Source organism: Procambarus clarkii, chromosome 22 (assembly GCF_040958095.1).
Source record: "Procambarus clarkii isolate CNS0578487 chromosome 22, FALCON_Pclarkii_2.0, whole genome shotgun sequence".
Lineage (NCBI taxonomy): Eukaryota > Metazoa > Arthropoda > Malacostraca > Decapoda > Cambaridae > Procambarus > Procambarus clarkii.
In genome coordinates this window covers 21,319,543-21,391,631 of record NC_091171.1, presented here as the reverse complement: position 1 = coordinate 21,391,631, position 72,089 = coordinate 21,319,543, and the positions used below count along the sequence as shown (strand labels likewise).

At 44.7% G+C, this 72,089-nt stretch overlaps 2 protein-coding genes across 2 annotated transcripts in view; both read left to right on the top strand.

Moving 5' to 3' along the window:
* The window catches only part of LOC123757616 (beta-1,4-mannosyl-glycoprotein 4-beta-N-acetylglucosaminyltransferase), a 26,352-nt gene extending 7,827 nt beyond the window's left edge, over window positions 1-18,525 (top strand). The window contains exons 2-3 of the mRNA XM_045741429.2: window positions 3,235-3,306; window positions 15,768-18,525. Of these exons, the coding sequence (XP_045597385.1) occupies window positions 3,250-3,306; window positions 15,768-16,964 (1,254 nt within the window). The 5' untranslated portion in view covers window positions 3,235-3,249 and the 3' untranslated portion in view covers window positions 16,965-18,525. The remainder of the gene's footprint in view (window positions 1-3,234; window positions 3,307-15,767) is intronic.
* A 13,594-nt stretch (window positions 18,526-32,119) lies between these two features.
* On the top strand, window positions 32,120-66,268 carry LOC138367446 (filaggrin-2-like). The gene is made up of 5 exons (XM_069329101.1): window positions 32,120-32,199; window positions 37,696-37,818; window positions 57,254-57,860; window positions 62,373-62,654; window positions 65,282-66,268. Exons 1-5 carry the CDS (start codon window positions 32,120-32,122, stop codon window positions 66,266-66,268), a joined length of 2,079 nt encoding a protein of 692 aa, XP_069185202.1.
* The last annotated feature ends 5,821 nt before the right edge of the window (window positions 66,269-72,089 follow it).

Below are 72,089 nucleotides of genomic sequence, written 5' to 3'. Positions count from 1 at the left end.
GGGCCCCAAATTGTGGAATGACCCTCCCAAATTTTATTAAGCTGTACATCTCCCAACCAGTTTAAAAGAGAGACTAAAATATTTACCTTAATATCTTATAATCAATACCATGTAACTAATTTCATTCACACTTTCCCTTATTCTAAATTATTTTTGTGTTACTCTTTTCTCAAATTTTTATCTGCTGGGTATTATGTACTTCCTGAGTTATTGTCATCTAATTTCTTGCATTTCTTTGTTAAAGTGTTTACTTATGTCCTTTATGTTCCTGGTTCATTTAGTGTTGGGCCCATTGACTTTAAATTATCATATTACTCGATTTTCTGTTCGAAACAGAAAATTTTCTGTTCGAAAATTATGCCCGAAACGCTTTGCGTAATAGTGGCTTTAGGCATTGTATGTACTAGCTCTATCTATAAGTCAAACAATCCTTGTAAATATTTATTGTATGTATGTACCTTACCTAAATAAAATTGTATTGTAAAATTGTATTGTAATTGTATTGTATTGTAAACAAAATGTTATGAGAAAGAGTATAGTTGCTCTTTTAAACTACACCCTATATTTCTGTTCTGTTATTACATAATGTAATTAAACTACTGAACTGTTGCTTCAACTGCTGACTTCATATTGTAATAGTCTATGCCTGTCATCCATAAGTCATCCTTAAGTGTCACATCTTTTGCATTCATTGGTTATTTTCCCTCAAACCTTTATACAAAAATTTTGTTTATTTGTGTTTTTGTCTAAACACTTTGGGTAATAGTTGCTTCATAGATTGTGTAACTCCTGTCCCTACAATTTGTTCATTACTCCTTTATCATCTCAAGGCATGACACTGTTGATATGCTTGCTAAGACAGCCTGCAGAAAACCAGTGGTAGAAATTGATATGGGTGTTTCATTAGCAGTGACAAAGAGAATACTTAAACAAATATCTAATGAAAATCTCACCGACCTAACAAATTCACAAAGACCTGAAAGTTGTAGCATTAAATATTATGATAGATATCGTGAGGAGACATTCACATATGGGACTAATAGAACAAGAACCCGGCAATGTGATGTTATAGTGGCCAGAATACGCCTGGGATATAGACGTATCAGGCAGCTTTCTCAAAACCCAAATGTCGAGTACACAATGTGTCAACTTTGTGAAAGAGAAAACATGCACTCTCTTGAACATTATATTGTAGAATGTCCCATACTGACTGACTTTCGCCCTCCTGGGCTAAGGTATGCTGAACTCTGTAGTTACTATATGAGTACCGGAACACTTGATGATATATTGGACTTGTATCCAAGATTGACCATGTAATATATCACTTATTCAATGTTATATTCAATATATCATTTATTCAATGTTATATGATGTAACTATATAACCTGAGCTTGTAAAAGCACCTTCATCACCTTCAGTGATTAAGTGCTTAATTGCACACTAGTTTCTTTATCAGCTATCTCACCCTGTCAGAGTAAATGAGACAGATGTACAGTATGTGAATGCATGTGTGTGTATATGTATGTATATGTATGGGTATAAAGTATATATGGAAGCTGATCAGAATTACATTTCACCTTTGTGAATGTACATTAATGACACTATGTAAAAGACACATCAAACACTTTATGTAGGGCATACGTAAATCTGTGTATCTATGTATTTACGTATGTAGGTTAGCTTAGCATTTTAAAAGCACCGAATCACCTTCTGTGGTTGAGTGTTCAATAAACCCCTGAACTCTATGTTAACATTTCTCTAACCCTGTCCATGGAGGACAGAAGAAAATGTATATATGCTAGTTAGCATTGTAAATGTGTGGCCACGTCTGTGGTAGAAAATAATAAAAAAAAAAAAAAAAAAAAAACTCCTTTATTCTTTGTACACACATTCTTTTGAATAAAATTGTATTGTATTTGTATATTGTAAGGGTTAATAATGGAGGGCAAAACAAAAGGAGAATCACTAGAGAATTTTCAATCATTAGATTTGCCATCACTAGAGAGAATGGCAAAGATAATTATTAGTGCTATTACAAGTGCAGTATAAGGTATATGGGGCATGCCACAGAGGAAGAGATAGAAAATATAGTTACAAACCTTGCTAGACAAATCTACTCAGTTCAAGTGCACAGGAATGAAGTGGCTTTTGCTGTACTGTATTCTGTATATGCTATGGGCACTGCTATCATGTACAGTACATACATAAGGAAGAAAACAACATTGGATGGCAATGTATAGACTCATCAGTCATTAATTAAGCATTGGTTAAATTAATGCTTGAGAAGTATAAATTTTGGCCTGCTTTATCCTGCCCAATTCACCTATTCACTCATTATCATCACTTACCCTCCCAACTTATTTTGCTGTATTATCACTATCACTGTGTAACTATGATAGTGATCAGCCTTAGAGTTGTCAGTGCCCTTACAGACAAAATGTTATAAGAGCATAAGAATAAAGGGAACTGAAAAAGGCCTATTGGCCATACGAGGCAGCTCTTATTTATAACCACCTAATCCCATTCATATACATGTCCAACCCACGCTTGAAACAATCAAGGGACCCCACCTCCACCATTCCATGTGGCAACTGGTTCCACAAATCAACAACCCTGTTATCGAACCAGTTTATACCCATTGTTTCGTGTTCTGTCTTATGATGATACTTTTAATACCCTATTAATATCCCCTTTGTTTTGTCCATTCATCCACTTGTAAACATCTATCGTGTCATCCCTAACTCTTCGCCTTTCCAGTGAATGCAATTTAAGCTTTGTTAATCCTTCTTCATACGACAGGTTTCTAATTTGGGGAATTAACTTTGTCATCCTACGCTGGACACGTTCAAGTGAATTTATGTCCATTCTATAGTACGGCGACCAAAACTTAACAGCATAATCTAAATGGGACCTAACTAGAGCAAGATATAGCTGAAGAACAACACCAGGTGTCTTGTTACTAATACTTCGATTAATAAATCCCAGTGTCCTATTTGTCTTATTACGAACATGTATGCATTGATTTTTTGGTTTTAAATTCTTACTAATCATAACTCCCAGATCCCTTTCACAATCTGACTTATCTGCAAATAAAATCTACTGTCAGTTTTATGTTTCTGTGTATGGTGGATACATGCAACTGACACAAGGTGGTGTTCTGTGCATGTTATCTACCCTATTGTTATGAGCAAACATTGCCCTGTAATAAAGTGTAATACTTGGACTAATTTCCAGCAAAGGTACAGCAGGATGGTGCGGCTCAGAGTCAGATGCCGTTGTGTTACCCTAGCAATTTTAGTCTCACAGGTGAGTAATCTGAACACTTGTGAGGTTTTATGTAATAGTTGCTTAGAGTTGTACTTATTAATTAAAATTATGCTTGTACATATGAAGCTGAAACCTTATTTAATTTTTGAAAATTGCTGCATACTTTATATTAATCTTTACAGGTGGCATTAAAGTGAGTTATTTAATGATTATAAGTAAACCATTTGGGAAAGAAGACCAGTTACAAAAAATCATCTACACCAACTTTATGAAAGGATCTATCAAGTAATATAGTTTGCCAGGGTTATTGAGAAATACAGAACATGATATTTGACCATCCTTTTAACACTCAATGGATGCACAGTTGCTCAAGTGGCTGTGTGGGAGCCTGAACTTTGCCTGCGTGATTTTACCCTGGGCAGGGTTTGGCTCCGGGCTTTACCCGTTTTCTCTTGTGTCATCACTTTACTGCCACAGTGACCATGAGATGCTGGCTCTGTGGGCCCTTCAACAGCTTCTGCTTTGCGAGTTTCCTCTTTGGGCTTTTGAGATTTGGTTCTGTTGGGCCCTTCTTCCCTGTCACTTGACTTTTTTTTTTTTATGGACACCTTCACCTTGGCCCTAGTATGAAGCTTTGTAGCCATCACTCATCAGGCTTCTAAGGGCCATTGAAATTTAAATAAGTTTATTTAGGTATAAATACACACAAAGGGATGAGGTAGCTCGAGCTATAGCTCACCCCGTTCATTTACTCCGAGAATACCCAGGGCCATTGGGTAGATCCACAGCACGGTTTATGAGTTCATAGTGGTTTGGTATGCTCAGGTGCTCATTTTTTTCCTTCATCCTGTATGATCCAGCTCCACTTTGACTGCTCCCTGGTGGTTCATTGTCTGAATTGCAGGAGTAACTTTGGCGCCTTCCAAGTCTTGAAAGAATTCTTGTTTTTTTTGTTCTCCACAAGGTTCATATGCAGGACATGTCCAATGTTCTCTTGGCATAGGCTTATAAATCCCTATTAATACAATGTTTTTGTTATAGTAAGCAATGTAAACTGAATATGAACATGTTCAGACCATGCAAGATTTCATTATAACGAGGTTCATGTGAGTGAAGTCCCTCTGTACATGTGTTGCCTCGCCTCAGAAGTTGATATTTTTACCCCAAGTTATATATGATTTTATGTGTTCTTTATAAATAAATTTGATTAAAACTGTCATTTGTTATAGTTGTAGACTTAATGAGCACCTTACTGGCTATTGAATCATTTAATAACCTCAGTCATTTCATCACAGAAATCTAATACAAGATACTGTATATATATTTTTTTTGGGGTGTGCCCCTCTTACGGCTCCTTGATGCCATCTCACTCAGATGGCCCTATAACTACTACATTGCATCAGGTGTTGAGTTCAAATTGGCCTACCGGGGACCAGTATCAGAACCTGGCCACCACTCACACAGGTGACAAGGTGACACTTCACCATGTCTCTAGGGAACGCACCAGAAAGTCAGCGAACTTATACAGACCACTGGTGGGTTCAAAGAAACCAAAGTTTACAACCTGCTGAATGAACTTCCCCCAACAATGTAAACAAATGGTTAGAAATATCTGAAAACAACGATGCACGCATTTGCCCCATCCATTTCACTTGTTTGGGTAGGGAGGTGGGGGGGGGGTGCTGGCCCCAGACTGTCCACTGGCTCAAGCATCAGTTCTTCCACTGATGTGATGCCTTCCTGACATCTGCAGTAGGGCTCCATGGTCGTCAGTAAGCCGTGGCTGACCTCGATGCTTTTCAGCTAAGTGCTTCTCTGGACTTTGTCCTGTGTGCTTTGTTTTATACACTGTGGTTTAGCATGGTCTTGGCTTTTATAGTACTGTACTTAGAGCTGCATGTGTTCAGGGTTTCCTTCCCTGAGTGCATTCTGGTGCTGCTTCTGCACTGACAGAGTTCTCTGCTCTGGTGTATTCGGAAGTTTGCTCCCTTCGGGATCCTTCCTGCTTGGGGCGGTCCTTGCCTGTGGTGAGTCAGGAGTCTAGTTGTGCCTCTTTCTTGACCTGGGTCAGGAGCAAGTGTTGGCTGGTGAGCCGCTATATATGGCTCGCCGAGGTCAGCCTTCACAATTGTGCAGCCCAGGCTGTGTTGGCTTACTTTTAGGTCCAGCATAGCATTTCCATTGCCTGGGTATCCTGCTTGGTTTACCCTTCAGGCCTTGGAAATCCTCTACGGGTTTGGATGGTCTGTGGATATTCCTTCCAATCTCAGTCTCGATTCATGCAAGTTTGAAGGTTGTTCATCATCCCTACCATGGGGTGACGTTCATTTGTTCTGCCTCCACCATGCTGCCTGTTGATTTGACAGCAGGCTACAACTTAGAACTGTATGGGTTTGCACTTCCCATGTGGTTCACTTATATCTGACCCACCTACTATAGTTAGTGCATATCAGATGGCTACGGGTTTCTGGCAGGTTAGTTTTGCCCACTTGCCATGGTCTAGGTTGTGTGCCCAGCTCGATGCCCCGGAGTTGACCCACCTGGTGTTTAGAGACCCGGAATTGGAGCTGTTGAACTCTACCTGCACTCTGTCTGTACCTTGTCTTCCTTCCCCTTTTGGTGTGGTTCTTCCAGACACTGGCCCTGAAGTGTCTGAGGGTTCCCAGATCAGGGCAGGGTTTAGCTTTTGATGTGGCTTTGCCGCCTCTGGGGACAGCTCTTTTTCGATTTGGTCATGGAGACTGCTGAGGTTTTGAAGTTTACTGTACAGCCACCCCCCCTCTTCTGAAACCTGTCCCTTGGGCTCTGCTTTTCTATCCCAGGTGGTGGGCAAGGATTGGTTGGCTTGTAACAACCAACCTGGCGTGTTGCAAGAAGGAGAATCGAGCATGGAACACAGCCACTGCCTGGTTCCTGATATCAACAGACAAGGAATAAGTAAATTGAAGCACAAGCAGGGGAACAAGTCCCACAAGACTCCGGGTCGTAGGTGTCGCCAACCCAACAGGCAGCATGACAGAGGCAGTACAGTTGATAGTCACCCTGAGGCAGGGGCAATGAGCAACCTTCAACTTCACAGAAGGCGAGAGGCAAGATTCCCTTGTTTTTTATTTTTCTGAAGAAGTATCCATGGTACTACCGAGCCCCCCCCCCACAGAGGTTTCCAGGGTCCATAGGGTATATATTGAGGTTATCTTGAGATGATTTTGGGGCTTTTTAGTGTCCCCACGGTCCGGTCCTCGACCAGGCCTCCACCCCCAGGAAGCGGCCTGTGACAGCTGACTAACACCTAGGTACCTATTTTACTGCTAGGTAACAGGGGCATAGGGTGAAAGAAACTCTGCCCATTGTTTCTCACCGGCGCCCGGGATCAAACCCGGGACCACAGGATCACAAGTCCAGCATGCTGTCCGCTCGGCCGACCGGCTCCTACATGAGCCCTAGGGAAACCCAGGCACTGGGGCCAGCTAAGCCAGTAGAATCACTGTCTAGTAGCAGGCAAGCTGACTAGCAGGAGCAGCCGTTGGCAACAGAGGACTACCACCAAGAGCACCTAGGCTAGCCTAATAAGAGGCTAGGCAGACCTCCACTGTCTACTCATGGAAAAACACAAGAAACAGAAATAAAAAGCCTCTGAAGAAACTCAACAAGCATACTGGCAGCCAGAGAGAAGCATCGGCTGCCTCATTGTAGCAAGGCAGGCTGCACCAGCCGCAGTGCACCTATACCCAGCCAGTACCACTTTCCCACCTGGGGCAAGACGGAAAGCCCAAGACCCCTGACGTTTCCCAAGGGCGAGGACTTCCTCAAGCGACGAAGTCCTCTAGCGGGGAGTGATTCCCGAATGCCCCAGGAAGATAACCCTGAAATGCAAAGGTAGTACAGTGATACCTCGGTTTACGAATGCCCCTGTTTATGAACTTTTCGGGTTATGAGCCCGATTTCTTCGGAAAATTTGAATCGCGTTGCGAACTTTACCTCGGGATAGGAGTTTGTTGATACGCGTATGGTCGACCTAGCACGTGGTGGCACGGCAATCACTATTCAGTTTACCAGTGTCTCCCACCTAGTGACTATCCTGCCTGAATTTTTTGCAAGGATTTACAGTTTCTTTTCAAATTTTTGGCTATTTGAGCATAAAAGTTGTTATATATCTTGCCATGGGTCCCAAGAAATCCAGTGGTAAGGTTCAAGGCAAGAAAACACATGTGAAAATGACCATAAAGGAAAAACAAGAGATCATTCATGAACATGAAAATGGTACACGTGTTGTTGAACTAGCTAGGGAGTAAAACAAATCTTCAGGGGAGGAGGAGGAGGAGGCAGTAGAGGATGTCCCTTCCTTATTAATTAAGAAAATGTGTGCAGTATGGGAAGAACTGCAAAGTTTTGCTGAAAAGAATCACCCAGATAAAGCTTTAGCAGGCCATTGCATTGATCTTATTAATGACAATGTGATGTCTCACTACAGACAAGCGTTTCAAAGAAGGGAAAAACAATCTTCAAGAAAAACTGAGAAAATCATGCAGTGAGCCAGAAGCAGGTCCTAGTGGTATGCAGGCAAAACGTGCCAATGTGTGTATCCCAGAGAAGTCATCACTGCCTAATGTTATACAGTAATGGAAGGGGACTCCCCTTCCAAACAGTAACACCTCTTCTCCTCCCCCCTCCTCACCGTCTTCCATATGCCAACAGGAGTCATCAGTAAAGGTAATAACTTGTACATACTTTTGTAGTGAAGATTTGGATGAATTAGGTATAAACTTTACTTTGAAGTGAATTTTTTGGGGAGTCGGGAACGGATTAATTAATTTCGCTGCTTGGCGTTGGGCCGCCCCGAGTGTTTGGGTTTTTTCTCCCTTGTTTACCTTGGGGTAAGTAGTAGTTATAGCAGTGGTGGAGCGCGGGGTACTGTGTAGCTAGTTTTCACCTATAACAGCGGCCGGCTCTGTTCCCTCTGGGTACGTTGTCCACTTGCGTGGTTTTTCTTTTCTTTTTGTTTTTGCCTGGTGGGGGGTCTGCCTTGTGTTCTCCCTCTCCCTTATATTAGTTTTTTTTGTGGTGGTACCATCCTGCTTCGCCCTCGTGAGTGGACACGTCCCGTGGGTTCAGTTTTTAGCAGTTTGCTTGGTAGTTTAGGGTGCCGGTTAGCAGTGCCCTGCTTGGGATAACCCTTAGCAGACCCAGTCTAGAGGCCCTGGAAAAACCCGCAGGGGCCCTCGGGTCCGATGGAGGAGACCCTAGCGTCTTCTCTTGCTTTGTGCGTGTTTGAGGGTTGCTCTGTCCCCCTTGTCTCATGGTGACTCTTATTGTTTTTGCCTTCGTCATGTTGCCTGTTGGGTCGGTGACACATTTGACCCTGAGCCCTGCGAGCTGTGTTGCTTGTTCGTGACTCAATTCACCGAGGGTGATGATGAATTGCTTCGGGTGCAGGCAGCTCGTGCATTGCAGGGTAGGTTTAGGTTGTTGCAATGCGCTCGAGTTGTCTCTTCCCCAGACGCCCTGAGGCTGCCCTGCTTTGTCTATAGGGACTCGGACTTCGGGGTGTTGGTCGCTTCGGCCTTGGTTCCATCCGCGCCCCCTCGTTCTTCCCTTTCGGTGGTTCATTTGGTCCCCTCCCCCTGTTTCCGGCCCCCCCTCCCTGCTTCCGGTCCCTAAGTGTCTAAGGGCTTTGGGGTCGGGTCAGGGTTTAGAGGTTTCTGAGACTCGGGCAGTTTCGGGGGTTGCCCCGTCCGGGGTGTCTGTGGAGGCATTCGAGTCTGTTCTTCCTGCCGATGCTCCGGGGTCTGACCAGTGGGCCCCTTCCCTCCCAGCTCTTTCGGCTGCCCCGGCCTTTTCTTGTGGGGCTGGGGCTTTGGAGGACGACTCGGCCCCGGGGCCTGGTGTGGAACTTCCCGGGGTTGGGGAGGAGCTGACTTGGGGGGCCTTGGGCTCCATTGGACTCTGCTCGGATTTTCTGTCCTTCTGGGTGGGGCTTACTGTTGCAAGGAGTGAGGTTTTCTTTTCCCCCCTCTGTGTACGATTTGGACTTGGTTTCTGCTCCTCCCCGAGTTCGTTCCATGTCCCTGTGGATTCTTCGGTTCCGTCTTTTCGGCAGTTTTCGGCTTCCTGCATCTCTCCGCCCGAGGTGCGGTCGGCTCTCGCGGCTTACCTCCTGCATGACCCAGAGTACGCCTCCATAATGGATCCTCCTTCGTTCAGGTTTGGATCTTTGTGTCATTACTGGGTGCATTATGATGTTCCGGGGTCATCCTGGCTTGCTGACTGCCCCTTGTTTTCGTTGGATGCTTGGGACTCGTTCTGTCGGACCCGCACGTTTGAGTGGCACGAGGCAGTGATGGTGGTCCAGGTTTACCTGGGGGGCGATTTTGTGCATCTTAATGAATGTCTCTTCGCTCCTGCCCTTTTGCAGGATGTTGGTATGGTGCAGCTCCATGTGCAGGTTCCTTTCCTGTTGGCTGCACTTGTGGCTGAGGACTTGCGTGCTTGTGGCTTTCTGGCTTCAGTCCTGTGTTTTTTTTCCCTCCTGGAGCTGTCTTCGGATTGGCTTGCGGAGGATGTAGAGGCGCTTGGGGCCGTTCCGGGGTCTGGCGCCTTGGTGCGACGCCCTGGCTACTAGGGCATCGTCTGCCATGTTGAAGCTGTTTGCTCCGATCCTGCGAGAGGCGTTGCTGCGTTTTTTCGCTGCGCATTTCGCGTGTCGACTGGCAGTCCTTGCTTCCTCCTTGGAATCCGCTTGGGCCCTGGTTCTTAGGTTGTCTTCTCCCTTTTGTCCTCTGCTTTTTGAGGCTTCTGCGGTTGAGCGTTATATTCAGGCGGCTTCTACCACTTGCTGCCCTATGTCTGAGTTGTAGGTGCTCCGGGGGAACCAGGGGGCTCCTTCCCGGCGGGGTCATGCCAGGACTCACGGTTCCGTTCGTCGGGGTAGGCCACAGGTGTCGGGTTCGGCGCCGATGCCGCCTGCGGTCCCACCTGTGCCTCGTCGGTGTGATGTTCGCTCTGCGCACAGGTCGGGTTCTCATAAAGGGCAGCGGACCTTTTGCGGTTCGCCCCATTGACGGAGCGATGGGGGGGGGGGAGGCTTGCTCTGTTCGTTCACGCCTGATCTCGCGATTTGTGGGCATTTTGGGTTGTTTCTTGCTGCCTGCGGTGGTGTTGGGTGGCTCCACCTCCTTCAAGGGGGGGGGGGGGAAGGATTCGGGGCTGACGTGTCAGGCTTCCTCTCCTGCGCTCTGTTGGGCCATCTCTGAGTGGGTGCGCTTGGGTGTAGTCGAAACAGTGACGTCCCTCAGGTGGGTTTCCCGCCTGTTTCCAGTTCCAAAACGGGACTGTGCGAACCTGCGTTTCATTCTGGACTTATCCTGTCTGAACCCTTGGGTTTCTTGCCCCTCGTTTTGGATGATCACTCTGTCCCAGGTCCGGCTTCTGTTGGAGCCGGGTGCTTGGATGGTGTCCCTGGACCTCAAGGAGGCGTATTGGCACGTCCCTATTCATCGGGGGTTCAGGGACTGGCTCGGTTTTATTGTGGGGCGTCAGTGCTACCGCTTTCGTTGTCTCCCTTTTGGGTTGAATCTAGCATCTCGCATGTTCACACACCTTACCCGGGTCGTGGTAGCCCGCCTGCGTCTGTTAGGTGTTCGGGGTGTTGGCTTACCTCGACGACTTACTGGTTTGGGCTCCCAGTCGGTCTGCGTGTCTGCTCACCAGGGATTTGGTACTTTCCCTGCTCGCCATAATTGGGTTCCAGGTGAACTGGCGGAAGTCCCGTCTGGTTTCCTCCCAGGTTCGGTCCTGGCTGGGTCTTGTGTGTGACTCTCGGACCACTTCCTTGTCTCTTCCTCTGGAGTCTCTCCTTTGGCTGCGGTCTCGCCTGTGTCTGTTTCTGGGGGGCTCTCGGGTCACCCGGCGGTTGCTCGAGGGTCTGTGCGGGAGCCTGAACTTCGTGATGTTGGTCTACCTGCCGGGTCGGGTTTGGCTTCGTCGGCTGTTCTGGTTCCTTCAGGGACATCCCTTCTGCCTCTCTGGGGGCTTTATGCCAGCTGCTGCGTCGCCGTCTTCCTTTTCGTTTTTTTGGGGGGTTTGATGCCTTGGTGCCTTCCCGAGCCCTCGCTCGATGTGTTCACGGATGTGTCGTCTCTTGGCTGGGGCTTTGTGACCAGTGCTCACCAGGCCAACCAGGGGCGGTGGGGTCCGTCCTTCCGTCAGGTCCACAGCGCGGTGTGGGAGTTCGCAGCAGTGTGGTTTACGCTTCGGAGGGTTCGGCTTGCCCGCGGATCGACGATCCGGGTCCATTCGGACTGCTCCCCTGGTGGTTCATTGCTTGAACCGAGGGGGGTTCGATGCGGTCCTTGGCTCTCCTGGCAGTTCACGTCCGGGGGGGTGTCCAACATCCTGGTGGACGGCCTGTCCAGGTTCGTTCCCCCTCTCCACAGAATGGATGGTCGACGCCGACTCCTTCAGTTAGCTCTTCCGGATGTTCGGGCACCCGAAGGTGGACCTCTTCACGTCGGTGTGGTCGAGGTGTCTTCCAGTTTATGTGGCGCCCTTCCCCGACTGCGAGGCTGTCGGGATCAACGCCTTTCGGCAGGACTGATCGAGGTGGGGGTTCCTGTGCCTCTTTCTTCCCGGTTCAGCTGTTGCTCCAGGTCCTTGCTCGCTTGGAGACTTACCAGGGGCGAGTAGTTCTCTTGGCCCCTTGGTGGCCTGCCCAGCCATGGTTTTAGGTGCTGCTTGCCCAGTGTCCGAACCTGGAGGTTTTTCCGCTGCTCCGCCTCTTTCAGGAGATCGGCCCGGTCCTGTACAAGACTGGTTTGCTCTTCTCTGCGAGTCATCGCGTTTGGTGTTTTTGACTCGTGTTTATCACCATCTCTATGGTGATCAGGTGGGTTGGTTTCCAATCCACACACAAGACCTTGTTGGTTTCCCACTTGCAGGCTTCCTCTCGGCAGCAGCATGAAGTTTTCTGGCAGTCCTTCCGATTCTTTTTGTCCCTTCGTCGTTGTTCTTCGCTTTCAGTTCGGGTGGTGTTGTCCTTTCTCTCTTGATTGTTCCAGGACCATCATCTTATGCCTAATACTGTTGCCTCGTATCGTGTGGCGCTGGCGGAGCTGTTGTAGCTTGTTTTCGGTATCGATGTTACTTCTGCACCGCTTCGCAATCTGTCTCGTGCATTGTTTTACCTCCGGCCTGCTCATGCGTCGCCTGAGCCGTCCTGGTCTTTGGACAGAGTGCTCTCCTATCTTTCTTCTCCTCGGTTTGTTGTGGCCCCTTCGGTTCCGGATTGCTTTGCTAAGGCTCTTTATTTTCTATTGGCATTGGCCTCTGGGGATCTTCTTGCGGAGCTTCATGCTCTTCTCAGGCGCAGAGGTTTTTGCTCCTTTCGTCGGGATCATAGGTATGTTCGTCTGCAGCCGTCTCCCTCTTTTCTGGCGAAGAATGAGACTGCTGCTTTCCAGAGGTGTCTTTGGGGTTGTTGATGCTTGGTTTTTCAGGCCGGGGGTTCACCATGTGTTGTATCCGGTTGCGGCCCTCCACCGTTAACTGCGCGCCACGGCTTCTGTGTCTGGGGACGCGCTTTGGGTTGATCCGGTTTCCCTTCTTCCCTGTTTGCGGATTCGGGTCTCTCAGGTCGTCCGCAGGGTTATTAAATCAAGCCAGCCTGCGGTCTATCCCCGTGCCCATGATGTTCGTAAGTTTGCTGCTCTTGCTGCCGTCTTTGGCAATTTGTCTTGGGCTGATATTCGGGCACGGGGCTTTTGGCGGTTGAACAGGATCCTGGCGGCACGCTACCTTGTGAACATTCCTGGGTCCAGTCGAGCCTGCATTGCTTTGGGTCAGCGATTGCAGCCCATTGTCTCGACTTCAAGTTGAGGAGTGGAGCACCGACCACCTCCCAGGTAGGTCTCCTTTTTCTTTTGTAGTCTTTGGTGAAGTAGCTCCGGGGAGCCGTAGGGGATCCCCCAGAAAACCTGCATTGAATGTAATGAAATGCCATTTTTTGGTTGAGTCTCAGAGGCTCCCTGGCAACCCTCCCTCCCTCCGGTCGGCGGTTTTTCGTGGTTTTTTATATCCAGCCTCAGAACTGGGGCGAGGATCACCGGTGCAAGGGTCTGGGGCTCCCCCTTCCCCCCTCCTGGGGAGGTGGGGAACTGCACAGACATGCGGCGCGGCTCGTGTGACATCATGCTTGTTTCCTCGTTTTTTCTTTGGGGAGTTTTGCCCACTCGTTTAATGATTTTTGTTGTTAACCAGAATAGGGGTTTGTTTTGTGGCGCTTACCTTTCTGGGTGCCTGTCCCAGTTGATGGCAGATATAGAATGCTCCAAATCATATGTGCATTTCTATGGGCCATTGCTCCCCGTGCCTCTCTGAGGGGGCCAGGTTCTGGCTCGTGGTCCCCGGTAGGCCTAGAACTCCACCTACATCGACTGGTGCAAAATAGCTAGGGTATCCAAAGGATACCTGATCAACCAGGCTGTGACTCGTACGTCAGGCTGCGAGCAGCCGCGTCCAACAGCCTGGTTGATCAGTCCGGCAACCAGGAGGCCTGGTGGACGACCGGGCCGCGGGGACGCTAAGCCCCGGAAGCACCTCAAGGTAACCTCAAGGTAACCTCAAGGTATCCATATCAGCCATGGATAGCTCCAGGGAGCCTCCGGGACTCGCCCAGAAAATGGCATTCCATTACATTCAACTGTGGTTTTTTCAATTTTTTTTTTTTTTTTTTTTTTTTTTTTTTTTTTTTTTTTTTTTATTTTCCATAGAAAATAGAGCAGCCTACCTGACATTCACTGAACGAACCTTTTAGACACTTTTTCTTTTTTCAAATATTTCATTTTTTATTTTTTTATTTTTTTTTATTTTTTTATATAAAATGGAGCAGTCTACCTAACATCCACTGAACGAACCTTTTAAACACTTTCTTTTTTCAAATTTTTTCAATGTTTGTCTGTAGTGATGCATCACAGTGTCATTGAAAAGGTTAAGGCAACGGTCTACTGCAGCTTGATTTGGGCGAGTCGTTTCAGCAAAAGTTTGCAGTTCTTCCCATGCTGCACACATTTTCATTGTAAATGAGGAAGGGACATCCTCTACATCAACAACCCTTATACCATTTTAATGTTTACGAATGATCTCTTGTTTTCCTCTGTGGTCATCCTCACATGTGTTTTCTTAGGTTGAACCTTACCACTGACTTTCTTGGGACCCATTCAGTTTTACAGTGTCCCCTTTGGTCAGGGATTCATTTAGGTAGTTCTGTTTGTGTTGGCCCTGACCTCTAATTGTATGGTTGGTAAACTTTATGCTCCTCCAGAGGCAGGTTTTTATTTTTTTGTTTATCAGCAGCTGGCTCCTCATCTTGCAAAGAACGAGCTGGCCAGCTTTTGGAGCGGGGTCCTTGCATTGTTGCTGCTGTGCCTGGTGGGGCTTTTGGCTGCTACCTTTATGCCACCAAGTCTGCCTCAGTGGATGTGCTTTGTTGGTAAATTCTGCTTCCTTGGTTTCCTTCTCTCTGGTTTGTCACTGTTTTCCTTTTCCATGGGTAGTTAGCATCAGGAAGCCACAAGGGGCTTCCCTCCAGAAAACCAGCATTGAGTGTAATTAAATGCTAATTTCTGGGTGAGCCCCAGTGATTCCCTCATTCCTCCCCCTCCCTTCCATCTCATCGGTTGGGAAAGGTTGTGTGTGCATCTACTCCAAAATTGATGGCTCGAGGCAGTGGATACGTGAGCCCTGGCCCCCTTCTTCCCTTCCCCCTTCTCCCCTTCCCAAACTACTGGGAGGTGCAGGGTGAACGTGCGCACCCGTAGCCAATACCAAACTTCATGCAGTACTGGCAAACATGACATTTCATCTTTTCCTTCTTCATATTATTACAATTGAAAATGGAAATCTTAGCTCACTTGTGTATTGGCCACAGTAAGTTGACTGTGACCCTTATTGTTCTGACAGCCTTGTCTCACATATGATCTTTATTGCATATACTACTTTTCAGTTGTCACTTAATACTTGCTTACCCTTAAAAAATTGCTTATCTAAGTGCTTTACTGGTTTAAAAATTGTTTATTTAAGTGATATACTGGCTAAAAAATTTACCTTAATAATTACTGTACTTCAATTATAAATAATATAATTAATTATATTAATTATAATTAAGTTATTGAGTGTTCATCTAAAGTATAGAAAAGTGAGACTTATATGTTCTTATATGCAAATATTCCTGTACAACATTATATTGCGAACAAATTGATACCAAATTAAATGATGTAGTACGAAAATTGAAGTGAGAAAGCTGAAAAGAGAATAAACATTGGAGTGGTGAGTTGAGCTCATGGGCAATGCTCAGGCTACCTTGTGGTGGGCAGCAGGTCGCCCGCCGAGCCACCAAAAGTGTTAATATACTTGTATACCTGTATTTATTGTTGTAATTGTCTATTTCACTGTAGGTAGATTGTAATACAGAAATTAACACAAGATTTTTATTTTATTTGATTTTTCAGATTTTTGTGGGAATTTGGTTCTTCTCACGTCACCTTGATCCATCGAAGGAGTTCCTCAGGCGCTTGTTGAATGAAGGTGGGCAGAGCATTTTGCACTTAACAGATCAACAGATGTCCAATTATTATTATCTCTTTGGTAAAGACATATGTGTAAAAGCAGGGACACTGGCAGAAAAGAGCTCTGAAGGTAATTGTGTGTGTAAAACTGGTTGGTCAGGGCGAAGGTGTGGGCTTCCTGGAATAATACAGAGAACTGAGTGGATGCAAAATCCAGAGCTCTCAAAAAACTTACAGCTGAAAAAGAGAGTGCGGCGAGTAATTTTGGTGACATCATTTTCTTATGAATTTGATATTTTTGAGATAAATGTAAAAGAGCTTCATGAGCTTGTAGATGTGTTTGTTATTGGAGAAGCTAACTGCACATTGTGTTATACAAAGAATTCTCTCTCTCTCTTTAATAAACTAAAAGATGGCTGGCTTAAAGATTTTCAAAGCAAGATTATATATGTACCTGTCCATGATAAAGATTTAAAAAATGGTTCCTTTATGCAAAATCTTGTTCATTCTGGTCTACGGTTAGTGAGCGATGTCCGCCCAGATGACCTGCTCATTCTGACCTCTGGTGAAGAGATCCTTAATCGTGATATAGTTGGCTTTTTAAAACTTTTCCAAGGATATCCATTGCCAGTTATGTGTCAGTATAGGAATTATCTTTATGGGTTTTACTGGCAATGGATAGTAGGTGACTCGAATATTACAAGACCACAAACTTGTGCAGTATCTTTCCAGTTCTTAGCCAATGCCTTTGAATATCAGGTGCCTCGGCTACGAACAGGAAAAATTCTAGAAGAAGATCTGAATTTTTTTACCACCAATGAACAACCAGTTGCTGAATGGACAATTTCAAAAGCTGGATGGAGATGTCATTTATGTCTTTCTGTTCAAAATATTTTCAATAAATTCATGGACTACCCACAAAACCTTCGGCCTAAATGGTTCACAGAGTCTTCTTCCAACATGCTGCCTTTTATTCAGCGTCTAATAAAGTTTGGGCAAGATGAAAATCTTGATCCTGTAGGACAAGCTGAGCTTCCACGGAAAGAAAACTTACCTTCATACTTGTGGAGCAACAAAGAAAACTTTGTACAATTGGTAAAAAACCCATATGAGACATTGTCCATCCATAATGTTGTTTAGTGCCTTGCCTTTCATACTTCGTGCCAAATGAGTCTGAAAGGAGAGAGCTTGTTTTGTGTAATGCACTGATACCTGATGATGTATTCCTACGTGGCTTCTGATATTGCCCAATGTAACTTTTCTAGCAAAATATACTTTTATATACTCTATAGGTTAATTGTACATAAGGCATAAAATTATGATTTTTGAGATAGACTGTACATAAATTTATCTTGTTTTGCTGTAGCGAAACTTTTTAATTAATTTGAGACGAATATAAACACGGCATAAACTGTTGATAATCACTTAAACTATAAATACATGTACAGTAAACTTTCTTGTTATTGCACCAAGTGTGTTGTTACAGGGTGTATATATTTTCATAAAAGGTATATTAAATAATTAAATATTTTAGTGCATTTACATGGCTAAACACAGGAATTGTTAGCTTAGGATATGCAGTCTATTTCTGAATGAGTTTTGATTTTTGTAACCTCAAGGCTCTTGATAAACTAAAACTGATCAATTCTTTGTACAGTCTATTGATTTAGATCTTTCTGGGTTGAATGTTGGTAAGCTTCACCTGTTCTGTCAAGAGTTCTGTTTAATTGCAGATCATTAGTCAACTCTTTTGTAATAGCTGCAGTCACTCCACAAAAGAGGAGAGAAGTAGGTAAATGACAGTTATATTTAGTATTATAAAGAATATATTTGGTGATACTGTACTCACCTAGTTGTGCTTGCGGGGGATGAGCTCTGGCTCTTTGGTTCCTCCTCTCAATTGTCAGTCAACTGGTGTACAGATTCCTGAGCCTACTGGGCTCTATCATATCTACATCTGAAACTGTGTATGGAGTCAGCCTCCACCACATTACTGCCTAATGCATTCCATCTGTTAACTACTCTGTATGGCTATGCTCATTACTGTTTCCTGTGTAACTAAACTGCTTCCTAAAGTTAATCCAGAATCTGCATAGAAGAATTTTATGGTGACAGTGAAAATAATAACCATTTTGAGATTTAATATCATGAGCATTTATACATTAGCTCCTACACTACACACCTGTTGTGTAAGACTTCTCTTGAGCACATAAAAGAAATTGTTCTGATTTTTTTTTTGTTAATTTGACATTGTTAATTATCATCAAGAAGCCACAAAAATCCAAGTAAAAAGTCTCTTATCTCTTGTGGTTTAGCTGCAGTTGCCTGGAGAAGTTGCTTTTTTTTCCAGTAAAAATAAGGTGAGGTGCCGCTCAGGAATAACTTTGTCAGTTTATTTTCATTCTTTCTCACTTTATTAATTTACTTTTTCATTCTAACAAGATATATGGATCTGTCAGTAGTGGTGTTCATTATGTATAACTTTAAAATATACATATGAACATATATATGTATATAAATATATGCGCACCATGTATTTATTCATACTAATTTACATACACCGTATTTGCCGGCATAAAAGGCACACCTCCGCATAGAACACCCCCTAATTTACAAGGATATTTTGTGGAAAAAAAACATTCTAGTACATTTCATCATACATTTATTGAAAGATATTTTAAAGTGGATTTTGTACCCCAACTCTTTCCTCCTTTAAGATCAGCTGTATAGTTTTTTATATTTTGGGCAAAAGAATTGCTATACAGGATGTGAAACTTGTATTTCTGGATGTGATGTTTTGTGTCGCCGCATCAGGCCAACAGGGCGGCACACCCGGTGGTGGCGCACCATCACAGCGCTCTGGTTTTGTTGTTATTCAAGCATTGCAATTGACTGACAGGCGGATGAAAGTTTAACATTCCTTTCAAATTTCTAGGAGTATTTTTCATTTAGATAATGAATAAATGTATCTTAGAAATAATCGTATCGTTAAATAATGTATGGCATATATCAGGTGTGGCTTATGTATACTGGGTAAGGTGGTGAGATGATATGAGCTTCCTTCATAACTGCCGACGTATCGTAAGCAATTTTTCGAAAGTTTGTGATAACAGACTGTGATGACTCGGCTTGTTTTCAATATTTTTTTTATTAGTAACACAATTTACTGTAATAGTTTGGCTTGTTTTCAATATTTTATTATTAGCAATGATTTTTGTGCCTAGCGAACTAACCCAGTACGCTTGTCTGGCTCCCTAGCTTCAAGTGCTTGGTTTCACAGCCATAATACGGCTGCATTAGACGCAGGGCAATTTTTTTTATACGTTTAAAATTAAAAAAAAAGTATGCCTTATGCACCAGCAAATACATCATATACTGTATTTGTATTTATAAACCAGAATCTTATATTGGCACATCACACACAGTTTGCCTGTAAGTGAGTAGTAGTAGGCATCCTGCAGTCTCGGGAGACTATGAAGTTGCGCTCGGGTTGTCGAAGCTGAAGTGTCCTCTCCAGGGTGCAAAGCCAGGGTAGGTCGATATGGAGGAGAAGCTGTTACCCATGCAGCAGGTCCCCCCTCTCTCTACGATGCTGAAATTGTCCAGTGGAAAGGTATTGCTGCCCAGCACATTCAGACACTGGATGGTGATGTGTCAGACATGGTCCTTATCTTTCTACTAAGGCCTTAGAAGGATAGCGAGGGACTCAGGATTTTTTTTTTAGGATTGGGGATGGTTACTGGAGGTGCGAGGAAGCAAATGTCAGCTTAATGTATGCATTAGAATTTTACATTTTATGATAGGCTTAAAACAACCCTAGTTGTTGTGTGCACAATCAATGAAACAACTCTGGTTGCGAGGCACAGTTGCAGGGTTAATGTTATATCAGTGTGATAGAGGGATGCCCAAAGAATTTGATTTGAGGTATAGATAATGAGGTTGCACTTAGCTGAACTTCATTCAGCAACTAAACACTTGCTAAGAGATTATGCTAATGCACTTTGCTGTACAAGATGTCCTTGATATATGAACACCTGTTATTCAAACACTCGTTCATCCAAACATCCCCTCAAGTTTCCCATCATGTATCAAATCACTAGCCAAACCCGCTGGTGCATTCCCAGTACAGTATTACTAGTAATGCACTAAAATATCCACGCGGTAACTACATAAAGTACTGTACAAAAACATCTGAATGGCCCACAAGGAAAGGTGGAGTATGGTTAAATCACGCACAAGCTTATTTTCAAATTGTCAACACTGTATATATAATTTGGTTAGGATGTATTAGCTTAGAATATGCTGTGTTAGGTTCAGTTGGGTTAAATTTGGTTTTCTTGGGTAAGATCAGGTTAGGGAATTTTCAAAATGTGTTGACAAACCATCGTGTATACTTTGTGACTTTCATCTGTATTAGACCCATACTGCCTCAGTCAACAGTTTTCTTGTACCAAGACTTGGCAGTGCTGTGCTTTCTTTGGACTTTACTAAGGAAAATACCATTAACAAAGGCTGATATGAAGAGGAAGAGTGTTGATGATGCACAAGTGCCAAGAAAAACACGACCCGTTACCCTAGAGATGAAGCAAAACATTATTAAATGTCCTGAGAGGGATGAAAAAACAACACACTGTAAATGTTTACGGCATGAATTGCTCAACAATTGGGACCATCTTAAAAGACAAAACACAAATTTTAAAGCATGTAAAGGGTTCTGCACCACTGAAACCAACAACATTAAGAAAAAGATCACATTTAATTTGTGATATTGAAAAGTTGTTAAAATTGTGGATTGAGGACTGGAATTGTTACTGAAACCCAATCAGCCTGATGCCCGTACAGGAGAAAGCAAGAAGTCTTTTTGATGATTTATAGAAGAAATTAGGTGAAACTGTAAGTGATGAGACATTTGTGGCCAGTTATGGGTGGTTTAATAGATATAAGGGTAGGACAGATTTACACAACGCAAGAGTGAGTGGCAAGGCCACCAACCCATTACCTAGATAAAATGTAGCCATTGACACTGAAAATGACATACCACCCTCTTCAGGTGATGCATCGCCACTCGATGCAACCGATGCATTACCATCTTTTGCGATCTTCTCCAGCAACTAGATATCTTCACTCTTCAAAAACAGCCAACGTTGACAAGTAGGATAACTTCATCATTCAAGGTAAATAAAATCAACCTATGGAGAATCTCGCTTTGCATTTTGAACAAATGTCTTATGAACACATTCTTAGAATGTAACTCATTTGTTCTAAGGGAACTGCCCGTATTACAGGCAAAACACATGGCTTTGGTTCCACACAGGGCTTTACATATCACCTATCCCACCCCTCCACCCCCTCCCCCACTCTAAAATAACAGTTTCATTCATGCTGGGAAAAATTAAATTCCAATCACAGGAAAACTGTTTTAATGAAACAGCAGATGTTCCACTATAGCATTGTCAGCAACTATGTGTTCTGTTCAACCAATAAGTGGATCATTAGAACAGTCAAAGAAGTTTTGATATGTACATACTGTATATGTTCTCTCTAACAGGATTATAGTTGCTGCAAATTCTGCCGCAAAATTTGATACCGCTCCATTTTGTCTTTTATGATTCTATATTCATTGCAACTGCATCTCAAGCAAAGGTACATTTTGGAGGGGGATGGCAAGGGGCAGTGTGGTGGTCACACTACACAAAATTTCATCATATGTCCTGTCGGTGTTCTTGTAACTTGGATTTGTTAAAAATTCAATCCCTCTTGTCAACTTTTACTCCTCAATATGACTGGATCTTATCAAACATCCTCCCCAGGTCACAGTAGGGAAAGGAGACACTAAATAATACTCTGTTTAGCCTTGAATGACCTCCAGAAAGCTCATTTATCTATACTCATTACCCCTCCCCCAAATGGTAAATGGCTTTACAAGAGTATCACTCTACAGACTGCTAATTGGCTTACTTGGTTATTACCCCAGACCACCTACAGTTATCAGTTCATGCCTGATTTTTTATTTTCTTCCATTTGTATGAAACTCCAATGTACCCTCAGATACTTGAGACTTCTGCCTCACCATTTCCATCCTCCTAGTCAAAGATGGTGTGAAGGATGATATTACTTGGCATGATATTTTACACCAATTAATGCTTCATGAGATGCATGCCATCTTAAGAAGCTGTAAAGGACCTCAATTCCATTTCAATATTTCCCAGATCTGGGTAGGCAGGATAACAAATTTCATTGGATCATGGGGACGGGGATAATCGAGCTTTAATAGAAGGCACCATTGTACACTGGATAAGGAACAGAGAATCAGAAGATGAGTTTCAAGGTGCCCAGAGATAATAGCACAAAGTTTCCACTGGACACAAATGACGATAGATAGTCAAACAAATCGAGCTACATTCTGGAAAGATGAGGTCTCATCTTTCTGCAATTGGAAGTGAATGTATCTGCTTTCCCCGCTCTCTCTCTGGCTGTCTTGGACATTCTTTCGCTTCTGCCCAGCTCATGCTCTGGAACCTTCTTGGTAGTTGTTCTGGATCTTTGCATTTTTGTTTTTCAGGCTCTCTGGGTTTTTCCTTGGATTGAGGATTCTGTTTTCAAGGCTGTATTTCTCTTGGCTCTAGCTTTGTTTAGTGAACTTCACACTCGTGGCAGATGCATGGATTTTGTTTCTTTGATTGTAGTAATAGTTTGTTCATCTTCAATCTTTGCCTTCATTTTTGTATAAGAATGTGATGTGTGCAATTTGGAGGGGTCTTTTAGTTATTGAGGCTAGGTTTCTCCAGCAAGGGGTACAACATAATTACCATTACAGTATTTGAATCAGTTATGTTTTTAAGGTAATGATCTCTCACAAATCCTTTTATGAATCTCTGATTACAAAAAATTTATTTTATTTCTTGGAAACTTAGCAGTAGAGCCTAAAATCAACGCATAAGAATTATTATGCAGTAGAGCATTGAACATTTTGAATGCTTGAGGCGAAGTGAGTTCTGGATGTGTGAATTTTGTGTACAGTATTTTAAATACTTTTGTTGTGTTTCTTTTTCAATTACATTTTTTGTGGAATATTTAACATGTTTCATATTTAAAATAGTATTTATACACGAAAAAGTTTTAGGAATTTGAAAACTGTGATCTGTCAAAATTATGCGGATCTAACAGGTAACTGAACATTTAGTACATGTAAAAATCAAATTCCACTGGTGTACCCATGGGACTTGATATTGGAATGAACTGGTTAAAATATGTTCAGATGAGACAAAAAGTTCCATAATTGTTACTATTTTTGTTGAGGTTTATTGATTGTTAAGAGTCTGTTGTCCTCTTAATTCAAATATTTATTTGATTATGAAGAGCCATTGAAGTGCTTTAACAAAATAATTTTTATTGAAGCTTCTTAAATTTTAATTTGAAAAGATTTACAATGCAGAATGACCTGTCATATAATGTTCTTAGCTTTTAGTATTGAATATATATAATCTTTAGCAATATTTCACGGTAGGGTAACTTTAGTAAGGAGCCCCGCTCTCCCCTCCAAAAAATATATGTACTGTATATAAATCTCGTGGAAATGCCTGTATGTTTGTTACAGTTCTGGTTGTCTGTGCAAGCAGTCATACTTTACTGGTAATACTAATAAAAAAATAGTGTTTAATAAACATATCTGGAACTAGTAAAAAATGCATCCTAGGGTGCTTAATTTGAGCTTTATCTATATTTGTAATTTTAAAGTGATTACTCTATTGTCTTCCAAAAAATCCTGCTTGTTCTTAGATGTACATTAGATGTCTGGTGTTATGGAATCAGGATTTTAGAATAGGAAGGAAATAATATAGGTAATGGGGAAGCCTTAATTGATTATGCAAAAGTGAAAGTAAAGAAAAACAAAGTTCTCACCATTATGTTGTTATTACTTGAATATATGAGTGGCAATACAATGTTTCTCCCAAATCTGTGTTATGGCAAATGCCAGACTGGCAATACAGTACTAGATTCTCTATATCTATGTTGCAGCAGATATTGCTAGGAATACTGTACAATGCTGTATTGACTACATCTGTTATGGTGTCAGTATTTACATGCTGTTCATCTTATGTAAACAAGTGTTTGATATGTATAGTGTGCCTTTGATAGGTCGTAGAAATATGAAGCTGTTACAGTATTTGTAGTTTGATAATATCACTTTTGAGGAGACATTCTGTAGTTCTAATATTTATACTCTTACATCTTGCCAATTACAAAATACCTACCATGCACACTCATTATTTTAATATGCTATATTGCTTCATATTATAGCTACAGTATTTGTTTTAAGGAGTGAGCAATAAGAATAATATATATATATATATATATATATATATATATATATATATATATATATATATATATATATATATATATATATATATATATATATATATATATATATATAAATATATATATATATATATATATATATATATATATATATATATATATATATATATATATATATATATATATATATATATATATATATTTATTTATTTATTGTGCATAATATGTTTTTTTCCCCAAGTATAACTCAAAATCTGTATGTGTAAAAAAATCTTTGATTGTTTATCGATGGAAACAATGACCTGTTGCTTCTTGTTCTCAGATTTAAAACTGGAGTGACAATATAAGTTTTATTCTTCAATGATCTAATATTGTGGAACAAGTTGCTAGGGAAGTGTGTCAAACTAGACTGTTTTCTCTACTACGAGTAGATTTGGTGAAACCAACTGTGTATTTATTGAAGGTTCCTGCTTGTAATGTTTATGATAAAGACAGTTAAAAAAGTTTAAGATTTTGTGAATGATTCAAGAAAATCTCGATGCTGTTTAGTCATGGTGTTTTGTGCAGTTTGGTGAGGGACTCGGCTTCAGCAGTGATGTATTATCGTCATTTACAGTGTAGTTGTCAAGGTCAGTTGTGCAGGCGGTGAGTCACAATAACGTGGCTGAAGAATGTTGACCAGACCACACACTAGAAGGTGAAGGGACGAAGACGTTTCCGTCCATCCTGGACCATTCACAATCGACTTGAGAATGGTCCAGGATGGACTGAAACGTCATCGTCCCTTCACCTCCTAGTGTGTGATCTGGTCAACAGGTCAGTTGTGTGACCCCTTGTAGCTGGTTTGGGTTGCCCCAACAACCCAAACTTCTGTAAGTTATTAGATTTTTATTAAATGTAATGCATATTTTTTATAGTTTCATAATATATATTGTATTTTGAAATTTATTATTTCTATTTAAACATTGTGTTACCATCTTAGCAAGTGTGATGTAGAAATTGTATTTGCCAACTTCCATATCCCAGAGGAAGTATCAGTTACTGGACTACAGTACATATATGGGTAATGATTATAACAACTATCAAGTTGTCAAATTAACATCATAATTTATATTAGAGACAAAAGTAATACAGTAGTATTCTTTGTTAGATATGAGTTGCTAGAAATTCCCTTTTGGATTGCCACAAGATGCTCATTCCTCATGTTGATGTCCTTATTACGTTGCTCTTTAAAGGCATAGTTAGAATTCCTTTGTGAAGTATTAGGTGCAGTTACACAAATGGAGTACTTGGTTGTTTTCTTTGATACAGTATTGTACGTAGATAACATATACCTCCTAAATATGACAGCATGTTCTTTGTTTATATTCAGATTTGTTAGTCAACTGTGGCATCCTCTGTGTTTACTTGTACTCATCAGCTGTGAATGGATCGATTGAGAATGTCAGTTGTGTTGGATTACAACAACAATTGAACTCTCTACAGTTTGTCAGTCAGATGCTGCCCGATACACTAAGCATGTAATTGACTTTGCAAGAATGTACAAATACCAATTTTATATAATCTCACCAACTCATTGTACCTTCTTGTGAATAAATTATTATTATTATTATTATTATTATTATTATTATTATTATTATTATTATTATTATTATTATTATTATTATTAGACGAGTGTTGCATTTAAAAGTACAGTACTGTATTCAATGTACTATATCGATAAAGGATGATTTTTGGTTCTGGATTCCCTTGGCAAGGTCAGCAAAAATTCACATACAGTACAGTATTGCCTTTTCAAATGTCTGTCAAAGAAGTACAGTATTAGCATTTCCAATTTAAACAATAGAAGACAAAATTTTTAAGTATTTTTGGTTTCTAAACTTTAAGTCTGTTTACCATTTACTCTTCCTTTTCCTGGAAAGCTTGAAAACCCCCTAAGAATAATATGCCAAGGAAGAACAACAACACATTCTTGATGTGCTTTTTGAGCTGCAATGATGATGCTTTTTTTTTTTTTGTTCAATGAATCTTAATGGGAGAATGATACTGTATTGTGCACTTCTTTATTATGGGCGCTAATTCTTAATCTTCATTCTGAAAATCCAAAGTCCTTTTCATTACAGTAAATGTCAATACTTTGTTACATAGACCCATCAAGTACAGTAGGATTCCCACTAGAACTGGACCCATTCCAGTGTAATATTGTATACCACAAGAATTGCAATTGGGCAACTTAGAGTGCATTAAAAATACAGTAGCATCTACTGAATAAGAAAATTTGCCATAGATTGAAATTTGCAGTTCAAATAAATGTAAATGAAAAACAATTCCATAAACAATATTATTTTATTAGGATTGGCTATACCAGGGTGTAAACTCAAGGGAACTGCTAAGGAGGCCCCCTTTCAATAACATAAAACTAATAAAAGTGAATTTTGTACATAATTTTGTTGAATCTCATATTGATTCTTGTAAACTGCTTGATCTATCTCATTGAAATTGAAGCCACTGAACAATGAACTCTAAAAATATTTACTTCAACTTTTCAACACAAATGTAGCATTTCTTCTTCCTCTTATGTCTAGCCAGTGTTTCCCAACCTTTTCTGTGGGGAGCCCCGTCAGCTCCCTGAAGCTATCTGAACTGATTTGTGCTATATTAGTTTGGGGTCGTCAGTCACAGGGGTTCTTATGCCTACCGGGACCCACGAGCCAGAACCTGGTCCCCTCAGAGAGGTACAGGGAGCAATGGCTTATGAGCACTTTACATTTAAAGTACAGTATGTCATAATTGCCATCGACCAGGGAAGGACCCAGAAAGGTAGGTGTATCGAAACAGACCACTCTGTTTTGATTCTGCCTCCTTCCTTTGGTTTTGACGGACATACAGGCGAGCGGAGGCTGACCTCTTTGCATCAGCGTGGTCTTTGCATCTCCCATTGTACATGGCGGCATTCCCCGACTGTGAGGCCGTCACGGTAGATTATGCTTTTCAGCAGGACTGGTAGAGATGAGGTTTCCTGTACCTCTTTTCCCCGGTCCAGCTGTTGCTCCAGGTCTTAGCTTGCTTGGAATCCTATCGGGGAAGTGTGATTCTTCTAGCTCCATTGTGGCCAGCCTTGGTTTCAGGTACTGCTTGGTCGGTGTCTGATCCTGGGCGTTTTTTTGCGGCTTCCCTCTTCCAGCAAATTGGGCTAGTGAGGTACCTCGCTGGTTCGCCTTACTGCTCTGCTCTACGCATCTGGTCTTTCTAATGCGTGTGTGTGTATCGCAATTTATATGGTGATCAGGTGTCTTCTTTGATGGTGCCCCACCTGCCGCCTTCTTCCCAGCGACAGTATGAAGTTTCTTGGTGGTCTTTCCGTCTTTCTTTATCTTCAAAGTTTTTTGTCGATTTCAGACCAGGTTGTTTTGTCCTTCCTCCATTGGCTTTTTCTGGATCAGCATCTCGTGCCTAATATTGTCGCTTCTTATCGCGTGGCGTTGGCTTAGCCACTCCAGCTTGCGTTTGGGTGAATGTTACTTCCGTTCACCTATGGCCTTCTCATGCACCGCCCGAGCCTTCTTGGTCTTTGGACAGGATTATTTCATTTCTTTCTTCTTCTCATTTTGTTGTGGCCCCCTTCGATTCGGGATTGCTTTTGAAAGGCCTTCTTTTTCCGGGTCATGGCCCCTGGGGATCGGGTTAGGGAACTTCATGCTCTCCTCCGACGCCGGGGGTTCTGTTCGTTTGGTCCAGGTGGTCGTTTAGTTCGTTTCCAGCCTTTTCGTCGTTCAAGAACTGGAGTAGTAGGATGTCCCTACCCCCCTAACGAGGGGTTAATGCTAACGAGCGGAAGTGTTAGTCGTATGAAGGGTTGCTTGTTTGGTTTCTTTCTAGGGGAGTTATTTTGATATTGTTGGATGTTGATTGCACAGGCTAACCAGACAGTGGTCTGTTTTGATTCAACTACCTTTCTGGGTCCTTCCCCGGTTGATAGCAATTATGACATTTTAATTGTAAAGTGCTCATAGGCCACTACTCCCTGAGCCTCTCTAAGGAGACCAGGTTCTGGCTCGTGGTTCCCCGGTAGGCATAAGAACTCCTGTGACTGATTTCCCCAAACTTATACAGTATAGCACATATCAATTCGGATAGCTTCAGGGAGTCTCCGGGGCTCAACCAGAAAATAGCGTTTAATTACATTTAATGCTGTTTTTTTTAGCCATGCCCCACCTGAGCACCTAAAAAGGTTTAATGTTCCCTTTGGTTAAGGAGCTAAAAGATGGTTTCCATGATGCTATCAGGAGAATTGAGTTTAAATTCTGAGGCCTATTTAAGCCATGAAATTCAAACTTGTATGAAAGAATGCAATAAAATGCATGATTTGAATTACAATAAGTAAAATATATTTGTATTGAAATACAGTATGATAAATAACAACAAATGATGATACAATGACAGTAAATGACAATAAATAAAATATATTTGTTAGAATAATTGACAACTAATAATAAATGACATCAAGCTTGAGGCATCCAAAACACAACTTAACTCAAATCTGTAAAATAAAATTAATATCAATGCAATCCTTGTGCTTGATGTCTGCTACAAATGTTAGTTATTTGATTAGCCATTATTGGAGAAAACAGCTGTAAATGCACCCCCATTATCTTCAAATTGTTCCCCCTTCCTCCTGTGGGGCGTATGTCACACATTGGAAAACACTGTTCTAGCCAAACTACTCTACTGTCAAGTATATTTTCTTCTCACAAATGAAATATACTTGATACTTTATAGTATCCAAAAGTACTTTACCCTCCTTGATACTTTATAGTATCCAAAAGTACTTTACCCTCCTTGATACTTTATAGTATCCAAAAGTACTTTACCCTCCTTGATACTTTATAGTATCCAAAAGTACTTTACCCTCTTTGATGCTTTATAGTATCCAAAAGTACTTTACCTTCCTTGATACTTTATAGTATCCAAAGAGAAGCAAACCAAAGTTCCTTGAGTAACAAGTGGTCAGCCACACAAACACACAGAAATATATACATGGTTAGGTTGGGCCGAACTGGCTGGTATGGTTGGGCCAGCCGCAGACATCGTAATTTTTAATATAATTTAAGTACAGTACCAAAAAATTCAACAACAAAACTACATTTTCTGAGTACTGTATATCTCTTACAATACTGGTAATTATATTAACATATACTATTAACATACTGTACAGTCTAAACACTTGCCTGTCTCCTCTCTCCCTTTCCCCCCATCTGTATTAATATAATCATTATAGTAACATAATCATATTAATATTAAGATATTTTCATAATCATCTTTTGACCTCACAAATATTTGTTGTTAATTAGTTTTGTGTTATTATCTTTAGATATTACCATAATATTAATGTGAGTGCTGTAGTGTATTAACATAATCACCTTATAGGCTTAACCTTCCTGAAACACTTATTACATAGTTATTGTGGGTCATTTCCTATAACTGTGTCACAGCACCTGCATTTTGACATTAACGAGCTTTCCATTTATCAATCTCTGTTCTGAATGAGAGGAAAAGTTCGTTTTCAATATTTCTCTCAGTTGTAATTAGATACCAGTGAGCAGAATGCTTATGAAAACTTAGTTATGTGATATTTCAGATAAGATCGTCATTAACAAAAGAAATTTAGATGATAAAGTATTCCTGTTATCAAATTATTATACAATTTTGTCATTTTGATATTTTATAACTTAGCTTGATTTGCCTGTGTTGGGAAGAGGGATCTAGTTAGGCTTAATTACGTCTCCCAAGGCCAGCAAGTAACCTTCCCCAAGGATGCAACCCACAACAGTGGCCTACCTTCCAGGTACCTATTTACTGCTAGGGGTAACAGAGGCATTACAGGTAAGAAAACATGTCCTATCATCTCACCCTGGTAGATGAGATGTCTCATCACATATGAGACCATGCGGTCCTAATTTGACTGTTAATGATTGAGCCTCGTTAATGATTCAGTCACCTCGTGCAGGACTGAATATTTTATTACTATGAAGGAAGTTACAAAGTCCTATGGAACTGAACAAAGTACAGTCGGATTCGTTCTCGACTCACAATTGGGAATTTCTGGGTTCGAATCGTGGGCATGACAGAAATGGTTGGGCATGTTTTCTATCACTTAATGCCTCAGTTCACCTAGCAGTAGATAGGTATTAAGAAGTTAGTCGGGGTGGTTGTGGAGTTGCATCCTGGGAAGGGTTAGTAGTTCGACCTTAGGGAAGGGGGGGATCTCAAAATAAGCCTACCATGTATATATACACCGGCTGCCTGTCCCCCAACACAATGAATTATTATTATTATATAAATACTTTACATACATTTTGTAACTTCAATATTTACTTTATATTTAAATAAAAAATATGATTTTAAATTTACAAGTTGCCACTTCACTCTCATAAAATATTTTGGGCTATACTAGATGGCCAAGATATTAATTTTTAATCATTAATTTTAAATTTTTCTATCCTTTGAGTTACTAATTACATGATTCCTGTATTTGTAATAATTTTTAAAGTGGCTTATATTTCTGTATACTGTATAACTTGAGTTTACTGTAGGTCTTTTGTACAACATGACTATTTTCCATGGGTAGTAATGTACCATCCACCCTTACATAACGTCAGACAGGTACACAACTTTATGGTTGCCTCAGACACCACTTGCTTATTCCAGGACCCTGCTTCCACTGCCTCTATTTCACGCAGTCCCTGTGACATAATTCATTAAGGTAATTTATTACATAGCACAGTTGCCCTTCACCTCGATTTAGATTTTGGCTGGGTTTGAGCCATGCAGAGGGAGGGTTGACCTGGCACAAATTCTTAACTGTTTCCCCCTTTTCAACCAGCAGTAATCAGGGACCTGGTTGTGAAGCCAACTAGTGGGTTGTGTTGCAGAGAAAACTAATGGAGTAAGGCTTAAAAAAGCTGTGGTAAGGGAAAGCTTTAAGTCTGCTATAAGTCAAAGTTCAAAATATATAATAAGGGCTTTAACACCTCAAACACAGCTACAAAAGTATGACAGCAATTTATATATTATTTTTTGTGTCTTGAAATTTTATTTTAGTGTCTGAGGGGACCTCAACAGTCATATTAGGCTTTCTGTCCCTCACAAAGATATACCAGTCTAAAAATGAGTCTTTTAAACATATAACCCACTAGTGTGCTTCTCCCTCTAACATTTCTGAGAATGATTGCTCAGTCATTCCTCAAGCTCTGGCACCACCAAGCCTTGGTGAACACACCAGGTCTCTGAAACACATCCGTCGCCTACTGAAGCTCGGCACCAGAATTTGACTTACTGTAAGAGACAAAGGGAAGCTTACTGTATGAGGCAAAGGGGAAGAGAGATCAACCTATAGTTGAAAAACATAGACTCTGCTTGGAAGTGAGGTGACTCGAGAAAAGTTAGTTCATAGAGAAGGTAGCCTGCAATCCCTTAGAGCCTGTATGTCTAGTAGGGCATAGGAAGATGTATAGTGCCCCTGAGGAAGGTAACCCTGACCATGGTCAGAGTAAAGTAGGCTGCTAGGACACATGCAGTATGGCAGGTAAAAACATGATCATGAAGCATAAATAATGTTTCAGAAAAAGCTAGCATTATGTAGCTGAAAGCCAGAAGCTACTGATGGGCTCTGCAAAGGCACCAGTTGTTGAGCTGGTGACAACTAGTACAAGGAGGGAATAGAATAGCCAATTCCCCAGGTTACTTGGGCTGCCATCTGGTGATGGGCACATCATGGTTAGAGTATTCACCTTACAGCAATGTTTGTTTGCTGCCTAGAGGTGCCAAATTTCCTAGTCGGGTTTTCCCAGTTTTGGGTTTATCTTTAATTCTCAAGCCTCCGTTTGCTTAATCTGACCCAAATTTTGATCTTGGATTCCAGTAGGGGAACCACCCTGCTCCTTACTGTCCAAACTGCATTGTCCCACTTAGTCATGCACCTCCTTGCGGAATGTCCCAATTTTCAGGACGATCATGTGTCTTGCTTTCCTAATGTCCATCAGCAAAATCCTTGGTGAGTCTGATACCTTGGATTTCATTTGCCATGCAGTATGTTTTTTTTGTTCTCGTATTGGCATCCTCAGTGATATTTACTTTCAGCAAACAGATGGATGGGTCTCTGAGGCCTGGTATGTTCATCTAAGCCACTTCACTCATTCAGCCCCTAGTTACCATTGGGTTCTGCAGAGCCAAGGTTAAGAAACACAGAGCAAAGGCTTTTTTTTCACACAAATGAGCACAGAACAAATGACTGTTGATTCCTGTTATCAGGCTGAGAGTTTTCCTTTCTCATAGCTCAATAGTAATCCTTACTAGTTTCCCTGGAATATGACCCACCAATCATTTAACAACCAGGTACCCAATCACTGCTGGGTGAACAGAGGCATACAGCTGAGGAATGGTGGCATGTCAATCCACTCCGGCCAGTATACAAACCTCCCTTGTACCTTCTACCTAGGCCGAGTTGCTCACGAAGCATGGGGCGAGTGTGTTGCTGCTGCGACACTGAGGCTTGGTGTTACTGGTAGCTAGGAAAGCTATTGGGTGTCCACCAGTAAAGGCTATTTCATTACATTCAATGCTGGAACTGATCTTATAATATTTCAGTTTACTATTGTGCCGATATATGGCACAGAGGTTAGAAATAGAGAAGTTTTCTAAGTGATTGGCTTGATTCCCATATATGTCAAAGCTTTTGTTAGGAAACAAATTGGTCTAAATGTTACATGAACAAAATATAATATTTTTAAATCAATATATTGTTCTGTGCTTAAATGTGATGGGTTGGAGTCATTGATATTATTGGAGATATTTTACTGGATGCAAAATATATTTTTGCCTATAATATAGGCATCAAGAAATATTCAGTTTCAGAGTTATGTTTTAGTTCCAAAAAAATCTGATTATCTGATTATAAATTTAGCATATAGAAACATTTCCTCGACTCGTGTGCATGGGTATACCCTTGACACGTGTGCAAAAGTATACCCTTGAGACATATGCATGGGTATACACTTGAGACATGTGCATGGGTATACTCTTGAGGTGTGTATGGGTAAACACTTGAGACATGACATTAATGTATCCCCTGAGCAGTGCTGTCATAACACATGGGCACACTGGACAGTTGCCCAGGAGCCCACAATTCTAGGAGACCCTTTCTGCCATATTGTTCGTGAGGGATCTTGGCAGAGTGAATTATTACTCAACCTCTTGCTGGAAAGGCCTGGGATTTAAATCCATTTTCATATTATATTTATAATTGTGCATAACTATCTAATGGTAATCCTACACTGTAGCAGACAGGTGGGTGGCCCATAATCTGGATAGGTGCCCCCAGGGCCTACAATGCAGTTAAGATGGCACTGCCCTTGAGACGTGGTATTGTTATACCCTCAAGACATATTCATACCCTAAAGGCATGGCATTGTTACACCCTTTTATAGAGAGGAAGTTTGTGCTTGAGGAGTTGGGGTTTCCCTAGCCAAAGGTGATGCTGTGTCCACAAGTATAGTGCTATTGTCATATTTCAATAATCAACAAATTTAGCTATATATTATTTATTGTATATAGCACTGACATAGCAAATATTATCAAAATCATTAGGTTTACAGTATTGTCAAGGATGGATCAAAATCTTGTTATAATATTGACCTATTGCATATGTACCATACTGTTTAATAAACTTGACCTTTTTAGTCCTGTACTAGGTGTATGTCAGTAATGCACCTTTAGGATTTTGATACTGTTTAGGTACAGTACATTTATTGTTCTAAAACATGTGATCATTTAACATGTTTTGCAATGGATCTTACACAGCACCTTGTAGGTGTGCCCACATTTTATTATATTTTATACAAGCTATTTAATAAAAATAATTAACAAATACTTAGTTTCTTTAAAACTTAGGTTGTAAAGAGGATTCATATGGACTTAAACTCCTCTCTAACAAAATTATAATTATGAATAAACATCAATGTATGAAAGCAAAAGGAAAAAAAATAGGGTTAATTGTGTGACGGTAAGTACTTGAGGTTGTACTGTAGTTGTATTGAGGCAGAATTTTCCATAAACACTGTCAACCAATGAGTTTCTGCAAATTACAGTATATTACCCCCCCCCTCCCTCCCTTTCCAGGTCATTGTCGTCGAGAGGAGGGCTTAGTGGGTGGCCACCGGAGTGTGATGCTCCATGGGACAGTCCTCTGCCCTTTTGAAGCCTTATGCTCCTGCTGCCGTCTTCACAAATTGTGCTGGATGGCTTTTTCCTCTTCCTTATGCTTCATTTTCCTCCCTCCTCTTCTCCTTTCTCATTGTTTCTTCCGCCGACCTATTCCCATTCTTGATTAATCTTTTGGACATCATCTGTTTTGACTTCCGGGTGTTTGGGGAGACGCGGACTCAACTGTAGAATTGTGGTACTCGACGTTGACGTTGTGAGTGAGGGGGGGGGGCGATTTTATTGTCACTCCTCACCTTTGTTGCTGAATCACATCTCAACAGACTGACAGTTCTTAAGATGGTGATTGAGAGGCGTATACTCATGATGCACCCCTGAGGGGCCCCATCTTGTTGGGTGTCCTATCCTTAAATCGTGGCTCCATGGTGGGTATGGGGCCTTTGAATGAAATTATTACTGACTCGTTTCTATGCTGCTGAATGATCCTTTTATAACTTTCCAGGCTCTTGGGGTAAGTGACCAGGCTTTTGAGTTGGACTGTGTTGGAAGACCAGGCTCTGTAGCCCCTGCTACATTGGGCCCAGACCAAGCTACTCCTTTCATCCTCCCGACTACCCCCCCCCCCCTCTGCTCCCCTCCCTCCTCTCTGGTAGGGTTGAGCTCCAAGCTCCCAGTGGTGACCACCTCATCACCTGGAGCGGCTACTTCTCTCATTGTAACAACTGCACCTTTTACCCCCCCCCCTCCCCTCACTGGGGGGTGCTCGGCACTGACCCCACCTTACAAACACACTCACACGATTCCTTCCAGTGCTAATATTTTCCATGCCTTGTTTAGTCCTGCTACATGGACTAAATACTTTGATCTTAACCATCTAGATTCTACACGTCCTGACGACTTCTTCCTCCATAAACACCTCGATGATTCGGTGGAGGCCTCTGTTACTTTTAACCCCACCCGTTTTGGTACATGTGCCGTTGCTGCTGCTCCTCCTCGGGATGCAACTGCCCATTTAGCTGCATAGTCCAGCATTGGGGAGACGCCTGTTAGGGGTCTCCAAAAATGCCTGATTAAATGCCAGTATTGGCACAGTTATCCTCCCACACCTTGTTGCGACTGGTGTTAGGGACCTGAAAGACTGCCACGAGGATATTAAATATATCCTTGAAGCCCCAGGCCATTCTGTCCTCCAGGTTGATACGTTCACTCGACCCCCTTGTGGTCGTCACCGTCAGCCTCTTTGCGTTGTGAAGATCACTTTGATAGTAGAACCCTTCCACCTTTTATAATTCTTGCTGGTGCCAGATGCTCCATTCAGGAGTACATTCCCTTTTCTAGACTTTGCAATAAGTGCTGGAAATTTGGGTATGGTGCCCTCAAATGCACAAGTGCAGTGTGTCTATGCCCCATGTGTGCGGACTCGGGTCACTCTAAGATGGAGTGCTTTTCTTCCCAGGTTCACTGCCTCAATTGCAATGACGCCCACCCTACCTTCTCATGCGCGTGTCTACACTACAAATTTGAGGAAACCATCCTCAATTTGAAGCACCGCGATCGTTTGTCTTTTCCTGAGGCGTGACGTCAAGTCCACCGTCTCTCCTCTTTGACTAACATATCTTATGCTCGTGTGTTGCGTTCCACCTCTCCTCGCCTTTCCCTCCTTTCTCAGCCTCACAACCGTCTCCAGGCCTTGGACCCGGACACGCCCACTGACTCCTTCCCTGATCCATTACGTTCTGAACCAAGGGATCCTCCTCCTGGTTCTTCATCTGGTGTTTCCCTCCTTCCTTCTCAGTCTGCCGTGTCTTCTGTCTCTCCTTTCCCGTCTCCTCCCAGCCCTCCACCCTGTCTCATGGCCCTCCATGCTGCCTGTCTGTCCAGTCTGTTGTCCGTCATCCTCCCAGCAATCTTCATGTTGATTGCTCCCGTTTTTCTCCTGTTGAGACTATGGAGACTATCGCCCAGTACGTTGCTGCTGGCACACCTGTCTCTTTAGGTCAGAAATGTAAGCCTGGCTCCTCTCCTTCCCGGCTGGTAAGACGGTGTCGCTTTCTTCCCCACCCTCTGACTCCGACTCTATGAGTGCATCCTCTCCCGTTTTGGTGGTCGAGCCCCCAGTCCCAGCTATGGAGGTTCATTTAGCCCTCGATTCTCTCTCGGTTGCTGCCCTTGCTGAGGTGCGCTCCCCTGTTTCTGCCCCTGCTGAGGTGCGCTCCCCTGTTTCTGCCCCCACCCCTTCCCCTGATTCCCCCTGACTTCCCTGATTCTCCATTACCTCCTCCAGTTTCGGACCCTGTCCGTCCGCCTCTGATCCCCATCCTCCCACTCCCTTGACTCCATCGTCATTACTAAATTTACCCCATGCTCCCTAACACTGATTTCACTGATCCTGATCTTACTTAGTATACTGTGTTCTTATTTATCTTTTTTGTCTTCGTTGTTCTATGTTGCTGTTCTCTCTCTCCTTTTGCCTATGTCTGTTCTTTAATGGAATATTCATGGATTTTATGCCAACTTCCATGAACTCCAGGTTCTGATTACACAGTTTACACCACTTTGTGTATGTCTCCAGGAGCCAATGCTTGGTGCTCGTCCTGGTCACTTTCCTGGTTATTCCTTCTTCTCTCCCCCCCCCCCCCCCCCGCTTTTACAGGGGAACATAACTCTACTGCTCTCTTGCTTCGTACTGATATTCCCTTCGCCCCTCTACTTTTTCCGCTGCCCTTCCAATGTTCTGCGGTCCGTATCTTTGTGAGTAAATGATATACAATCTGTTTCATTTATCTCCCCCCCAAATGTCCCGCTTTCTCTTCCTGATCTTAAGGACCTATTGGACTCCTTATCAGAGCCTGTGCTCCTGTTGGGTTATTTCAACTGTCGGCATATCCTCTGGGGTGATGCGCTGACAAACACCCGGGGGCCGCCTTCTTGAACCATTTGTCCTCTCTTTTGCTCTGTCTCTTCTGAATTCTGGTGAACCCACTCATGTGGACTCCCGCACTCGCACCCTCTCCTGTCTTGATCTTTCTCTCTGTTCGTCATCTTTTTCCTTAGATTTCGCTTGGTGGGGTTCTTGCTGATCTCCATAACAGTGACCATTTCCCTATCCTTGTTACCTTTTTCTCGTTTCACCCTCCCCTCTCCTTCCCTAGGTGACAGTTTGCCACGGCTGACTAGAATCTATTCCCCCTCCATGCTACTCTTTCCGATCTCTCCACTCTCCATTCCCTGGTGGATTGCAGACTGTGCTCGGGCTGTCCACTGTAAGGGTGCAGCATGGAAGAAACACCAACGCTGGCAGACGGCTGATTCTTTTATTTTGTTTTGGCAGGCGAGTGCGGTGGCCCATAGGGACCATCCGCACAGCTAAACGTGAGAGTAGGAATTCTTGTCTCTACCATTACGTCCGATACTCCTCTGCCGCAGATCTGGAAGAAAATTCGCAAGATAGCGGGTAAGTTTGTTCCAGATGTCTCGCCAGTCCTTCACCTCTGTGGTACTCTTGTGGCGGATCCAGTGACGGTCACGACCGAACTGGGTTCCCACTTTTCGACTGTTATCTCCAGTACTCATCTTCCTCAATCCTTCCTTCCTTCGTAAGCCCATTTTTTAATCTCATCCCTTAGAATTCCGCACTCATCTCTGACTTCCCTATAATGATCCCTTCTCTCTCTCCGAACTTCAGTCTGCCCTGGCCCTCTGTGGTTCTACGGCAGCGGGCTCAGATGACATTCATTATGAGATGCTTTGCCATTTCTCTCCATGAGTTGTTGACAGTCCCCGAGGGCTGGCTCGATGCAGTTGTTCTCCCTATTCAGAAACCAGGGTTTCTAGAGAAATCCCCTAAGGATTTTCGCCCCATTGCCCTCACGAGTTGCGTTTGCAAACTCTTTTGAGCATATGGTCAAGGTCCGTCTAATGTGGTTCTTGGAACACTGTCACCACCTCTCCCCTAACCAATTTGGTTATCGCAAATGCCACAGTACGACTGATGTCTTAGTGAACTTGGAGGTCTACATTCGTACTGCTTTTGCTGCGAAGACCTCTGTTGTTGCTTTCGTTTTTGACCTGGAAAAGGCATACAACACTACCTGGAGATACCATACCCTGTCCCAACTTCGTTCTTTTTGGCCTTCGTGGTCTCTGGCTCCCTCTCTCTCCAAAGAGAGAGCTCTCCCTCTCTTCCTCCAAAGTTTCCTCTTTAGTCGTTCCTTTAGAGTGAGGCTTGGTACCACTCTCTATGCCTCTTTTCGGCAATATGAAGGTGAATTCCAAGGTAGTGTTCTGTACAGCACTATTTTCCTGGTTGCCCTCAATGGTCTTCTTTCCTCCCTTCCTTCTGGCATTTTCTCATCTCTCATGTTGAGGATCTTACCCTCTGCTGTCGAAGTGATGATTCGCCTTTCCTTCAACAGCGGCTTCAATTTGCGATTGATGCCCTGTCGTCTTGGGCCCCCAATCATGGCTTCAGGTTCTCTACAAGTGAAACTTGTGCTATGACTTTTACTCGGAAGCAGGTTGTTCTTCGTTTCCCTCTGTCGCTTTATGGGCATTCCCTTGTGTACAAAGATTCTGTTAAGCTTTTGGGCTAATCTTTGACACTCGTTTGTCTTAGTCGCTCCATATATCTTACCTTCGAGTTGAATGCTCTAAGGCCTTTAACTTACTTAAGGTCTTGTCCCATACTTCTTGGGGAGCTGATAGGTGCACGCTCCTCTCTTTATATTCCTCTCTCGTTCTGTCTAAACTCGATTATAGTTGCCCTGCTTACTCGTCTGCCTCTCCTTCTACTCTTCGCCGTCTTGACACTCTGCACCATACTGGGTTACGCCTCAGCTCTGGTGCCTTTCGTTCGACTCCTACCCTAAACCTGTATGTTGAAACTGGCGTCCTGTGTCTACAGGATCGCTGGGATCACTACTGTCGTCGCTACCTTGCGCGGTCCTTACAACACCCTCACTCTTGCTTATGTCGTGCCTTGACTTTTGCCCCTCTTGTGGTTCCTGTTCCCGGCCTTCACCACCTACCTCTTTCTGTATGGTTGCCTCGCTTACAAAATGCTCTTTCAGTTCGTGTTATCAATATTTCCCCTCGCATCGTTCTGTCTTTGCCCCCCCCCCCCCGTGGAGAGTCCCCCCTTCCTAAATTTTGTAAAACCTTGACCCACGTGACTAAAGCTTTTACCCCTCCCACAGTTCTGAAACGCTTTTTCCTTGAACACTTTTCTTCACACTCCCGCTCCATTTTCGTCTTCACCGATGGGTCCAAATCTGCAGACAGTGTAGGCTACGCTGGTGTTTTTCCTGACCACACTCATTTGTGTCACTTGCCTCTGGAGACTAGCATCTTCACGGCAGAACTTTATGCTATTCTATATGCTCTTCGTAAACTGCAATCTCGCTGTCAATCCTCCTTTGTTGTTGTAGTTGACTCTCGCAGTGGAGTTCTCCACTCCACTGCGTTCTCCACTTCAACTCCATGGCTCTGGAGTTCTTCAATCCAGTCCATCCGGTGGTAGTCGAAATTCAACATTGGTTGTTTCTTATCTCCAGTAGATTTAAGACAGTGGAGTTTTGCTGGGTTCCCAGCCATATTGGCGTGTCTCTAAATGAACGTGCGGACGCAGCCGCTAAGGAAGCTATCCGCACCTGTCCCATCTCCTGTAAAGGAATTCCTTATTCCGACTTTTACCCAGTTATTCATTCCTCCATCCTTGCCCGTTGGCAGGGTTGTTAGTCTTCTATTACTGGTAACAAACTGCGAGCTCTTAGCAGTAGTGTTTCCCCACCAAAGGAAGGATCTACCACCACCAAGGGAAGGCATCCAGAAAGTCAGTGAACCAAAGCAGACAACTGCTGCTGATAAGAGACACTGCAGCCACAGAACTGCCAGAAAAACTCTCCTCCAACAATTTAAACAATAAAAAATTTATGAAACTGGCGTTAGCTTATTTGTCCGACTTGCCCCATCGTTTGGGGTAGGAGGGAGGCAGCCAGGGGGCCAGCCAGTTACCCTAATTTCTTTGCTAGTTATAATAGTAGTGGTGCGCGCTCTCTCACTCTGGCTCCAGTGTCCTGTTTTATCAGCCAAGTCGAGGTGTTGCCTTACTGGCTGTTCCTGAGCAATTTAGTGCAGTGTGAGGCAGGTGTAAGAGTGCTTGGGGCTGCATCTGCTCTAGGTTTGCTTTCCTTGTTAGGGTTCTCTTCCCTGGAGTGTTCACGGGTCCTTAGTGGGTCTCCTTGCTTGTGGTGACCGTCGGACTTAAGGTAAGCCAGTTGTTTTAGTTTTCTTTGGGTCGGGGGTGATTTTGGCTGGTGGGGTGCACTGTGGTACACATGACCTTGCAGGTGTTGTTACGACCCTGGGCCCAGTATTGCACTGTGGCAAACGGGATCGTATTGCATTTGTTTACATATAATATAGGGACCCATTCACTCATGTAGATATTTTAGTGATAGGCCCTGAATGTGTTGGATTATGTGTGGGGATTAGTGTTATTTAAATTATAGAGTTTTAAGATAGGTTTGGGTTAAAGAAGGAGTGTATTCTCTGGCAGTTTTATTCAGAGGACTGATCCTCAATTTGCGAATGGCGGGCAATTGCAGCCATGCCAGACGTAAGTACAATATGATGCTCCCAGTTTTGTAAGTATACTGTGATAATAATTTGTTAGTGTATTGTAAAGCTAGGATGTTATATTTATACTTAGAACTGCAAGGTGGCAATTTAATATTGTTAGAGATTCAAGTATGGTTATTGTATGACCAGCTGATCAAGCAGGCAGCAAGCCACATGGAGAGTTGGACACACTTGTGCAGTAACCTAGCGCTTGCCCTGGGTTGGACGTTGGCTGGGCCGTCCAATTCTCCTTTCGCACTTACTCTACTTTTTAAGTGTTAAATTTCAGTGTACCCGTGCCACTATAAGGTTCTAAGTGTAATTTTGTTTGTGTTCTCTGGTCAAACCCTTGAGTTCCAAGCAATTAGTTCAAGGTTTTTTATTTTTATTTATTTTATTTATTTATATATACACAAGAGTTCTTACATTGTTGTACAGCCACTAGCACGCATAGCGTTTCCGGCAACTCCGTAATCCTAATTTTCCCACACATATCCTCCAGGAAGCAGCCCGTAACAGCTAACTCCCAGGTACCTATTTACTGCTAGGTGATCAGGAGCATCAGGGTGAAAGAAACTCTGCCCATTTGTTCCCGCCTCCGCCGGGGATCGAACCCGGACCCTTTAGGACTACGAACCCCGAGCGCTGTCCACCCAGCCTTCAGGGCCTGACTAGTGAGCTAGGTACTGACTAGGGAACACATGTCCGCTAGGATACTTAAAAATGAGTATACTAATACTCATTTTAGTTAAGTGTGTTGTCCCTTAAGGAAAAGTAGATTTTACCACTAGTTTGCTGTATGTAAATCTCGTCTCCTGCCACTGTGGAGTCAGAGAGGCAGCGTAAGATGGAGGTGGTAAAGTATATCTGTTATACTTTAGGGTTTATGGTTAATAAATAATATTAAGGTAAAATTTCAGCTGTAATTTCCATCACCTCTCTTGTAGTGGGTTAGGTGATCTGCTCCAGACGACAGACCATATATATATATACTTATAGTTGCTGGGAATTGTTCACGGGAGACATCTCCCGTCATGCAGGGTGCAGTCGCACCTCCACAGATCTCCAGTATCAGCTCTTGATACTAGTAATGGCTCAAAAGGGCCACCACTTACGGGCTATTCATGCCCGTGCCACCTTTTGGGTGGCTTAATCTTCATCAATCAATCAACCAATCGGGAATTGTTTTCCTGGGGGCCGGGCCTTTCCAAACTCCATTAGGTGGAACTCCCTTACCTTGTTTCTTACCCAGACCCCAACACCACACATAACAAGTGCTTAACAGGCGTGCCGAGGTAGACCTTCCAGTTTGTTACATAGCTGGTTTGGTCAACTATTCTCCCCTGCTTACTCGTCCTCCACGGTTTGGTGTCCTGAGAAATTGCAGTACTTATCTTCATTGTTTAGTCTTTTCAGTGGCCTTTTGTTTCATTTGTGCCCGCTTTCCACCGAGAGATTTTATTCGTGCCGTTCCTTGCCACTGTAAGGTTTTACTTATTTTTCTTGGTGCAAATCATCCCAATTTGGGTTTTCTCTTGCCCATTCGACTGGCGTCGCGTACCAGGATTGTCTATACAAGTATTTAGGGGTTACCAGAGTAATGCTCCCAGTGCCAGGGCATACCTGCAGGGAGCCCTAATAATGCTGCAGGCCATGGGGAAAATCCTTGCGGTTTCGATGGTCCTTATGGTCCTTCCACTGTCCCCACTTTTGCTTAGAACAAGATTCTGGGTTGCGCTGTGTCCGTAATTTATGGCGACGCTTGGTCTGTTTGCCTCTCCTGCTGCCTGTTGTTGTTTTTAGATTCAGCTACTCGGAACAAAAGTTCCAAGTAGCACGGGCTATGGTGAGTTCGTAGTGGACTTACCTGCTGCCTGTTGGGTCTGAGACACTTTCAGCCCTGAGTCATATGGGGGCTGCTCCCTTCATGTTGCTCTCCTCTGCCCCTTCTGGTGGGGCTCTGGGCAGCGACTGTTTGTGTCTTTGGTTCCTAGGTTGCCGCGGACTGGGTTGTTTTCGCAGTTGGAGGTCCGGGGGCTGCCCGTTGGTGTTTGTCTCTTGGATTTGATAGTGTGGCTTGGTCCACACCCTCTGTTCCTTTCCCTTTGGGGCAGAGTTCGCCCCAAATCCTCTTCCCGCCCCCCTCCCCGTGCTCCTCGGCCTCGTAGCAGGCTCCGGGATTGGAGGGTGGGGGGTTGGGAAGGTTTTTCTGTTGGGATATGGCTTAGGCGGCTCCAAGGAACCGCCCCTTCAGATTCAGGGGCCAGATTCACGAAGCAGTTACGCAAGTACTTACGAACGTGTACATCTTTCCTCAATCTGTGACGGCTTTGTTTACAATTATTAAACAGGTAATGAGCTCCGAAGCACCAGGAGGCAGTTTATAACAATAACAACAGTTGATTGGCAAGTTTTCATGCTTGTAAGCTGTTTAATAAATGTAACCAAAGCCGTCAAATATTGAGGAAAGATGTACACGTTCGTAAGTACTTGCGTACCTGCTTCGTGAATCTGGCTCTAGGCGCACAACCATGTTGAGGCTTCTGGGTACTCCTTACTGCCATCCATTCCTTTCTAGCCTCCCCTTTGGCTCCGCTTCTCTATCCCAGGCAGTGGTCGTTGGTTCTGCCTCCGGTTTCAGTTTTCCCCGGGGCTCAGTGCTCTGTTTTGGGGTTCCGGGTTCCCTCGTGGTTCCTCATGGGTATAAAAAGAAAAAAGCCCCAAGGCACTCTGCTCTGGCCTTGCGGCCTTTTCTCGCGAGGTTCGTCTGGCCGTTTGTTGGTCGGCCTGCGCTCTTTACTTCGCGCCCGTGTTTGTGTTTAGGCCGCTCTTCAGTTGTCCTGGCTTGTGTACTGGGGTCGCCCCGCGTCCTGGTGGTGCGGTCTCTTGCCCAGCCCCCAGCGTCCTCGTGTGTTTATTGTTTTGGTTTACGTGATTTTTTTACCTAAATTTCTACCTGAGGTCACTGACACTAGTAACCTCAGCGGGGACAGGAAACCGGCGGCTTGTCGAAGGCCCTTTCCCCCTATTTGCCTTCATAATCTTTTCCAGTTGGAAAAGTTTGTCTGCTTTTCTGCTTTGATCCAGCCTTCCTGGTTGGTGACCGGTTTTGGTTACCTTCAGCTTCAGCATCAGGGAGCCACAAGGGGCTTCCCAGAAAACCAGCATTGATGTAATGAAAGGCCATTTTTTGGGTGAGCTTCGGTGGCTCCCCGACACCCACCTTTCCCCAGGGCGTCGAGGGTATTTTCATCATCATAGAAGGAAGGTGGAGCAGCTGGCTGACCCCCGCCTGACTTCCTCCATCTCTCAAACAACAGGGGATGGGGGGGGGGGGGGGGCGAACGAGCTAGCGCTAGCTTCATGAATTTCCGATTGTTTGTTTACATTGTTAGGGGAGTTGTTTTGGCGGTTCTGAGGCTGCAGTGTCACTCATCACCAGCAGTGGTCTCTTTTGTTTCCCTGACTTTCTGGGTGTTGCCCTGGTGGTGACAGACATGAATAAATTCATAGTAATTTATCATACTTGCCACCGACAGTGACAAGTAGTTATCATACTTGGCACTACTCTCTACGTCTCGTTCGAAGGGGCCAGGTTCTGGCTCATGGTCCCCGCGTAAGTTCGTAAGAACTCTGCGACTGATGGCAGATAGAAGTTTAACATTGTATCAGCATAGTTGCTTCAGAGAGCCACTGGGGCTCACCCAAAAATTGTCGTTTTATTACATTCAACGCTGTTTTTTGTTGGGGTCCTCAATAGTTTTTTGAGCGAAGCACTCGTACAGCCATGCCTACCTGCAGCAATGACTAGAACACCATACAATGCGGGAGCCCTGATCTGGTCGCTGGAAGCCTTCTTCTCTGTTGGCGTTCGAGGTGTAAACATCGGGACTCTGTGGCTGCACCTCTCTCCCCTTCTACCTTCCCTCTTACTTATTTCCCTTACCTTAAGTTAAGTTATACCCTGTGTTTGTAAGTGTGCCTACTCTGGTAGTGAAAGATTGGTGAGACCTGGGGGGTAGTAATTGCCAGTGTTTTGGGTACCCTAAGTGTAGTGTTGTGTTGTGTTGTGTTAGGGTACCACGTGGTCTCACTACCCTAAGCTGCATCAAGCTTCAGTTCTTAACCAGTAGTACTTTACCCTAGCTTGTTCTCAGTGTAAACCTTGTATCCTGCATATGTGGACCAAGGCTTTTAACGTAAGATAGTGTGGTAAAGTAATTATTATTGTTATTAGTGTGAATGTATATGGGGGGTTGTTAAGGGGTTAATAAATAAGTAAGTTAGTTAAAGGAGTATCCATTTTTCCTGTGTAGGAGATCTATGATCAACCTCTAGGCTGACTATTGCTGTAATAAGCCACTACAAGTTTATGTTTATATATTTAATGGGGGCCGGGCCTTTTAGATCTCCCATATTTGGTAACCCTTTATGCTAACTACTGCCCCTACATCCATTAATACTAGACTCCCCATAGAACATACATTTACTTGTAACACATACACAGTGTGGTCAGACATACAGTGTGTGTGTATAGATATACAATACAATACAATACAATTTTATTTAGGTAAGGTACATACATACAATAAATATTTACAAGGATTGTTTAACTTATAGGTATAGCTAGTACATACAATGCCTAAAGCCACTATTACGCAAAGCGTTTCGGGCATAAATACAGGACGTATACAAAAAAACGAATGTGAAGCAGAAATGGTAAACATAGAGCAGGAGGCTCTATGATATAAGGCTCTATGATATAAGGCTCTAACGTATAAGATACAACTCCCAGGTGGTGGAATACAGCAGGAGCAGTGTTTACCGTGGACAGCGCGCCGTCACAACACCCAACCCATCCTCTCGAAAAGTTCCTATCGCATTTTGACAAATAAATCCCCCTTCGGCCAAGAACTGATGTACTAAAGATCATAGCTGATCGCGAAATTGGCGTGATGTCTCGTTTTCTATCCTCGAGTCTTTAGGTGAGGTAAACGTTTCCGTTCCATGCATAGAAAACGGGAATATTTTTGATCGGTTATTATTCTTATAAGGAAGTATTTGTAACGTTAGCTACGGCAACGTAAAGAACGTGACCTATTAGTTGAGAAAACGGGTCGCTTCCTCACCACACACCATACCATCTCCCTCTACACAAGTTGGTAAGTAAAGCAATTTGGAAATGGGAAGATCCGCATCACCGCGTCCCAGCGAACGCTTACATAAATGTCTCAAGTTTTCAAATAAAGAGTAACAGAAAAAGTTTGGATTAAGGTGTGACTGCGCAGTTTATGGTGAGTGGTGTTTCTCAGGAGTGAGTTGGACCCAAGAAGTTAGTAGAGGTAGCAGGCTTTTTGTGGCTGTCCTGCCAGGGTGAGGGGGAGGGAGGCAGGGTGTATGGTAACACTGTCCTGCCAGGGTGAGGGAGGAGGGAGGGGTGGCAGGGTGTATGGTAACACTCCTGCCAGGGTGAGGGGGAGGGAGGCAGGGTGTATGGTAACACTCCTGCCAGGGTGAGGGGGAGGGAGGCAGGGTGTATGGTAACACTACTGCCAGGGTGTATGGTAACACTCCTGCCAGGGTGAGGGAGGAGGGAGGGGTGGCAGGGTGTATGGTAACACTGTCCTGCCAGGGTGAGGGAGGAGGGAGGGGTGGCAGGGTGTATGGTAACACTGTCCTGCCAGGGTGAGGGGGGAGGGAGGGGTGGCAGGGTGTATGGTAACACTGTCCTACCAGGGTGAGGGAGGAGGGAGGCAGGGTGTATGGTAACACTGTCCTACCAGGGTGAGGGAGGCAGGGTGTATGGTAACACTGTCCTACCAGGGTGAGGGAGGCAGGGTGTATGGTAACACTGTCCTACCAGGGTGAGGGAGGCAGGGTGTATGGTAACACTGTCCTGCCAGGGTGAGGGAGGCAGGGTGTATGGTAACACTGTCCTGCCAGGGTGAGGGAGGAGGGAGGGGTGGCAGGGTGTATGGTAACACTGTCCTGCCAGGGTGAGGGAGGGAGGCAGGGTGTATGGTAACACTGTCCTACCAGGGTGAGGGAGGAGGGAGGGGTGGCAGGGTGTATGGTAACACTGTCTTGCCAGGGTGAGGGAGGAGGGAGGGGTGGCAGGGTGTATGGTAACACTGTCCTGCCAGGGTGAGGGAGGCAGGGTGTATGGTAACACTGTCCTGCCAGGGTGAGGGAGGGAGGCAGGGTGTATGGTAACACTGTCCTGCCAGGGTGAGGGAGGGAAGCAGGATGTATGGTAACACTGTCCTGCCAGGGTGAGGGAGGAGGGAGGCAGGGTGTATGGTAACACTGTCCTACCAGGGTGAGGGAGGAGGGAGGGGTGGCAGGGTGTATGGTAACACTGTCTTGCCAGGGTGAGGGAGGAGGGAGGGGTGGCAGGGTGTATGGTAACACTGTCCTGCCAGGGTGAGGGAGGGAGGCAGGATGTATGGTAACACTGTCCTGCCAGGGTGAGGGAGGAGGGAGGCAGGGTGTATGGTAACACTGTCCTACCAGGGTGAGGGAGGGAGGCAGGGTGTATGGTAACACTGTCCTACCAGGGTGAGGGAGGGAGGCAGGGTGTATGGTAACACTGTCCTGCCAGGGTGAGGGGGGAGGGAGGCAGGGTGTATATGGTGTTATGATCACAGGTAGCTGAGAAACGAGTCTACCTTGAGAGTTATTCTGCAAGACCTGACCTAAATAAGAGGTCAAAGAAATATAGACATGAAGATACATATGTAAAACAATTGGGTAAAATTGACAGACAGTTTAAGAGTAGGGGCAGTGATCAAGAATAGAAATGAAGAACTTGACACGAGATGTGGAAAGTTTGCTGGAAGTGTGAGGCTCGCTTCTGGAGGGCTTTGACCCCCACTTGAGCACCAGACATCGTGAGGGGAAGCTGTGCTCCGTGTAAGCTCCTGTTCGAGAGGAACCCCTAGTTGATATACCTTCAAGAGGAAGGAAGTGTGCAGACGTTTCAGGTGTGGAATCAAGTTGGGAACGTTGTGGTTTCAAGCCCTGGACGGCAGGACGAGTTGTGAAGCCGTCCTGAAATATTTTCGTTGGGCAACTTGTGAACGCCCTGTTGAGCATCGGCCAGGAAGCGCCCTCGACTAGACAATATTGTGGTAAGCTCATTTTAAGCCAGTTTACAGTGATTGCCTATAGTTGATCGTGTGCCCAGTGATCGTAGCAAGTGTCAGTTGATAGGTTAGGCATGTTTTGATAAGGCAGAAGGCCTAAATATGAGAGTAAAGATGGAGGAACGTCCTGGACGCCGGAGCGACGTCCGTCCCATCCGAGTGCTGGCAGGTGACTGAGGAGACTTGGCTCCTGACAGAAGGGCTGCCCCGCAGCGGCAGGCAGAGGAACCACCCAGCGGGAGGCGGAAGATGGATTCGTTCTGGATGGGGGAGTCCGGCCTTAAGCATGTAGAAAGCAGAGATGTGTGGAAACATTAATTGTGTGGTTTATTTTGTTTGTGTTTATAGGGAAACATTTTTATTGGCGTGTCGATGGGTTGTAGGTTTGTCTGGGGAAGGAGTTGCTGAGAACTTCGAAGCCAGCAGAGAGGGAGTAGTTGATGAGACTCCAAGGTTGTGGAAGGTACTGAGCTCTGTGGGAGAGCAGCCATACAGTGAGGAGCAGTGGAATGAAGTTTCACACGCTTCTGTGATACCAGTGGTGAAGCACCATTGTTGCTCAAGGAAGACTTCATGGTGTAGCAGCCGGGAGAGCTGTGGAGGACCCTGGTAGACGATTCTAGGAGAACCTGAAGATGTCAGGGTAGTGAACTGCCAGATGTGGAAAGGAAGTTCTTATTGACTACTTGTAGGGAGTTGGTAGAGTGTTAGGTTGTCATTAGCGTGCAAGACGAAGTGAAAGGTGGGTGACTGATTACCATTTTTGTATCAAGGAACAATATTATAAATGTTGATAGTGTTTATATATATATATATATATATATATATATATATATATATATATATATATATATATATATATATTAGTATATTTTGATAGCAGTCTTTCCTGTAGACATATATTATTAAATATGACCGAAAAAGTAAGATTAATAATTCTAACACGAATTTTCTCAATATTTCTTGTTTCTTTTCACTGTTGATGGTAATTGAAAAATCAATTCTCCAAAATTCATTTTTATTTCTAGTCTGACGCGACACTTGAACGCTTTTCGTAATAACTTATTACATTTTCAAAGACTTTAGTTTACACACACACAACTATAACCTGCAAACACTAAACAGAGTTTAAACAGCTTTGATTTTATACCGGCATTTGGGTGAGGTGATATGTTACAACAGTTTTGGATGAGGTGAAAACAAACTTTCAACACAAAACAGAACACGAAACAATGGGTATAATATTTTGTAAGTTAAAGGGAAGAATGGAAGTAACTGGAAAGGGCCAATTGGCCCTTATTTCTTGATGCTTCTATATTGGAGCGGAGTCTTGAAGTGGGTAGAATATAGTTGTGCATTAATTGGCTGTTGATTGCTGGTGTCGACTTCTTAATGTGTAGTGCCTCGCAGGTATCAAGCCGCCTGGTATCGCTGTATCTATCGATGATTTCCGTGTTTTTTGTTAAGACTTCTCTGGTGATGGTCTGGTTGTGGGAAGAGATTATATGTTCCTTAATGGAGCCCTGTTGCTTATGCATCGTTAATCGCCTGGAAAGAGATGTTGTTGTTTTGCCTATATACTGAATTCTTTGAGGCTTACAGTCCCCAAGTGGGCATTTGAAGGCATAGACGACATTGGTCTCTTTTAAAGCGTTCTGCTTTGTGTCTTTAGAGTTTCTCATGAATAGGTTGGCCGTTTTCTTGGTTTTATAGTAAATCGTCAATTGTATCTTCTGATTTTTGTCTGTAGTGAAAGAAACATAAGAAATATTGAGAAAATTCGTGTTAGAATTATTAATCTTACTTTTTTGGTCATATTTAATAATATATATATATATATATATATATATATATATATATATATATATATATATATATATATATATATATATATATATATATATATATATATGTTCTACGGCTGATAGTGCCGTGTATATGACAGGATTTAACCCACCTAATGAGGTTGATGGCATAAGTGGCAAGCCAGGAGTTGGACTACCACTTGAGATAAGCAGCTGATAGAGTCCCGATGGGATTGGATGCAATCTAATTGCAATAGCATAGAGTGTTGGAGTTATTATTGTATCTTGTGTATGTTTGTATATGTTCTCTGTATATTAAATGTTTATAACTAGGAGGCGTTTGCCCTTGTCCTAGTGAGGCTTCCCAGAAAGTAGAAGAGAGAGAGAGAGAGAGAGAGAGAGAGAGAGAGAGAGAGAGAGAGAGAGAGAGAGAGAGAGAGAGAGAGAAATAACCAAGAACCATGGCTGTGGACAGGGTAGTACAGAGTAATATTTCAGAAAAGGGGATTGAGATCATATCAAATAAGGAGAGAGTGGGGAGTCACGATGGATCGAGTGGGTGTGTTCATGTGACAACGAGGTCAATATTGGAGCTGCACCCCCTTAAACGTGTGACGTTGAACCCCTCTCCAAATGCCAGAAGCGCCCAGGGTGATCTGGTCAAAATAAGCACTCTCTGGGTTTTGGGTTGGCATGTCCGTAAGAAAGGACGACCAACATCAACATCATCATCATAATAATAATAACACTGTCCTCCCAGGGTGAGGGAGGAGGGAGGCAGGGTGTATGGTAACACTGTCCTACCAGGGTGAGGGAGGCAGGGTGTATGGTAACACTGTCCTGCCAGGGTGAGGGAGGCAGGGTGTATGGTAACACTGTCCTGCCAGGGTGAGGGAGGCAGGGTGTATGGTAACACTGTCCTGCCAGGGTGAGGGGGAGGGAGGCAGGGTGTATGGTAACACTGTCCTGCCAGGGTGAGGGAGGCAGGGTGTATGGTAACACTGTCCTGCCAGGGTGAGAGAGGCAGGGTGGCAGGGTGTATGGTAACACTGTCCTGCCAGGGTGAGAGAGGCAGGGTGTATGGTAACACTGTCCTGCCAGGGTGAGGGAGGAGGGAGGCAAGGTGTATATGGTAACAGTAGTTTAAAAAAGTAGGGCACAAATTGTGGGGGAAAACCTGACTCCAATAACTAATAATTAAATATATACTTTCATAGCTATGAACGACCACCACTTTTTGAGAAAAAGTGGAAAACAAAATAAAAGCAATGGAAAAACTGATCCCAAGAACTAGTGTCCTATGGATCTTTGTGAAACTGTATTTCTGATATAAATGGAGTCAAATTAACTTACACAAAATTGGGGGGTTACATGCTAAAAGATTAACACATCCCTAGCATTATTCTGGTGCTGGTTCTTCACCAGAGTAAATAAAATATGAAAGTAATAAAGTTGATTATATAGTATTAATTGGAGGTAAATGCTCCTCAATATACTATTGAAATGTTGAACAGCATCAGTAAATCAATGGGTTAGTGTAATTGATCTCTTTGAGAGTTCACTACTGTAACTACAGAGTTACAGATAAAAAAGGGACAGCTTAGCTGTAAATCTTGTGAGGTGTAATCAGTTGCTACGCTCCACCAACGACGTGTTGCATAGAGCAAATTGTTGCAGGGAACGGTGGGGAAGCCTAGCACCTCGGTTGGCGTCGCCTTGGTACTGAAAGGCAATTACATTGTAGAAATCTTCTACATAATAAGTAACTACAAATAAATCCTAAATCATGAGGATAATAGTAGGAAATTTCAGCCAATATCTGTGCAATTTATATTCAAGCACTGTAAATTCTCTTTGGAGAAAATAATGAAATTAATCATCTATTTAGATGGTAAATTTACTTAAGACACGTACGGGATTTATTTGTTTGTTCTACGGCCTAACGACAACTAGCCTAAATGTTAATTGTGGCCACATAATAACAAAAAGGTGAACCTAGCTGCCGAGCCGCGTGTCCGTTGATGTGGAGACTTGAGCAATTCTTCGTCCTCCAGCTGCTGCTTGAAAGGCGTTGACTTTGGAATTGCTCATATGCTAGTCTGGGTCACGGCTACTGTGCCAGATAACGTGGCACCGCTCTACTGGTCGTGGGAGCGAAATAAATGGGATCAAAACATAGCTCTGCTACACGCTGTCAATGGCGTCTGCGTCGTGCTCTCTCGTTCTCTCGTCTAGTGACGCTCTCCCGTCTTCCTCCTCTTCCTTATTGCGCATGCGCGGCTCTCGATAGACATCTCGAGCGTAAATGTATATGTATATATCGCAATTGACTAAGGAAGGAAGAGGTAGTGACGAGTATTAATATCATATTAAATTCTTCTGTGATAAAATAGAATTTCTCGTAACATAAATTGACTTATTAAAGTTGTGCAGCTAATCGAGGAAATTAAAGTAAAATCATTTACATTAAAGTAATTTCCTCTAGAATGTTTAATATCAACTAAATAAGGGAGTTCCAGTAAGTAGTAGTATACTACGAAATTAAACTTATTAGTAAGTAACTATTTTTAGTAAAGGAAATGATAAACTGGACTCTTGTTATAAATCCAACTAAATGTGGAGAGAATTCATGTTACTGCCTGTCGTTCCTCACGTCGTCACTCTGACTAGCAAGAATCTGGCAATATGTCTAAATAAATCATGATAATGATCAAATCTACAAGTTAGTAATTTTAGTAACTACTTAATACATATAGTGGTTAATACAAAGGTTGCATAAAATACAAAGATGTATAAAACTGTTGGTTATTTCCAACACAAATTACTGCTGAGTGAATAAAGGCGCACAGTTAAAGGTCGGTGGCCAGTCGTCCTGCCGTGACCAACGGCTCAGTCCTGTCCAGTGTTGCTCGCCATACTGTAGAATGGTAGAGTGCCCATACTTCAGAATGGTAGAATGTCCTTAAAATCCCATGAAGGAGACGTTCAGCCGGGGCCCACAACCTGGAGGTCTTCCATAAGACGAGAAGTTGAAAGAACATAAAATGATTACGTTCTCTGAAGGCGGGAGGCGCAGTGGGCAACGTCCCTGAGACACACTCGTGTGTGACCGCGTATAACAAGGAGGATATTGATCGCGTACTAAACATATTGTAACAAATAGAATACGAAACAGTGGATATGAATGGATTGGTTTACATTTAGGAAGGGCCTAGGTGGGTGCTGGTTTGATGGCAGAGCTCTGTGTAAGAGAGGAGGAGGTTATTGGGTAACGATAGGCGTGGGATCACTTGATTGTTTCAAGCGTAGGTTAAACATTTATATGGATGAGTTTGGGTGGATAGAAATAGGAGCTGCCTTGTATGGGCCAGTAGGGTTTTACGATTTTCTTAATTCTTATGTCTAGGAGGACACAACAATTGACTCGTGACAGCAGGCGTAATGTTCACGTCTTCCTAAAACAGTGTTTAAACCTCACACTACAAATTGACCTCGACGCGAGCTGCATATATGTTTACAATTAGGTCTCCAATTACTGCTGGATGAGGAGGGTCGATGTTCAATAGTTCCACTTCATGGGTTTGAACCCAGGTAATATTGGGCACGAGGCGTGGGTTGAGGGTACTACCGCTGTGCCACCTTCGTCAGGTGGTTGTACGGTGCTCCAGGTCTCATTGTTCACGAGGAGCTGCTCTTACTAGAAATGTCAGAATTCTCTGCAAATATAATAAATGTATTCCTCTTACCCTTAAGATGTTCATTTTGTAACGTCATATATTCAAGGGTTTCAGTGGTCCTCTTCACAGAGAATATTAAGCTCCGAAATGTCCTGTACATCCGCTGGGACACTGCCCAATGGTTGTGAGGGTTCCGGATGGTTTGCTGGTCAGTTTTTAGAGTGCATTCACCCACACTCACCCCACACACGAAACAAGTTTTCATTGACCATCTCAACTTGATTGTCAAGACATTTCACTAGAAGTAACTTTAAGTTGCAAAAATGTATCAAAAGACAGTTAAAAATGGCAGACAATGTCCGCAGAGTTTAACTAAAACTTGTGTTTCAAATATGCCAGTGCAGGCTGCTGAACATATGGCCCTGTATGACTAACCATCATGCCAGATGGGAACTTTTAGTATTACTTCTGCCTTATTCACTATTGTGTTGATGATGATATCCTCACAATGCACCCAGAGTCTGTCAGTGCAAACCACTGATCACATGCCTCTGTATGACTTACCATCCTGTGTGATGGGGATTTTATCATCACGTAGCTAGTTCATGACGCATCCTGTTTTTCCCCTTCATATAGTCTAAGGTAGCTAGTTCATGACACACCCTGTATTTTTCTTATAGTCTAGGGTAGCTAGTTCACGATGCATCCTGTACTTCCCTTCATATAGACTAGGGTAGCTAGTTCACGACACACCCTGTACTTCCCTTCATATAGACTAGGGTAGCTAGTTCATGACACACCGACACACCCTGTACTCCCCTTCATATAGTCTAGGGTAGCTACACAAAGGCACATGTATCTTAAAGTGTTAATTTTTCTCCCCACTACAAATGTTCTCCCTACTACAAATGTATGAGAAACGTGTCAACAGATCCATGTAAGATACGACAGACACAACGTTCTCACATGGAATGTGACAAACTTCCTTACGAGCTTCGTTAATCTAATCCTGTATGTTGGTAGGCAGAGCGCTGATGTCCTCTGCCTGCAGGAACCATTCACACCAAACACCACCAAAACTCTCAGGTTATGGAGCAGTTTTAAATTTTGGTTCATATATGACGTCGGTATCTTGAAGCACGTTACAAATAATGTAACGTGTAAGTATGAGGCAGGTGGTTATAGGTGACCGATCTCCCAATCCTGAGCACTCCTGGTGCAATCTCTGTGAGCAGGAACTGCGGCATGATCTCCCACACTACATCACCGAATGCCCAGTTATCAAACCATTCAGACCCGTTGGCATGAGGGTCTGAATGCGTCACGCATAGCGACTAATACCGACAGTAGTTTCAGTGTGATACAGCGGCTGCCTTCTTTAATCTTTCTATGTCTATCTATATATCTATATGTATAAGCCTGGGCGTGGCCAGGTTCCACAGTCACGGGGAGTGAACACGGTATTAAAAGGTACCACCTCATGTACCAAATAAATTTAAATTCATTATACATTTTTGTTTTGTATATAAAATCAAAACACAAGGAAAATATTGTTTTAAAGGAAGTACATATTTGTTATTTTGTATTTAAAATCAAAACGCAATAAAAAAAAGTTTATTACAAAGCTCATCAATCGTATTTAAAATCAAAACAATAAATGCACGCGTTATTTAATTATTTTACATTTTAAAGTCTGCGGACGGTGTTTGCTACACTGTTGTTTTTCCTGATCGCACTTATAAGTGTCGCTTACCTCCGGAGACTAGCATCTTCACAGCGGAGCTTTATGCTATTCTCTATGCTCTTCGTCTCCTGCTTTCTCGTTGTCAATCTTCCTTTGTAGTTGTTGTTGACTCTCGTAGTGCCCTCATGGCTCTCGGGTCCTTTAATCCGGTTCATCCAGTGGTTGTCGAGATCCAGCATTGGCTGTTTCTTGTTCACAGTAAATTTAGGTCGGTTGAGTTTTATTGGGTTCTCAGCCATATTGGTGTGTCTTTAAATGAGCGTGCGGATGCTGCCGCCAAGGAAGCTGTCCGCTCTTGTCCCATCTCTCATAAAGGTATTCCATATTTCGACTTTTACCCGGTTATCCATTCCTCCATCCTTACCCGTTGGCAGGCTTGTTGGTCGTCTGTTACTGGTAACAAACTGCGTACTCTTAAGTGTTGTGTTTCCTCGTGGCCGTCCTCCTACCACCGTAACCGGCGACGGGAAACGACTCTGGCGAGGTTGCGTATTGGCCATACTCGCTTAACCCATGGTCACTTGATGGAGCGCCGCCCTGCTCCTTATTGTCCTAATTGCATTGTCCCTCTTACAGTCGTGCATATCCTTGTTGAATGTCCTGACTTCTGGGACGAGCGTGTGTCTTGTTTTCCGACTGTCCTCCCGCGGTCGCTTGTCTCACGATAGCATTCTTGGTGACTCGGATACTTTTGATATCGTTCGCCTTATGCGTTTCTGTTCTCGTAATGGCGTCCTTGGTGATATTTAGCGCCCTCTGATTATCCCGCACATTTGATGGTGCTACATAGCCTTCCCGGTTTGGTGCCTTCTTTTGATAATTACTTTACATTTTAAACGTAAAAGTAAAAACAAAGCAACACGGAAAATGTATGAAGCAACTACAACAGCCTCGTGGGTCAAGGCTTCTTTCTTGTAAAGTTATCTATTACTTGTTTATAACCAACTCAGTAGCCAACTGTCTATCAGCGGAGAACAAAGCTATCCCAGAGCCTCGTCCTACAGAAACTAGAGAGCCGGTGGCTGAGCGGACAGAACACTGGACGCGTGATCATGTGGTCCCGGGTTCGATCCCGGGCGCCGGAGAGAAACAATGGGCAGAGTTTCTTTCACCCTGATGCCCCTATTACCTAGCAGTAAATAGGTACCTGGGAGTTAGTCAGCTGTCACGGGCTGCTTCCTGGGGGTGGAGGCCTGGTCGAGGACCGGGCCACGGGGACACTAAGCCCCGAAATCATCTCAAGATAATCAAGATACAGTGGTTTTGATTACCGTCACGTCTGATCAGTGATCAGACATGTGACGGTGATCAGGTGATCGTCTTATCTCAGTGTGTTGGTGACTCTAGTCGGTGTGGCAACGTCCCAGCGGTCTGGTGCCCATTCCAGCAGCCTGGTGCCCGTCCCAGCGGTCTGGAGCCCGTCCCAGCGGTCTGGTGCCCGTTCCAGTGGCCTGGTGCCCGTCCCACCGGCCTGGTGCCTGTCCCACCGGCCTGGTGCCTGTCCCAGCGGCCTGGTGCCGTAGTCAGTAGTCTTGACCGTGTTGCCCACAGTGAAGGTGAGACAAGGTGGTGTAGTCAACACCTTGTATACCTCAGTTTGTTCCAACAATTTTCCCAGTTCACTGTGTCACCAGTGTACCACTACACTGATCTGCCAGTTTATCGGTACAACAATGATGAAGGAGATGACGTCTCTTGATTTTATCGAGGTTTACCCAACCAGTAGGACGAGGCTGTCCTCGGGGTAACCGGTTGAGGTGGTGGCCGCGAGGCCGGACGGAGGACACCTCCGGGGTGTCGTCCAGGCCCCGCGGTGACTGGGAGATTATGGCGCGCGGTTGCTAAGCTCACGTGTTCCTCGGCTTCATTTTGCAATGTCGATAAGAGAGCACTGACCGAGCAATCTGGAGCCGGGCCGGGCGTCCTCGCTCGGTCAGCCTCTCGACCCGTCCTCAGGCCAGGCGTCCTCGCTCGGTCAGCTTCTCGACCCGCCCTCAGGTCAGGCGTCCTCGCTCGGTCAGCTTCTCGACCCGCCCTCAGGTCAGGCGTCCTCGCTCGGTCAGCTTCTCGACCCGCCCTCAGGTCAGGCGTCCTCGCTCGGTCAGCTTCTCGACCCGCCCTCAGGTCAGGCGTCCTCGCTCGGTCAGCTTCTCGACCCGTCCTCAGGCCAGGCGTCCTCGCTCGGTCAGCCTCTCGACCCATCCTCAGGCCAGGCGTCCTCGCTCGGTCAGCTTCTCGACCCGTCCTCAGGCCAGGCGTCCTCGCTCGGTCAGCTTCTCGACCCGTCCTCAGGCCAGGCGTCCTCGCTTAGTCAGTCTCTCGACCCGTCCTCAGGCCAGGCGTCCTCGCTTAGTCAGTCTCTCGACCCGTCCTCAGGCCAGGCGTCCTCGCTAAGTCAGTCTCTCGACCCGTCCTCAGGCCAGGCGTCATCGCTAAGTCAGTCTCTCGACCCGTCCTCAGGCCAGGCGTCCTCGCTCGGTCACCCTCCTGTGACAGTTACTGAGACAGTAACTATCTATATGGATATATATAGACACACACTAATTACTCGCCCACTCCCCCCCTCTCATCTCCCTCACTTCCCCCTTCCCCCCATCTCCCTACCTTTCCCCCACCCCCCCTCTCCAACCTCGAACAGACAGACATTTCCATATATTTGTATAGACCCGGCTGTACCCGGGTCTCTTCCTCCCTCCTTTCATCATTTTCCAGAATTCCCCAATCTTCCCCCACGTTTTCCCCATGACCCCCTTCGTCTCCTTCCCCCTTGGTCGAGCGGTACTGAAGGAAGAGCGTGTGGCCCTGATGGAAGAGCATGTGCTGGTACAAACACAATAACCCACAGCCGTGGACCAGGAAGGTTCCAAGAAGCAGCCCCCTTCATAACCTCTTACTGAGAAGTGGAACCATCGTCCAGCATCAAGAAATTCGCTGATGACACAAACACGGAACCAGAAATGTCTCCGTCGGGGCCAAATATGTGTGTTTCTAACTCACACTCCTGGCAGTTTTCAACGCACCTCCGGCAGCGACTAGAAGCCCACCTCGCGATGACACCAGAAGACTCTGCTGACTTTGGTGTGGACATTCTTGAGAATAGTAAGGAGTTTTAATATCCATAAACCTCAGTATTAATATTAATACTTCAATTAATAAATTAAAAGTATTAATTATTCAGTATTAATAAGCCTCAGGGATATCTAGGCCAGCAGAATGCCGGAACTTTATATTGTAATTCACCAGCATGACCTAGAATATTGACCTGGGTCAGACCACACCTAGAATATTGACCTGGGTCAGACCACACCTGGAATATTGACCTTGGTCAGACCACACCTGGAGTATTGACCTGGGTCAGACCACACCTGGAATATTGACCTGGGTCAGACCACACCTGGAATATTGACCTGGGTCAGACCACACCTGGAATATTGACCTGGGTCAGACCACACCTGGAATATTGACCTGGGTCAGACCACACCTGGAATATTGACCTGGGTCAGACCACACCTGGAATATTGACCTGGGTCAGACCACACCTGGAATATTGACCTGGGTCAGACCACACCTGGAATATTGACCTGGGTCAGACCACACCTGGAATATTGACCTGGGTCAGACCACACCTGGAATATTGACCTTGGTCAGACCACACCTGGAGTATTGACCTGGGTCAGACCACACCTGGAATATTGACCTGGGTCCGACCACACCTGGAATATTGACCTGGGTCAGACTACACCTGGAATATTGACCTTGGTCAGACCACACCTGGAATATTGACCTGGGTCAGACCACACCTGGAATATTGACCTTGGTCAGACCACACCTGGAATATTGACCTGGGTCAGACTACACCTGGAATATTGACCTGGGTCAGACTACACCTGGAATATTGACCTTGGTCAGACCACACCTGGAATATTGACCTGGGTCAGACCACACCTGGAATATTGACCTGGGTCAGATCACACCTGGAATATTGACCTTGGTCAGGCCACACCTGGAATATTGACCTGGGTCAGACCACACCTGGAATATTGACCTGGGTCAGACCACACCTGGAATATTGACCTGGGTCAGACCACACCTGGAATATTGACCTGGGTCAGACCACACCTGGAATATTGACCTGGGTCAGACCACACCTGGAATATTGACCTGGGTCAGACCACACCTGGAATATTGACCTGGGTCAGACCACACCTGGAATATTGACCTGGGTCAGACCACACCTTGAATATTGACCTGGGTCAGACCACACCTGGAATATTGACCTGGGTCAGACCGCACCTGGAATATTGACCTGGGTCAGGCCGCACCTGGAATATTGACCTGGGTCAGACCGCACCTGGAATATTGACCTGGGTCAGACAGCACCTGGAATATTGACCTGGGTCAGACCGCACCTGGAATATTGACCTGGGTCAGACCGCACCTGGAATATTGACCTGGGACAGACCGCACCTGGAATATTGACCTGGGTCAGACCGCACCTGGAATATTGACCTGGGTCAGACCGCACCTGGAATATTGACCTGGGTCAGACCGCACCTGGAATATTGACCTGGGTCAGACCGCACCTGGAATATTGACCTGGGTCAGACCGCACCTGGAATATTGACCTGGGTCAGACCGCACCTGGAATATTGACCTGGGTCAGACCGCACCTGGAATATTGACCTGGGTCAGACCGCACCTGGAATATTGACCTGGGTCAGACCGCACCTAGAATATTGACCTGGGTCAGACCGCACCTGGAATATTGAGCTGGGTCAGACCACACCTGGAATATTGACCTGGGTCAGACCACACCTGGAATATTGACCTGGGTCAGACCACACCTGGAATATTGACCTGGGTCAGACCACACCTGGAATATTGACCTGGGTCAGGCCACACCTGGAATATTGACCTGGGTCAGGCCACACCTGGAATATTGACCTGGGTCAGGCCACACCTGGAATATTGACCTGGGTCAGGCCACACCTGGAATATTGACCTGGGTCAGGCCACACCTGGAATATTGACCTGGGTCAGGCCACACCTGGAATATTGACCGGGGTCAGGCAACACCTGGAATATTGACCTGGGTCAGGCCACACCTGGAATATTGACCTGGGTCAGGCCACACCTGGAATATTGACCTGGGTCAGGCCACACCTGGAATATTGACCTGGGTCAGGCCACGCCTGGAATATTGACCTGGGTCAGGCCACACCTGGAATATTGACCTGGGTCAGGCCACGCCTGGAATATTGACCTGGGTCAGACCACACCTGGAATATTGACCTGGGTCAGACCACGCCTGGAATATTGACCTGAGTCAGACCACGCCTGGAATATTGACCTGGGTCAGACCACGCCTGGAATATTGACCTGGGTCAGACCACGCCTGGAATATTGACCTGGGTCAGACCACGCCTGGAATATTGACCTGGGTCAGACCACGCCTGGAATATTGACCTGGGTCAGACCACGCCTGGAATATTGACCTGGGTCAGACCACGCCTGGAATATTGACCTGGGTCAGACCACGCCTGGAATATTGACCTGGGTCAGACCACGCCTGGAATATTGACTTGGGTCAGACCACGCCTGGAATATTGACCTGGGCCAGACCACGCCTGGAATATTGACCTGGTCAGACCACGCTTGGAATATTGACCTGGGTCAGACCACACCTGGAATATTGACCTGGGTCAGACCACACCTGGAATATTGACCTGGGTCAGACCACACCTGGAATATTGACCTGGGTCAGACCACACCTGGAATATTGACCTGGGTCAGACCACACCTGGAATATTGACCTGGGTCAGACCACACCTGGAATATTGACCTGGGTCAGACCACACCTGGAATATTGACCTGGGTCAGACCACACCTGGAATATTGACCGGGGGTCAGACCACACCTGGAATATTGACCTGGGTCAGACCACACCTGGAATATTGACCTGGGTCAGACCACACCTGGAATATTGACCTGGGTCAGACCACACCTGGAATATTGACCTGGGTCAGACCACACCTGTAATATTGACCTGGGTCAGACCACACCTGGAATATTGACCTGGGTCAGACCACACCTGGAATATTGACCTGAGTCAGACAACACCTGGAATATTGACCTGGGTCAGACCACACCTGGAATATTGACCTGGGTCAGACCACACCTGGAATATTGACCTGGGTCAGACCACACCTGGAATATTGACCTGGGTCAGACCACACCTGGAATATTGACCTGGGTCAGACCACACCTGGAATATTGACCTGGGTCAGACCACACCTGGAATATTGACCTGGGTCAGACAACACCTGGAATATTGACCTGGGTCAGACCACACCTGGAATATTGACCTGGGTCAGACCACATCTGGAATATTGACCTGGGTCAGACAACACCTGGATTACATTTCACTTTGTGTCACCTGGGTAATCATGACCTGCTTCGGGGCTTTGGGGGTCACTAATTTCTTGTGAATAGATGAAGGCTTTGCCATGGAAGTTGTGTTCACGTGGCATTAATGCCCGTCACAGTGACATTAATGCCCGTCACAGTGACATTAATGCCCGTCACAGTGGCATTAATGCCCGTCACAGTGACATTAATGCCCGTCACAGTGGCATTAATGCCCGTCACAGTGGTATTAATGCCCATCACAGTGGCATGTTGAAGTGTCTTGGTCTAAAACTCTCCTGGAGCACAGTGTCCTGGTGGTCTCTGGTCAACACTCGGACCTGAAACTTGCCCGAACTCGCCTACAATATTGCTCGAAATTAGTGACTTCAGCCATTGTATGTATTAGCTCATTCTATTAATCCAACATTATGTTTGTAACTCATCCACTTTAAGGTGTGTCAGTACCAATTTAAAGTTACTACAAAAGGTCAAAGATCTTGTTTTTAAAAGCTAAATGTTAATATTAATATAAATAATTAATAGTAATGCATATACATTATCATGTTAATTTCCACAAAAAATATAAATATGAGTAGTATATAAATCATTAGTACGTAGGCCAAGCTGCTGAGTCCAGACATTGTATTGTAACTTACAAGATCATACGAAGCTCACTTACTGCGGGAGTGGAAGCATGTGGGCACTTGGGCCGCTCTCAAGATCCAAGCTCTCAAGATCCAAGCTCTCAAGACGCAGGCTCTCAAGACGCAGACTCTCAAGACCCGGGCTCTCAAGATCCCGACTCTCAAGACGCAGGCTCTCAAGACGCAGGCTCTCAAGACCCGGGCTCTCAAGATCCAGGCTCTCAAGATGACATAAATAGTCCATACCTAGTGTGCTACCTGTTGAACAATACCCTTAACATATTAATAGGACCTTTCAAATACCCCAAGAACACCCCCCTCACACTATATATATTAGGGGGGTTACTAATATATATTGTGTGAGTCGAGGTATATATATTGCATACAACCCGGCGCTTAACCACAGTGCTACTGGGATTGCAGACGTCGACAATAGGAAGATCATGGCATCAGCACCAAACTATAGCTCAGCGTCATTACTCGCTGGAAGACTCTTCATAAAGATGCATGTGCGCGACATTAAAAATACACTTTGACAATTTACTAAACTTTAATAAACAACTCGTTACGGAGACTCGAGAAGCTCCCTCAAATGTGCTACTACAATAGATGGCAAAACTGAACAGGAGTGTTGACTGAGGAAAGAGAAGAGGTGCACTTGGTGATGCTGCAACCCGTCCTCTTAAAAATAACGTCACTTTTGGCTCGTATGCGCGCTATGGCCAAATTTGGACGTAATTTGAAATGAAATCGACTCACAAAAGTGACGTACTGTTCCGTTTTCTGTTTGAGTCATCCGGCCCTCCTCTGACAGCTTAGAAGAGGAACTTTCAATTAACGTTTTTCATAACGTTTTGAAACTTTATGAGAATTTCCTGCCCACCTAACCTATCAGAGGACCCTTAACTTACCCTTGTTGAAAAAAAAAATCCCAAATTTATTTCCAATTTTTTTTCATTTTCAAATTACGTCCATATTCGGCCATACGGGCAAACGGCCAAAAGTGACGTTCTTTTTAAGAGGACAGGAATCGCTGGACCATCTCTCTCCTGACTCAACACGGCCTGGGGCCAGATTCACGAAGGAGTTACGCTAGTACTAACGAACGTGTACATCTTTCCTTAATCTTTGACGGCTTTGGTTACATTTATTAAACAGTTTACAAGCATGAAAACTTCCCAATCAACTGTTGTTATTGTTATAAACAGTCTCCTGGTGTTTCCAAGCGCATTAACTGTTTAATAATTGTAAACAAAGCTGCCAAAGATTGAGTAAAGACGTACAGGTTCGTAAGTGCTTGTGTAACTGCTTCGTGAACCTGCCCCCAGGTGTCCCAGCTCACCGGACCTCCGGGTGGGGAGTATCTTGAGCATCTTAACACCAAGTTAAGAAGTGGACCAGACCTTCCAGGATGTGGTCGGCAACCTGTCCTCCTCACGATGTTACATCGACACGAGTGTGCCCCGAGGGAGTGTGGTAGTGACCACACTACCCTGGGGGAGTGTGGTAGTGACCACACTACCCTGGGGGAGTGTGGTAGTGACCACACTACCCTGGGGTAGTGTGGTAGTGACCACACTACCCTGGGGGAGTGTGGTAGTGACCACACTACCCTGGGGGAGTGTGGTAGTGACCACACTACCCTGGGGGAGTGTGGTAGTGACCACACTACCCTGGGGTAGTGTGGTAGTGACCACACTACCCTGGGGGAGTGTGGTAGTGACCACACTACCCTGGGGGAGTGTGGTAGTGACCACACTACCCTGGGGGAGTGTGGTAGTGACCACACTACCCTGGGGGAGTGTGGTAGTGACCACACTACCCTGGGGGAGTGTGGTAGTGACCACACTACCCTGGGGGAGTGTGGTAGTGACGACACTACCCTGGGGGAGTGTGGTAGTGACCACACTACCCTGGGGGAGTGTGGTAGTGACCACACTACCCTGGGGGAGTGTGGTAGTGACCACACTACCCTGGGGGAGTGTGGTAGTGACCACACTACCCTGGGGGAGTGTGGTAGTGACCACACTACCCTGGGGGAGTGTGGTAGTGACCACACTACCCTGGGGGAGTGTGGTAGTGACCACACTACCCTGGGGGAGTGTGGTAGTGACCACACTACCCTGGGGGAGTGTGGTAGTGACGACACTACCCTGGGGGAGTGTGGTAGTGACGACACTACCCTGGGGGAGTGTGGTAGTGACCACACTACCCTGGGGGAGTGTGGTAGTGACCACACTACCCTGGGGGAGTGTGGTAGTGACCACACTACCCTGGGGGAGTGTGGTAGTGACCACACTACCCTGGGGGAGTGTGGTAGTGACCACACTACCCTGGGGGAGTGTGGTAGTGACCACACTACCCTGGGGGAGTGTGGTAGTGACCACACTACCCTGGGGGAGTGTGGTAGTGACCACACTACCCTGGGGGAGTGTTGTAGTGACCACACTACCCTGGGGGAGTGTTGTAGTGACCACACTACCCTGGGGGAGTGTGGTAGTGACCACACTACCCTGGGGGAGTGTTGTAGTGACCACACTACCCTGGGGGAGTGTTGTAGTGACCACACTACCCTGGGGGAGTGTTGTAGTGACCACACTACCCTGGGGGAGTGTTGTAGTAACCACACTACCCTGGGGGAGTGTGGTAATGACCACACTACCCTGGGGGAGTGTGGTAGTGACCACACTACCCTGGGGGAGTGTGATCGTCGTACCACAGTACCCCAGGGTACCATGGTATCCTGGGGTACCATGTCATGGTGCAGGGGTAAGGTGCGCGGCTGGCAGTACTGATGGCTGGTTCGAGTCACCTCAATGCTTCAATTTATTTTCTCATTGATATCTTTAACGTTGAGCTGATATTTTTGAGCCAAGAATAATATTAATGATGAAATAGTTCTGCGGAGATGTGTTCATCTGCTTCCATTAGTGTCTACAGTTGTCACCTTCACCACTCACAGGGTCGAAGGACTCGTCACCCACCACCATCACCATGAACCTCTCGTCATACACCACCAGGAACCAGCCATCGCAACCACACCAGACACCAAGAAGAACCAGCACAGCCACCAAGAACCAGCACAGTCACCAAGAACCACCACAGCCACCAAGAACCATCACAGCCACCAAGAACCAGCACAGCCACCAAGAACCAGCACAGTCACCAAGAACCACCACAGCCACCAAGAACCATCACAGCCACCAAGAACCAGCACAGCCACCAAGAACCACCACAGCCACCAAGAACCATCACAGCCACCAAGAACCAGCACAGCCACCAAGAACCATCACAGCCACCAAGAACCAACCATCACAGCCACCAAGAACCAACCAACACAGTCACCAAGAACCAACCAACACAGTCACCAAGAACCAACCAACACAGTCACCAAGAACCAGCACAGCCACCAAGAACCACCAAGAACTACCATAGCCACCAAGAACCACCATATCCACCAAGAACCGCCACAGCCACCAAGAACCGCCACAGCCCCCAAGAACCGCCACAGCCACCAAGAACCAGCCACCAAAAACCAGCACAGCTACCAAGAACCAGCACAGCCACCAAGAACCGCCACAGCCCCCAAGAACCGCCACAGCCACCAAGAACCAGCCACCAAAAACCAGCACAGCTACCAAGAACCAGCACAGCCACCAAGAACCGCCACAGCCACCAAGAACCGCCACAGCCACCAAGAACCAGCCACCAAAAACCAGCACAGCTACCAAGAACCAGCACAGCCACCAAGAACCAGCCACCAAGAACCACCACAGCCACCAAGAACCACCACAGCCACCAAGAACCACCACAGCCACCAAGAACCACCACAGCCACCAAGAACCAGCCGGGCAGCATCCTAGCAACGCCTGGGTGAGGGACCCGCCTGGGCCAGCACCCGGGAAGCGGCATCCCGCGCCTCTTTTACTGTGGCGAACGCACGCGTTGGCGCCTGCCTGTCTGTCTCACGGTGCCTCCCTCCTCCTCTCTCTCTCTCTCTCTCTGTCTCTCTCTCTCTCTCTCTCTCTCTCTCTCTCTCTCTCTCTCTCTCTGTCTCTGTCTCTGTCTCTGTCTCTCTCTCTCTCTCTCTCTCTCTCTCTCTCTCTCTCTCTCTCTCTCTCTCTCTCTCTGTCTCTGTCTCTGTCTCTGTCTCTGTCTCTGTCTCTGTCTGTCTCTCTCTCTCTCTCTCTCTCTCTCTCTCTCTCTCTCTCTCTCTCTCTCTCACTTCAACCTATTTGTGTTAATATATTTCACAGGGACTCGCCTCCCTCACACATTCCCCGGTGGGTGCATTGATCTTACCAGATATTCCATCTATAACACATTATTCACTCACCATCAAATAAGCATAGACATACAAATCGATGTGTATGTATGTATGTATGTATGTATGTATGTATGTATGTATGTATGTATGTATGTATGTATGTATGTATGTACAAAAATGTGCATCAATGTGCTAGTTGTGTTTGCCGGGGTTGAGCGCTGGCTCTTTGGTCCCGCCTCTCAACTGTCAATCAACTGGTGTACAGATTCCTGAGCCTACTGGGCTCTATCATATCTACAATTGAAACTGTGTATGGAGTCAGCCTCCGCCACGTCAACGACCAGATGTGCTGGGTGCTGAAGGAGACCATATTGAATACTTCATACCCAAGACTCTTCTACAAATTAGAGGTATTGTCAGGCAACATCACCGTGACAAGGTAACTGAGGAAAGGAGGATAGAAGCACAAACCAGTGAATCTGTACGATGGTACAACATGGTTGCAGCTGGCAATCCCAATCATTATGGACGAAGAGGTGGTGGCCGTGGGAGAGAATCAGTAATAGCAAAAATCCGTCTTGGATTTAAATATCCATGGAGATTCGGAATGGAAACAACAGTTGAGCAGCGGAGTTGCAGAATCTGTGGTGAGAGTGACGGACACCGCCTTGACCACTACTTGAGAGTGTGAACATCTAAGAGTCATCAGAAATATGCGTAGAATAATAAACCCCACATTGTTTGTGTTAGGAAAATACTATTTGTCACATATAGAAACTGTTCTCAAAAGATTCCCCCATTTTGCACCCGCAAGATAACGTAAGAATTGAAGGGTTGACAAATGTTAATCTTCTTGTTTGATAAGCTGTTCACTTGAGACAGTTAAGCAAGTCCCAGCTGTGTCTGGGTACGAGTGACAGGATTAACAACCCAGCGGATTTTCTTCCTATTGGGGAGCGTTGTACATGCTGCTAAGGTGGTGTGTCTACTCACAGGATGAGTGGCGCTGCCCAATAAACTCGCCCCTCGGGGCAAAATTTTAAAATCACTGCCTAATACATTCCATTTACAAACTTCTCTGACACTGAAAAAGTTCTTTCTAATGTCTCTTGTGTCTCATTTGGGTACTAAGTTTCCACCTGTGTCCCCTTGTTCGCGTACCACCCGATGTAAGCATGTATGTATGTATGTGTTACGACCCTGGGTTCCTCAAGTGGAAACCAGAGGTCAAAGTGAACTAAATAAGCTACGTTAGATTAGCAAGACGCAAGTCAACATGTTTTTGTTCGTATCTTCCCTGCCAAACGTAGGACGAATCTTGTTGCTCACAAGCATTCAGACTCTTGAGCTTGTTGTGGATTAAGTATAACATTGTTATAAGATTAACTACCCTGAGAACGAGTAAAGTAACAATGTTGCATAGGGGAAGATTTTTAATGTGTTTAGCTGCACGATCAATTAGGCTCCTCCCGGCACCACCACAATGCGGGAGGCCTGAGCTGGTCGCTGGAAGCGTTCTTCTCTGGCTGGCGCTGTGGTGAAAGGATCCTCCTCTCCCTCCTCTCGTTTCTTTATTTCTGTGGCCAAATACCCAGCTAAGTATACTGTGTAACGTTCTCATTGTCTGGCATAGGCGTGTTCTAATGTGTAGAGTATTATACTTTGTATGAATTAGGTGTTCCTAGTGTTTGTATTACTAGTTATTCTAAAAGGGGCCCAGTGGAAACACGTGGTCTCCCTACCCTAAGCTGACTCAAGCTTCTAGCTCTTCACTAGTAGTACTTTACCCTAGCTTGTTCTGAGTGTAAACCTTGTATCCTGCTTATGTGGACCAAGGCTTTTAACGTAAGATAGTGTGGTAAAGTAATTATTATTATTGTTATTGGTGTGAATGTATATGGGGGGTTGTTAAGGGGTTAATAAATAAGTTAGTAAAGGAGTATCCATTTTACCTGTGTAGGAGATCCCTGATCAACCTCTAGACCCGGGACTTGCCAGGACGCCGCGAGACTGTCACTTTGCTGTGAGGCTCCAGGGTCGATCAGCGGGTTATGCGTGCAGTCGGCAAGTACCATGAGCAGACATGTTGTGTATTGCTGTAATAAGTCACTACAAGGTTATTTCTATATATTTCTATATAGTGGGGGCCGGGCCTTTGAGATCTCCCATATTAGATAACCCTTAATGCTAACTACTTCACCCCTACTTCCCTGTAATATTAGATCCCCCATAGCAAGCCCACCATTTTTTATAACAAGTGGTTGGCCTGACCGGGAGGAACTTTTTACTTGTAAAGAAATTAGATTCTTGAGTGCCAAAACTAAAAATTCTTGTTTCCGCAGAACGGTTGTGTGTTAGCCTAGGGTCCAGCTCATCTAGCAAAAGATTGCACTGAATGGACACCCAGCTGGAGCCCTTCACGATTGAGGTTAGTGTGGCCTTGTGTTAGGGGCCGTGCAAATTTTTTTTTTTTCCAATTTTTCTTTTTTTTTTCTTTTTTTTCTTTGGCTAGGAGCTAAATTAATTAGTGATGGAGGCTAAAATGCAGGAACTGGCAAAGAATCCTTCAGTGGTAGAGATTAAGAAACTTACCAAAACAAATTTAGTATTGTTAGGCAAGGAATTTGGTCTCGAGTTAAACGACACCGATAAAAAGTGGACATTGGTGAATGAAATTTTACGGCATTGTATAGACCAAGAACTAGTGCCAAGTGATACAATTTTATGCGAGCCCAGTTCAGGAGAAAGTGTAGCTAGTAGAAATATAGAATTAGAATTAACACTAGCCAAGTTAAGACTGGCAGAACAAGAGGCCAGAGTAGCAGAACAAAATGCTAAAGTGGAAGAGCAAATGCTCAAAAATGAGGCGGCAAGAATAGTACCACCACCTACTGGGGACTCAAACTCCAGACATTCTGATAAAAAACATAACTTCCCTGAATTTTCAGAGTCAGACCCTGAAAGATTTTTCAACCATTTTCAGAGACTAGCCATGTCCATGAACTGGCCAAGGGAAGAGTGGGTGAAAATCTTGCAGGGGCGGCTTAGGGGTAAAACACAAGATATTTTTATAAATATGCCTGACGAAGAGTGTTTTGAATATGATAAAGTCAGGGAGCGAATTTTAAGGGCATATGAAATTACTCCGGAAACTCATCGCCAAGCTTATCGCAACCTTAGGCCTACTCACAACCAACCGCTCACTGAATTTGCTAATGATCAAATTAGATTGTTTAATAAATGGATTCGCTCAGCTAAAGCCGAAACATACGAGGCACTCAGAATTTAGTCTTAGTCGAACAGTTTATAGATAATATGCCAGACAATGTAGCACATTACATTAGAAGTAGGATAGAGGTAGATTCTAAAATAGAGGATTTGGCCAAGATGGCAGAAAACTACCAGTTGGCGGGCAAAAGGCCCAATAAAAATAATTATACCCCACAGAGTAGCAAAACTTATACCCACAGCCAGTCCAGACCAGCTCATTTTAACCCTTTAACTACTGCACCTTCTGTTTCAGACATAACTAACCCTGTTAAAATGTCTAACCCCACGACACCTAAGAGTGAACCGAAGGATAATTCTGTTAGTAATGTCTCTTCTCCCCGACGAATCTGTGGTCACTGTAAACGTCCAAACCACGTTATTAGCCATTGTTGGCAACTGTACCCGGAAAAAAGACCCAATGCTCTCGTTGTGACACAGGGCTTGAGGCCTTCGGAAGGATTAGGGAGTAAGACCTCCAACCCACAGTGGTTGGACTTGCTTACTCCATTCTTATCGAAAGGGAGACTACTTTTGTCTGAGGGTTCTTCCTGGAAGGACGTGGTGATCTTCAGAGACACCAGTGCCATCCAGACTTTAATTTTAGAGAGTGCTTTGCAAGGTGCCAACACTCGACACTGGAGAGGTGGTACTGGTCGAGAGTGTCACTAGTGATACTCGAGCAGTACCCCCTCCATAAGGTTACCCTGGAATCTGATTTCCACAAGGGTGTTTGTACAAGTCACTTCATACCTACCTTTCCCTAATGTTGATGTAATAGTTGGTAATGATTTAGCAGGGAATAAGGTAGGGGACTCCAGACTGCCTATTATGTTGCCTACCCCTAAGGTTTGCCTGGATCCACCCGCCGCAGAGGATAATGTTGTGTACCCTGCATGCGCGGTGACCAGGTCTATGGGACTTAAATGTAAGGGCAGCCCTGTGCTTGCCAAGGTGGTAAATCCCGAGGACACGAGGAACTTTCCGAGTGGTGAAAGCCAAGTGGACCTTGCGGACACATTCACGTCCTGACTCGATGACGTGTCCGAGGACATTGTGGAGAGCCTGCCTCCGCCACCTACCGAGAGTAGTGGGGAGGTGGAGAACACTGTTGAGCCTCGGCCAATGGCATCTGACCAAGGTCTGGACGCCTCCTTGAGTGAGTTACAAAAAGCTGACCCCAGTCTTGCAGATTGTCATGGGGTAGCCGTCTCTATGGAGGAAATTGTAGACGCAGCAACTGGCTACTACTACAATGAAATGATTTTGATGAGAAAATGGGGACCACAGAGTGCTCCCTTGTCAAATGAGTGGGAGGTAGTCCACCAGGTTATGTTGCCTACCTGCTATAGAGAAAGAGTTTTGGCAGCTGCTCATGATGATCCTATGGGGGAACATCAAGGTATTAATATTACGTATCACAAAATTCTAAAGTATTTTTTCTGGCCCAAGCTGAAAAGCGATGTGGCAAAATTTTGTAATGCATGTATTGATTGTCAACTTGTTGGGAAACCAAACCAGACTCCACCTAAAGCTCCTCTAAGGCCTATTGTCGTGCCAGAGGAACCATTTTCTCATGTGGTAATGGACTGTGTTGGTCCATTACCCAGAACTAAGTCTGGTAATATTTACCTAATCACGATGATTTGTATCACGACTCGTTACCCAGAGGCTTTTGCTGTAAGGAACATCTGAGCAAAGACTGTTGTTGCTCGTATGTTGCAATTTTTTTCCACTTTTGGACTGCCTCGGGTCGTGCAAACTGACAATGGTACTAACTTTAAGTCTGATATTTTTTAACAATTTTGTAAGGACCATGGAATAACTCATAAGGTTTCCAGCCCATACCATCCACAGAGTCAGGGGGTAATTGAACGTTTCCATCTAACTCTGAAGCAGATGTTGAAGACATCGTGCCAGAGTTCCCACACCTTCTGGGATGAGAATTTACCGTATGTTTTGTTTGCGGCTAGAGAGGGATTACAAAGTTCACTGGGTTGTTCTCCTTTTGAGTTAGTCTTTGGCCATAAAGTTCGTGGACCCTTGCAAATGTTACAGGAGAATCTGTTAGGGAACGTAACATTAACCGAAGGTTCGGCTTTCTTTGCGCAACACCACCAGAGACTCAAGGACTGCAAGGCGGCAGCACT

What these genes read in the sequence shown, in the direction of transcription:
- LOC138367446 (XM_069329101.1), top strand. Translation starts at nt 32,120, where the DNA reads ATGCACCTCCTTGCGGAATGTCCCAATTTTCAGGACGATCATGTGTCT. An exon ending in GAAAATTCGCAAGATAGCGG is followed by an intron (nt 37,819 to 57,253) that starts GTAAGTTTGTTC and finishes GCACTGACCGAG; the next exon opens with CAATCTGGAGCCGGGCCGGG. An exon ending in CTGTGACAGTTACTGAGACA is followed by an intron (nt 57,861 to 62,372) that starts GTAACTATCTAT and finishes ATAAATCATTAG; the next exon opens with TACGTAGGCCAAGCTGCTGA.